The sequence below is a fragment of the Falco punctatus genome (assembly GCF_963210335.1).
Source record: "Falco punctatus genome assembly, chromosome: 6".
Lineage (NCBI taxonomy): Eukaryota > Metazoa > Chordata > Aves > Falconiformes > Falconidae > Falco > Falco punctatus.
This window is the reverse complement of record NC_137585.1, coordinates 88,229,258-88,301,013: the sequence shown is the minus strand read 5'-3', so window position 1 is coordinate 88,301,013 and position 71,756 is coordinate 88,229,258. Positions and strand designations below refer to the sequence as shown.

The 71,756-nt window shown below is 37.6% G+C and overlaps 1 long non-coding RNA gene across 1 annotated transcript; it reads left to right on the top strand.

Moving 5' to 3' along the window:
• Positions 1-34,289: 34,289 nt before the first annotated feature.
• Positions 34,290-64,560, top strand: LOC308066301. Its single transcript, XR_013929126.1, has 2 exons — positions 34,290-48,691; positions 48,787-64,560. It is a non-coding gene; the product is annotated as an uncharacterized lncRNA (long non-coding RNA).
• The last annotated feature ends 7,196 nt before the right edge of the window (positions 64,561-71,756 follow it).

The following is a 71,756-nucleotide window of genomic DNA, read 5'->3' as shown; positions in this document are numbered from 1 at the left end:
ATATGGAAGAATTATCCTCCAATGAGTGATGGATAAACATGAAGTGATTTAACCGCAAAAGTGACAGGAGCTTTTCTTCTAATGTGCAACAGATCTGACTGGGACTTCCTGCCTAAATGCAGAGCTATGTGCACAGTAAGTTAGAACCATAGCATCATGCAGCCTAGGTTGGAAGGGAGCTCAGAAGATCATCTGGTCCAACCTTTCAAGGGAAAGAGAGCCTAGATGAGGTTATGTAGCACCCTATCAGATCACATCTTGAAAACCACCATTGATGGGACTCTATCACATCCCTTCGGGAGGTTGTCCCAGTAATTGATTATTCTCACTATAAAAAGTCTTTGGTTTATTGAGATGAAACCTTCCCCCCGGGCAACTTGTACCTGTTGCCCCTTGTCTTCTCTGTGTGGCTTTTTGTGAAGTGAGAGCCCCTGCCTTCTTTGTAGTTGCCCTTTAAGTTCTAGAATACTGTGAGGAATTTTCCCCAAGCCTTTTCTTCTCCAGGGAGAAAAGGCCGAACTCCTTCGGTCTTTCCTCATAGGGCAGGTTCTCCAACCTTTGATCATCTTCTTGGCCCTCCTTTGAACTTCTGCCAGCATCTTTTCTGAACTGTGGAGACTAGAACTGGACACAGTACTCCAGGTGAGGCCTGACACACACTGTGTGGAGTGGGGTGATCATCTATCTCAGCTAGTAAAGCCCCTGTGGATCCAGCTCAGTATCTGACTTTGTTGCTGTAGTGGCACGCTGCTGGCTCATGTTCAGCCTATTGTTCGCCAGGACCCCCAGGTCCCTTTAAGCAAGGCTGTTCCTCAGCCACGCAGAATGGAGCTTGTACTGGGCTCCTTGGTTATGCAATCCCCGGTGCAAAACCTTGTGCTTGTCTTTGCAGAGCTTCATACTGCCCTTGCTAGCCCACTCTTCCAGCCTGTCCAAGACTCTCCCTTCTGACATGTTCACCTCACCATCCAGTTTCATGTCATCAGCAAAGCTGCCAAAGGCACTTTCAACACCATCATCCCGATCATTTATGAAAATATTGAAGAGTGTAGGGCCTGGTACTGATGCCTATGGGAATCCCACTTAATAGAGGCTGCCAACCTGAGTGAAAACCATTCATCACCACCTTAAGTGCATCCTGTCAGCCAGTTCCCTATCCATCTCACAGACCACTCATCCAGTCTGTACCATGCCAGTTTATTCAGGAGACGGCTGTGGGAAGAAATATCAAACACTTTGCTGAATTCCAGTTAAACAGCTGCCACTGCTCTCCCCATGTTGACAGATGCCATTTTGTCATAGAAAGTGATTAAGTTAGTCAGGCATGATTTACCTTTGCTAAATCTGTGTTGGCTTTTCCCAATCACCTGCTTCATTTTGTTTGTGGTAGTTTCTAGGACTTGTAGATACTTGATCCTGCAGTCTGGGGTCCAGCTACAGTTGGCCAAGAACTGTTCAATAATTCTGCACATTCTCATGGAGGACTAGAGATCTGGGTTCCACATATGACCTAATGTAGAACTAAAAAAAATAACAATTAGACTGGTCATTAGATTAAAATACGATATAATTGCTTCGTGGATCTTAAAACTTTTCTGTATGATTTTATGCAAATCCCTTTTATGAGATTTTCACTGACAGAAAGAGAGTAAGATTCCCATAGCATCCATAAAGAGACAACTTCTTTAATTCTCTATTTGTTCTCAATTTTTTAATGATCGGATATAGGTTCTTTTGCATGAAAGCACTCCACAACAGATCGAACAGATTATAATTGAGAAGCTGGTTTTTATGTTGATCATGTTTTCATTAAAAAAGGACAAAACCATTAGGCAATTGACTGATACCAGTTTATTTTATGCATATTTATGTACATAAATGTTTATGTTTCTTGGAAAGCTGCACGCCTTAAATCATCACAACTCTTTTTTCCATTTCTCAGATAACTGTTAAGTTCCCATGTTCCAAGACAGAACGTTATGGCTGTCGTTCAGTGTACCGAGATTAGCAGACATTCTGTGTCATGCATCCTGTCTTTTGACAGCTCAGTGGAATAATTGCTCACAACGTCATTGCTGTTGCTGTTGCTATAATCAGCTTCTACTCTCTTTCTTCTCTCTTACTCTGCCATCTTTCAGTGCTACCAAGAAGAACTATGCACCAGCCTTGCTACATTGGCCTTCCTTAACAAAAGAAAATTTTCCTTAAATATATTGGATAGCCTGCAAATATTCTGGCTAAAGGCAGGAACTTCAAAAATTGTCTTCATTGTCACTGGTAACAGGACTAACATTGTCAAAGTATAATGATAGGTGCTCTGATAAAATCCAATGGCTCTATCACACCATCCATTTTTTAATCACTGGTGCCAGTCAGAGAGGGATTGCTACTGCAAGAGGAACCACTGTCAGAACAAAAGCATGCCTAGACATTTTTATCACTTCAGCAAAGTAAATATACAGCAATTGATTCATGTCTGACCTTTTGCAAAGGTTAGCTTGGACTCTTAAATAGTAACCTATATGTAACCAAAAGACATCTACATTTCCTTTTCTTTTGGGGGAAAACTGAGTATACACTGTAGGAAATATTTGGTATTTGACTGTTTAGGTGGCTGAAGAAAATATGAATTATCTATATCTAGATCAGGGTAGGAAGCCATCTAAATAATCTGGAGAGGGGGGTGTGGGGAAGGAGGAAACCTGAAAAAAGAAAGCCAGCACTCCAAACTTTTGCTTTTACATAGGAATGCTAGCTAATTGAGCTCAGCTGAGAAAGTTCCACAGATGTAATTAATAGCTTGATCTTTGTGGCTGATTTTTATTGTAAAAAGGTTGGTCATTACTTTTGTTAAAAGCCAGCAATGGTCTTCACCCTGGTTCTAGGCAGGGAAAAAACACAGACTTTGGACTGATCCACATACAATGATCCCGATAATATCATTAAACATATAAAATTGTCTCTTACGGAGAAGGAAATTAAAAAAAAAAAAAAGAAGAAAAAAAAGACAGAATTCTGTTGCTTTTCTTTTATAAAGACACCTGTAACGCGTGATAGTTGCACCTACATGTGCTGAATTTACATCAGCCACTGTCAGATTTTTAGCTTGTGGTCATAGCTGTTTATTATTTATGGTAATCTAATCAAGATCTGAATCTTCCTTTTAACTGTTTAACATTTAAACATTTGAGAAAAAGGAGGTTTTATGTACTTAAGGGACTGTAAATTCCACTGGTAATTTTTGTGAGTATTTTAGTCATGTTTCAGCCTCTTTTCTGGATAAATAATATTTATCTTTCATCCATTGCTAAACGAAAGTTCTGCACAACTTACAGGAAGAAAGTAATGAAATCAGATCTAGTGAGTTCCACACCTGGTATACTTACAGGGATGTGGGTGTAGACATGTTCAATTATACAAAAAGTTGGGGAAAAAAACCCAGAGATTTTTCTTCTGCAAGGAAGATTTGTCAGTTTAATGAAACCAGATAAGTGTTGCATTTTAAAAGCCCGCAATTCTGATGCAATTCTGATTTTTTTCTGGGCCTAAATACTTAAGCTGGGTCTTTTCTGCTTTTTTTATCTATTTCAGATTCCAAACATCCTCTGCAAAGACTCTATAGTCACGGTACAGAGATGTCGTACAGTGTATCTATCCTGTCTGTGGCTTAGATGAAGTGGCACGTAGAAATGCTTATCCCTCATTATAGAAGGACACTAGGTATTAGACTTAATTTAGGCATCTGTTTGTTGGCTTCAAGATAAATGGCGCAACATAATGAAATGGCAATAAGTGTTAATTCCTCCCTCAAGGTTAGGGTGAGCTATCTGTCAGTAGTCCTACCCTTCTGTACAAACCTCTGTATAAAATACCCTGTCAGTATTGCCCTAAATCTTCTTTCACTGAAACAAAACACAAAGCTATGTAATATAAAAGTTGCTAATTTCCACCTTTAAAATGCAACAGTTATGATAATGAAAATTATTTTTATTTGCATAGGGGCATACTGCAGTTATATGGTTATATCCCTCAGTGGATAAGGAAAAATGTAATATGTTTAAGATTTTCAAAATGGCCTGGATGATGGAATATCACTGGTTGTATTCCCAAATTCCCAGTTGCAGAATATGTGGTAAAAAATTAGGTGATACCATTACGCTTCTTCATCTGCTTCTGTTTCCATGCACACCTCTGGTGTTCCTCTCTCATATTTTTGAAATAGAATTAAAAAAATAATTAAAAAGGGAAAGAAAGGAAAGTACAATGCACAAGATTAACACTGGCAGAAGAATAGACATGCATGACATGATGTTGGCAATGTCTCTAAAAAGCAGCCCACATTTCTTCAGCATACTTATTTTAGTCTGATAAATTACATTTCTTTTTTTCTTTATGATACTTTTTTTCTTTCAAATGTGCTAACATGTAAGTATTCAAAAAAATTTTAATTACATTTTGGCAGCTCATTGTACATAAACACTACATCCTCAGTGGGCTTTTGGACTCTGCCCATATGACATAACTGGCAGCCTAGGAAGATTCTCAGTCCCATGATATTTACAGGATTTAATAGTTGTATTTCGAAAAGCCATTATTGTAGGTCATTCTTACAGCCTACAATAAAATATGAAGACACTTAACTTGTCTCTTAGCATTTTTGAAGTCAGATATATGACTGAAGTTGTGGTTTGGGGAAAAAGCTCCCCAATAATCTTCCAGTTCATCTTCTAGTATACATTTTTTAATAAAATTTTGAGTGGGAAGGTCTTACAATTGAAGTCTACACAGTTTCTTTCTTACAGAAGCCTAGAGTTTTATTTAGACTTGAGGTGCACTGGAAGGATAATTTAATCTAGATTAATTTGTCTAAAGGAACGGTACTTTGGTTTAGATCCAAATTAAATTAAACCTTAGAAGCTGCTCATGTGAACTTTTGTCTCCAAATAGCAGAAATCTTTTGTGTGTGATTTTACCTGTCTGTGGATTAAACCTGATACCGTAAGTTTTGTCTTCAACTACAGAATATATCAGAATAGCACCAAACCCCATATTTGGATTCAAACTCCTCATTTGTAGTAGCTAGTGACCAAGATAAAGTTTTACTTAAATTAAAACAAAAAATATTTTTTATCATTGTTTTTTTTAAATCTATACAGTGATAGTAATTGCAGGAATAGAAGAATTGAAGGGTTTTTTTCCAATATGCGTTATTAGCTAATTGATTTATAAGAGGCAATAATCCAATCATTTTTGTTGTTTCAGCAGCTGTGTGAAGATACAGAGTGTATTAACTTCAGATATGAGCAGGTATATAATCCCATTTAGAATCTGTAGTGTCACTTTTCTACTCTGACACATTTTTGCAACTATATATTCTTCTATTTTATATCATAGCTCAGAATGAGTATGCCCATTCAGTGTTTCTTCTGCCTAGAAAATGCAATTTCAAATTTCTGAAAAAAAATAGCACCAAAAATCCCCAATGTCAGTCTATAGTTTCTCTGATATTTGGTTTTTTTTTGGTTTTGTTTTTGTTTTAATTTTTAAATTACTACTTTTGTTCTGAATACCTGTGGGATGGTTATCTTACCTCTAACTTGCTAGCTCCTGTAATATTGTTATAGGCATACAGAGAGATACTAATACCAGGAAAAAGGGCTGCCTTAAAACCTTGTGAGGAAGGTTAACTTTTATCATGCCTTGGAGACACAGTCAAGAAGTCTACTTATGAAAGTTCCTAAATATTAGCTGATAGGCAGAACTTCTTTGAAAATGGTGACAGCCAAATTCATCAGATATTTTAATGCACAGGCTGCTTTCAGGTATTGTCTCAGTGGATGTATCACTTGAAAATGAACTGAATGTGGTTTTTTTCCTCCTTTCCCCATACTCCTCAATTAAATGTTGAAACAGCTGTTGCATCTTACCTCACAGGAGTAAGGACCTCCCCATCTCATACCCAGCAAAGAGGTTGCAGTCGCTGTACTTTCTGGGATTCTTCATGAGCAAAACGCCTCAAAATATTGGATATCAATTACAGGTTTTACTGACCAGTGGTTGTCTTTCATAAAAGACACTGGTGCAATATTATTTATTTTTTTCTAAGGCAAAACCTCAAATTCATGTACACAAGTAGACTTTCTTAAGTATATCTTTTACTGGATAATAACTGTAATGAAACTCAAAACACCAGTGCTAGTTTTGGGAGGACGTTTTTCACATGCTTCATTCATCAGAGCTGGTGGCTAAAGCTATAATGCCTTCTTGCTCACTAGCCTACTGAGAAGTGAATGACTCAAGCAACAATACCAAGAAGAAACAAAAACAACGTCCAAGACCTAAGGATGACAAATGCCCCTTGATTTTGCTCCCAAGAGCCATTCAGAACAGAGGAAGATGAACCTGAATGCTTCTTGCCCACTACACATGGGAATAATCAGTGATCAATTAAGGAATGGTGCTGTTTTCCACAGCTGTGAGACTGTGATTACAAAAGGGATCGAAACACAGAAATGACTCGGGAAAGACCACCTTGCTAACTTGACAGGGTCACAAAACCACCAAGGAAGTCATTTATTATTGCTATTCATTAAAGAAAGGTTATAGTCATCTTTCTAATTACTTTTCTTACTTAGGACTGCTATCTTTTTCACAGATTGCTTGTCACTTGTACTGACCTCTGTATAAAATCGATTCATATTTGCATTTTTTTGTGTGCTCATTATGGTGAAACATGACACAGCCTGAAAATAAAACACGTCTTTCCTTATAACAGCAGGCAAGCACTGAAAACTCTGATGACAAAGGTTTAGATTTTCTCTTTTATTGTTTCATTGCTCCTTTCATATATTCTTGCAAAACTCACAGGTTGTGACTATGCTTGCCATGAAATTGCTATGAGATGCTTCAGAGGAAAAAAAAAAGCCAATATAATATGTAAGTCACTCCAAGAACTAAGATATTGTCCATTGTCCATTTCTTTGTTTCTTAGAATTTAAATTTAATAACAATCACTGAAGAATTGCATCAAAGTAAGTTATCTTTTTTCCTTACCTTTATGCTGAACTATCTATCTGAAGCTCTTTTTTAATGAAAAAAAGAGCTGACACCATGAAATTTGGAGTTAAATCGGGATTTATGTCGTAACACCTCAATCATCAGGTATGTTTAGATGACAGATTACTATTAGCAGAGTAACTTTATTCACAGAATTAAGATTGGAGTCCAGTTTCTTATTTACTAACTTTTTTCGAACCCAATCTCTTCTCATAAGGCACAAAATCACACATTTATCCCTGTTCCCAGCTCTATCATCCTAAAAGCCTCAAAGACAACTGTCAGCTCTGTCAGGATGTGAGACACTTAGGGGTCTTACTCTAAAAAGAAATACTGGCTGTGGTACCCTTTAATAATAACAGAAACATTTAACATTTCAGGCAAAACATCATCCTGAGTTGTGATCAATATACACCAAGGAGAAAGAATATTAAATCCTAAATGGTCCAAGGTGATTATTGCCTTTTTCAAGGGGACAATATTTAACCAATGATTTGAAAAAATACAGCTGGAGAAGGTCTCTTCATTGCATCTTTGCCTTCCATGTCTTTAAATACTTATTTAAAGAGAGCGTTTAAAATAGCGTAATTACTCAAGCAATTCACATGATGAGGAAAACCTAAAGGGAGAAAAAAATCCCAGTGGTTCACAAGGGAATAAGGTAATATCTTTGTTCTGAGACCAGACTGACAAATAAAAACAGCTGACTTTTTACAATGTTTCCGCATGACTGCATGGATTTGAAAACAGTGACCGCTGGACAGGTATTCATAGACATTGTCAACAGGTATTTGATTTAGTAGTAAAGAATGCTAATTACATCCTGGGGTGTATTAGTAGAGGCAGGGCTGGTAAAATGAGGAAATTGGTTATCTTCTTTCATTCAGCATTTATTAGTGCTATACATGTAGAGTACTGCATCCAGTTTTGATTTTCCAATACAAGAGGGACATGGAAAAAGTGGGGCATATTGTGTGTATGTATATGTATAGTCTAGGGCCACTACACTGGGGACCTGGAGCAGTTTTCCTCTGAGGAGATGTTGAGGGAGCCGGTCTTGTTCATCCTGGAGCAATGACAGTTTTAGGGGCACCAAAGAGCAGCTCCCTACACCTACAGGTAGGCAAAGGAGAAGATGGAGCCAGGACCTGCACAGTGGCACAGGATGGGAGAATAGAGACAAAGGGCATAAAACGAACCGAAAGCTTCTCACTGGATAAAAGGATAAATATTTTCCCCATGAGTACACTTAGGCCCTGTCACAGGCTGCCCAGAGCAATTGTGCAGTTTCTTTCCATGCTGGGGAGTGGATAAGGTCCTGATCAACCATATCTAACCACATACCTGATCATGCTTGGAGTAGAAGTTTGGACTTGGGATCTCTTAAGGTCCCTTGCAACCTGAATTATTCCTTTATCCTCTACAATAGCATAGACATGGCAGACATTTAAAGTAGTCCTAAAAATAATGATGAGCAGCCATTGTAAATTTCCTTACATAAACCAGTCAGGTTTTTGGGTGTTCTTTAATTATTTTTTTTATAAATCTTTCCCTGCAACAAAAGATATTTGGCATAAAAATTAACAGTCTGCATTACTGGTTCTCCCCGTAAATTAAGTATATTCAGAAAATGCATGTTATAACTTTATGTTGTCACCAACTTCTGTAAGGAAAATATTTGTATTTTATTTATAGTTTCAAAGGAATTGCCATTTTATTCTTTCACTGACCAAAGTTTATAATTTTAACAAATCAGTGAATTCCCAAGGGATCTGATTCTGCTCTCAGTTATACTGGTGTTGTATATGCAGTAACCCGACCGAATATAATATCTGAGAGACACGTTATTTGAGAATCTGGGAAGTTAATAGACTTTAATCTAGATAGTGACCACCTGAGATAAGAGCAGAATGTGATCTTCAGGTTGTAGCACTGACTATGACAAAAAAGATTTGTGCTGTGTAAACAGAAAGTCAGGAGAACTTTGTCTTCTCGTTCATCGTAAATTATTATGAGAAGCTGATGAGTGTAGATCTTTCTCTAGGTACTTTTTTCCCATGACAAGAAAAACAGCAAAAGCAGCTGATAAAAAAATTTTGGCAGTACGTTAAAATTGTCACAGCTTTAATGATTTGTATTCATGGTATAGCCTTAAACTACTAGTAGCTATAATTCATCATATTTCTAATTTTACAGAGGCACAGATGGCTGTCCACTCTAGTGGTCCCAGCATTAGTGAGTTAAACATGGAATAGCATGATTGATTAAAAATTGTAATCAGACATCACTGCTTGTAATTGTGATTAATATAAGTTTACTCTTTTTGACAATAATTACTTTACTTCTTTCTTTTTAACAGAGGGAATAGAAAGTAAGTGGATTACAGGCTTAAAAATCAAGACTTTAGGGCCAAATTAACAATTAATATTAATTTTAAAAAGATAAAACTGCTGTTAGTACTTTACTTTTAGGATGGCTTAGAGACTGATATCATTCTTTTGATAACTGGGTGGCCGTTTTTTCAAGGTTAGCAATTGTTCCCTGTGGGACAGTGACAGTTAATTTACTTTTATATTATCCTTTGTACTGTTTTATGTCATTTTGGATACTTACGCTTTCAGTAGTACCTAGTATCAGGATTTTTTTTAGCAAATTTGTGAATGCCTTTGAAGTTAAAAACAATTTATATTACCTGAGGCAGTGAAAAATTAATGGACTGATTTCTATTAGTGCTTTCAGCATTCATCAGAAGACAGTTAATGGGTTCATTTGGTTTTGGATCAGGCCTGTGTTTCTTACCTACATTTACCTCATGGTCAAACAGAAACTAAGTATGTATTGTGGTAGAATCCATTACTTCTATATGACTCTTTTTTTTGGAAGAGTTTGTGAAATTTTACACTTAAATTGACACTATGCCTTCTATTTCTTAATTTGGTAAAGTATTGGGTTTACATGTCAATGTGTTGGTAGCAGGGGAGTTGCAGGGGTGGCTCCTGTGAGAAGACACCAAAAGCTGCCCCGTGTCAGACAGACACAGTTTCAGTCAGCTCCAAAGCCAACTAGCCAAAGCTGATCCCATCAGTGATGGTGGTGGTGCCTCTGTGATGACATATTTAAGAAAGAGTAAAATACACTGCACCAGCAGCTGTGAGAGAAAAGAATGAAAAATATTGAGAGAAACAACCATGCAGACACCCAGGTCAGTGAAGAAGGAGGGAGAGGAGGTGCTCCAGCTGTTGGAGCAGAGATTCCCCTGCAGCCTATGGAATGATCGTGGTGATGCAGGTTGTCCCCCTACAGCCCATGGAGGATGACACTGGAGCAGACATCCATGCTGCAGCCCATGGAGGATATGCCCTGCGGGAAGCTGCAGGCGGTGGAGATCCCATGTAAGAGCAGGCAGGCTCCGTCAGGAGCAGCGGCCCATGGAGAGGAGCCCATGCAGGAGCAGGTTTTCCGACAAGAGCTGTGACACTGCAAGGGACCCACAGTGGAGCAGTCTGTTCCTCAAGGACTGCATCCTGTGGAAAGGACGCATGCTGGAGCAGTTCTTGAAGAACTGCAGCTTGTGGGAAGGACCCATAATGGAGAAGTTTGTGAAGGGCTATAACTTGTGGGAGGCAGCCCATGTTGGAGCAAGGGAAGCGCATAAGAAGAAGAGTGGCAGGGAGGAGTTTATTTACTAGCATATTATGGTATGTTACAATTTGTTAGCAAGTTTCTTCATTTATATCCTCACTGAAACATTTTCATTCCCCATCTTTCCTTCTGACACAAGTTTTTGTCTTCTAACAAACCATGGTATGCAGGTGTTGAAAACGTGAGGAGAAACCTAAACACAGCATTTGTGCAAAGACAGAGCACAGAGAAGGGTTGCTGATTCACAGGATCTTTCCTGGTGCTTACGGCATCCAGATCTCATGAAGTCCAAGACAGAACTTAGAGCTCCCTCCCTTGAGCAGAATCCTTATAGCTGACCTCTTTGGTCTTGTTACCACTGATTCTGCAAAGGTGAAACAGGCAAGTACAGTTCTTTCCTTGGTTGCAGGTAAGCTTAGACTTTCTCTTACTTTACTCATAGGGATAAATCATTATTTTACTTCCCCCATGTCCCCTTCCTATTTCAATCTGCATATCTCTAAGACTTCTGTTTCTTTTTTCTTTCTCATATCATTGTACTGCTGCCCATATGATGCTCGTTTCTTTTTGACTGGGTGCCTTTGGTTAGGCAACTGATTCATAACAAAAATAACAAATGTTTTTAAGGAAGACCTTATTGAGTAGAATTTATCAAAATTGATGGTAGCCTTCTTTCCAGATTATGTTTAAAAAAAACCACCCAATTTTTCTTCTTTATTTTCTGTTTAACAAGACCTGCTGTATTACCTTAACTATGGTTTTATTTCAAATGGACACTTCTTTCTAAGACACAATGGTTCTATTAAATTCATTGCAGCAGAAGGATGGATGGCATGACATCACGTGAAGAGGAAGGATGGGTGTTAAGACTTCCGTGGCTATGTGCAACTTTTCCCAAAAGATGATCAGTCCTGTATAATTACAGCTAGTATGTGCTGTATCACATGGTGTTGAAGGCTGCTATCATGAGAGATGGCTAATTGGCTATTTGATTAATAGCTCTCCACTGGACTCCATCTGTAGTGAGATTTAGCCTACTGTTCTCAAAGCTGGCTGAGGCATACCTCACCACAGCCTATCTGCACAGCTACATGGAGCTGAAAACTCATTACGCAGTGAAAAAAGTTACAATTGAGCAAAAGGTTTCAAGTAGATGCAGCCACTGTCAGAGGGTCATAGTTTTTTGCCACTGACCAGTAAGTCTTTTCCCAATGGTACAATGCCTAGTTTCTCCTTTAAAAAAAAAGCATTTCCATTTTCTGGCCACGTAAAGAGAAAGGAAAGAAAATATTCATAACAGGCACAAACCTTTTCCAAAACCACAGTGCTAGAAAAGATGATAATAAGGAAGTATGATGTACAGCTAAACCAGCCAAAGTGACTGTGGCAAGGGCAGCAGTATGGAGCCAGCTGTAACCCCAGAAGCTGTGCAATAATGAAATTGCCTGTGGCCCTGCCCTCCTTTTTATGCTATCCAGAGACAAGTGTAGCTGAGCAGGTAGTTGTCTGTGCATTGCAACATGCAGGTTTTGCTAAGCGTTTAACAAGCTGGCATAGGGAGATCGATCGTTAAAACTAAACCCAGGACCTACATTCTTTTTTTACAGCCACTAAACTAATGGAGGAGAATACCCCGTTAATATTCAATTAGATCTAGAACTAATTCTTCCTACAGATATGCCTTCCTAATGTGCTTTTTGGTGTTGTGTGCGTAAATTTATATTTTGTGTTTGTGTGTAAATATATATTTACAGTACCTGTGATTTATTTTATGTTAAAAACACTGCCATATCTTCACGCCTTTTTTCAACAATATATCTTAATTCAGTGTAAGCATACCTATTTTCAGCAGTTTTCCTGCCTGTGGTAAGTGGACCATGGGTGGGTGCAAAGGGAAAAGGAGATACCACATCTGTTTCACCTTTTCCCAGTTAAGCACCCCAATGCTTCATTTTTTTTTCTTTTTTTATTTACTCTTCTGTGAGAAATTAGACGCTTTTTTGATACAAAAAAAGAAATGGCTTACAACACCCAATAAAAAGAAACAAATTTGAGGTTTTCTTCATGACTTTTAGGCTACATAAAGTTAAAAAAAAAATCCCAATTTTCTGACAGAAGTATTTACTTTCCAGAGCACACTTTGAATTCTGTTAAAAATCTATAGTTTTATGCCTCGTGTATTTTCATATCAAGAACATAAGTAAATGATTTACTGGCAAATGAGGTTGCAGTCTGTAATTCTTTCTACTTCTCAAAGCAGAATTAATTTTTTTTGATAGAAAAAGGAGGTTTGGATTACTTAGTTGTAGAATAAATTCTTATGCATGTTTTCGGTTAGGATTGCATTATATTTAATATGATCCTTTAAATGTAATATACATAAGAAGCTTTTTTTTTTTTTTTTTTTTTTTAGGTACATAGAGCAACAGTAAACGTGACTTAGGCACATTGGAATGAAATCCATGCCAAAGCAGAATTTAGTCCTCTGTTAAAATGGAATTAATTACTGCTCTCTTAATAACAAAGCACATTTACCATGTACACTTTCACTAGTCTAAATTAATATTAATCAGTAGGAATAGGGAATAATACAATAGCTCCTGTATTTGCCAGCTAAACTTACCATGGACATTAAAAAATATTTCAATGTTAAGGATTAAACAAAGAAACACATTTGATAAAGACCCATATCTTCAGGGTAAAATTAGAAAAAATATTCAAATCTCTGAAAATGTCAAAGAACACTGACATGCAAAAAAACCCAAAACAACCAAAACCAAAAATACCCCAGAAAAACAGAGGGAATTATAACTTTGAGTAATAACATAGCAAGATACTCTGTCACTTCTTCGGTTGAAAGATGGTGACAGATTAGTGAATCTATTATTATGATTAACATTAATACAGTCTTGTATCCACTGCAATCTGATGTTTCCCAGTGTTGTATAGACACTACAGTGCACAGTGCGGGGGCATGCAAATCACAATGGTTGCCAATGTATGTAAGCCACCAGAAAATAACCACAATATTATAGATGAAATGGAACAGTGTCTTGAAGGCTTTGCAGAGTAGTGCCTCCGAAGGAAACAAATTTGTCAAGGGTTTTCTTAGACAGCTCTCTGCTGACAGCTGTGCATTTTACAATACTTTTCTCCAAAAACTTCTGCAGTATCATTCAGAATGAGTCCGCTACCTAAGTACTTCTCAAACACTAGGAGTACATGTACTGTTAACATGCAAACATATGAAAGTGTCTAAATTATAGATGACAGTATTGGAAAGATTGAGCTACGCGAGTGACCTTTTCTTCATATCATCGGACTGGGATGTTGTTCTGTTTAAGGGCTTTTTGGTGCTGCTCATTAGTGCCAATGTCACTTTGTTCAAAAGCTGAACATGCCAGTGTGCATCTGGTGAGGGGAAAAAAATCATACTGCTCTCAGGTATCATGGCAACAAAAGCAAGAACCTTCAGCTGTGGCATGGTAATTTATATTTACTTCAAAACACAAATTAATTTCTCACTAAAATTTCAATTTTGACCAAAAAAAGACTTTTTTAGAATCCAGTGGTTTAGTTAGAACCATGTTATTTTTATGTTGAAAGAATTATTTTGACGTCTTTAAACAAACTAATTTCAAAGGTATAGGAACCATCATTTAAATGAAATGCAAACTTTTATAATTATTTTTAGATTTCTCTATTTGTCTTCTTGCTTGACTTACCTTTGTCATTTTACTGTTCAGAACACAGGGGCAATGGGAAAAAAAGGGTGAAATGAGAATCAGTAAAAAGCAAAATACTTCTAGAAAATGTCTGAGGGGATGAACAGCTCTACAGTGGTGATAAAAGTGTCATCACTTGTCAATAAATAGATCCGTCCACTGGAAATGCTAGCTGGCCTCAGTTTCATGGAGATCTTGAAAAACATGAGAAATATACACGCAGACAAAAATCATGTATATACACACACATATACATAAACTTATGTAATATTAATTTTAAGTGGTTTGCATTACATAATACAACTCTACTTAGGCCAGAGGAGGCCTGGCTTTTCAGCTTGTGGTTTTTGAAACAACAGCCAGACAGAAAACCAAACAAATAGAATTTAGAGCTTACCTCTTTCAGCTGAGAAGCTGAACTCAGATGCTTCGTCTTACCAGTGTTTTGCAGATCAGAAGTATGAATTTAAAGCAATACTCTAAGAGTAATAAGAATTTATTACACGTGGCCTAACTAGATATTAGCAATCTGAATGAGAAATTGATATGTGCCTGTTGTTCTATGGACTAATTGACTCGCTTGAGGACCTTTCTCCACTTTACTGCAACTCAATGTATTAAGTTTAAACTACAGTTGAACCCTGTTTTGCAAAATAAACACCTAATAATCTCACCTGATATCACTTTAGTTACCCAATATGACACCAGCTGAGCTCTGCCACACTTTTTTACTTCAGTCATATCACTGCCACAACACACTCTCTAAAATCTTTTTGTCTTTTACCTTCTGACAAAGCAATTTTCTGTATGCATTGATGCTGATAAATTCCCATTTGAACGTCTAGCTCTTGAACCTATCGCTTCAAACCTCACCTGTGTTTTTATAAAAAAAGTTTAGAAGATTTAATGTTTTTATTTTATGAAAGGTCAAAGACACTGATGCAATTTATTGGAAGTACTGACCTAGAGAATGCATAAAAGCTATGGTAGTAAAACCATCTTATTTCAAGTGAGGTGATTTTCAGGTTTCTGACCCCTTAGAATAACTGGTCATTATAACACTACTTCTCCTTTCTCTACTTTTGTGTCAAGTACAGCATTAACTCATTCTTGTATTTAACTCTTGGCAATAATTTTTTATCAGTTTTTCAAGGACTACCTGGCACTGCAGCTTGAGATTAAAATTTTAAATTTCTTTGATTCTGACCTAGCTATCAGTTTCTTGAGAGTAATTTCACTTACAGAAAATAGAGTTGCAAATAATAAGCATTTTAGTGCAAAGAACTCTGCCAAGGTATTACAATATAATCTATTCTCCAACTACTTTGTTTTCTTTGAAGATAAAGTATAAGAAAACAACATTTTATGGAATTCACTTTTTTTTTTTCCATCCTGATAGTCAAAGTGAGCTATTTTTGAATGACAGGAAAGACATAACATAATAAAACCAAATGCTTCCCAACGTTGCTGAAATGATCTTCATAAAGTAAAACCTTCCTGAGAAAACAGAAATAACGTACAAAACAGAAGCACATGAAAATGAATGTATTCCAATAGTTCTAGCAACACTGGGTAGCACTGTGTGAAAATGTAACGAGAATTTTTTTTTTTTTTTCTTTTCTGCTACTTAACTGCCAATCACAATTATAGCCCAGCTAACGGGATTTTCACCATTACAAGTTGTACTGTGTCTGGCTGGGATGGAGTTAGCTCTCTGCATAGCAGCCCATCCGGTGCTGTGTTTTGGATTTGTAGCTAAACCAGTGCTGATAACAACAGTACTTTGGCTGTTGCTGAATAGTGCTTGCACAGTATCGAGGCTTTCTTTTTCCCTCTACCACAGCCTCCCAGAATTAGGCTACAGGTGGGAAGAGACTGAGAGGGGCACAGCCAGGAGAGCTGACCCAAACTGGCCGAAGGAATATTCCATATCATGTAACACGATCAGCAACAAAAACTGTGGTAGAGGAAGAAGTGGAGGACTTTTGGTTTCCAAGATAGCTACTGCTCATTCATCAGTCCAGTTGTAAAAGGTTGTGATTGCCTTTGCATCCCTTGTCCCCCAGCCTTGCACCTATTAAACTGTCTTTATTTCAGCCTACAAGGGCTTTTTTTTATTGTTTGGGGGTTTCTGGGTTGTTTTTTTCCTTCCATGTTTTTCTTTTCTTCTTCCTATTCACTCTTCCTTCTGGAAGTGGGGAAGAGTGAAGAAGAGTGAGCAAGCAGCTGTGTGGGTGCCTAGCTGCTCTCCAGGGTCAACCCACCACACAATTTAAAGTCCTCAGGCTCTGCCCTGAGCTGAGAGCTGAGCTCTCAGGGCTGGCCTGGGCTCACCTTGGCTGGAGTTGGGATGGGCTGGTTTCAACACCTGCCTTGGGACCAAGTTCCCCTTGCCCCCCAGCCTGAGCCTGAGCTCCACTAATGAATCCATAGGAAGGGTCTAGCAAACCTAAAGGGTCACTGCCCAGCAGACAAGAACCCTGGAGATAACTGTGGAGCCACACTCACAACTCAGCTGGGAGCAGACAGAAAGCAGCAGCCTGGAGCAAGAAAACAAAATAATCTCAAGCAAATGCGAAGACTGAGAACAAAGGGAATCCACCCACCACTGGTGAGCTCCTTCCAGTGCAGGGTCCGGGACAGTGAGGGCTTGCTGTGACACCCCTCACTTCTGGAGGAAGGCTGGCCACATTGGAGAGAGAGTATCAGCGCAGCAGAGGAAGGGGTAGACAGCAGGAAGAGTAAATAAAACTATTTTAACTTTATTACTGGCGAGGTTATTTCTGTTTTAAGACTATTAAGCTGAAAATATTAATAGGAATGTCAAATTAACTTCACATATATAACATGAACTCCTTTGCTCGTAAAAAGAGCTAATAACACTGCTATCATTATTCCATGAGATTCAGCTTCCAGGAATGGCAGCAGAAATACATTTCTGCTTCAGATGTGGCAAAACTAGTCATCAGTTGTAACATTCCTGCAATGGCAATATTTCAATGTAAAATTTCCAGGAATGATACAGCTGTCCACAAATATTTTGCAGGCTACTATTTGTAATTAATATTTTGCTTCATACCTTATTTGGAACTAAAGCCATATTTTGAGACTTCATTTTTCTGACAGTAGGAAAAAAGAATGTATTTCCAGGTAATGTTACATTGGTAGGTACTTAATATTACAAAAAACTCCTGATTAGAGGAAAAAAATGTTTTTATTAAAAAAAAAGTTAATGAATTTCTGCAAGAGTACATTAAAAATAAACAGCAGTCTGACTCATAGTAACAATATTCTCCTTTTAGAAGGTATTTCCTGGTCACCCACTGGTTGGTCAGTCACTGAAATTGTTGAGACTTAAGCGTATATCTGAGGTGATGACTGAAGTACTCCTGGTTTACCTTGATTTAGTATTTAAAAAGTTACATCACTATGTCTTACTGTATCTTCCATTGGACTGCATTAGAACATTGGTATCCATTGAGGCAACGGATATTACAGTGAGCGCTGAGTAAAGGCCATGCCTTACCATGCAGTGATAGAAATGCCTATCACTATTACACTTATTAATTCAGTACTGGCTCATGAGGCCAGGGTAGCTGGAAACGTGGAAAGCCATAAGAAAAAACAAACAATTTAATACAACTGACTGGCCTCTAAGTTCCTTTTTTCTTTCTTGTCAATAAAAATGTTCATTTCTAGAACATACTATATATAATAAATACAATAACAGACAGAGTATTAAAGGAGGTTTTGCTTCTTCCCTTAAGTGGCTGGTAGCATTTTCTTGAAACACAGCACCCCTAGCTTTGTAGGTTTATAGCTGAGATGTAGAGATCTGTGTTGTGCTAGAGCTTTTATGAGCTATCTTCCATAGGGGAAAAATAATTTATATATGCAGCCAGCACATGAAAAATACAAATTAATTAAAACTCAACTTTGGAGTCCAGTACAGTAAAACCAGCACATTCTAAAGCATGTCAAGGTCAGAAAAAGACAAGCTAAATTGATTTGTCCCCCTAGTATATTCCATGTACAGCAGCTACAGTCCAAACTCAGTAACATCATGGGTGAATTGGCTATTTAGCAAGACATAGCCAGAAGAGTGACAAATTGCACCATTCCATGGTGACTTCTACAAGTCAAAGAGCTGATTCACACAGCTTTCTGCATAACCTCTGCAGTGGGTTGACCCTGGCTGGACACCAGGCACACGCCAAAGCCACTCTATCCCTCTGCTCCTCAGCTGCACAGGAGAGAGAAAATATAACAAAAAGCTCATGGGTCGAGATAAGGAGAGGGAGATCACTCAGTAATTGCCATCACAGGCAAAACAGGTGCAACTTGGGAACATTAGTGTAATTTATTACCATTCAAATCAGAGTAGGAGAATGAGAAATAAAATAAAAACTTAAAACCACCTTCCCCCCACCCCTCCTTTCTTCCTAGGCTCAACTTTACTCCCAGTTTCTCTACATCCTCCCCCCAATGCGGCACAGGGGGACAAAGGATGGGGGCTGCGGTCAGTTCAACACACCTCAACTCTGCCGCTCCTTCTTCCTCACTTCCTCTTCCCTTGCTCCAGTGTGGGGTCCCTCCCACAAGAGACAGTCTTCCATGAACTGCTCCAACATAAGTCCTTTCCACAGGCTGCAGTTCTTCACACACTGCTCCAGTGTGAGTCCCCCACAGGTCCCAAGCCCTGCCAGTGAACCCGTTCCAACAGGGGCTCCTCTCTCCATGGTTTTACAGGTCCCACCAGGAGCCTGCTCCAACGTGGCCTTTTTCACAGGGTCACAACCTCCTTCAGGCATCCACCTGCTCCAGCATGGGGTCCTTCCACAGGCTGCAGGTGGATATTTCCTCTAAAATTAGCCTCCATGGGCTGCAGGGGGACAGCCTGCTTCACCACGGTCTTCACCATCGGCTGCAGGGGAATCTCTGCTCCAGCACTGAAAGCATCTCATCTCCTCTCCTCCTCCTTCTCTCACTTGATGTCTGCAGAGTTGTTCCTCTCACATATTCTTACTCCTCTCTCCAGCTGCAATTTGTTGTGCAAATTTCTCCCTCACCCCCTTATTAAATATGTTATCCCAGAGGCGCTACCACCACTGCTGATGGGCTCAGCCTTGGCCAGCGGTGGGTCCACCTTGGAGCTGGCTGGCTTTGGCTTTATTGGACACAGGGGAAGCTCCTAGCAGCTTCTCACAAAAGCCACCCCTGTAGCCCCCCTGCTACCAAAATCTTGCCACACAAACTTAATACAACCTCCAAAATAGAATGATTATCAAGATGTGCTATATAACTATCGCTGTGCAATAAATTGAACTCACATCTTTGACAATGAGTCATCTAATGTTTCTGCTCCCTTAGAGAGGCAGCTACCATTTTGGACAGTTTACTTTTCAGTTAGACACAGGAATTAAAATACTACTCTCCTTTTTTCCAGTTACACTGATTGGGAGAAATATGTTTATGCTTGTGAACCTTAAATTTGAGAAACAATTGGTAGGCTTCATACAAAAAAGTAATAACTAGCAAAACATGGACCATTTCCTCTGACCTTGCTCTTTCCTTTACAACATACCTTAAAAAAATATAAAAATAACTATAATTTCAGTAGCTTTTTTCCATTGCTTTATATTAGTTGTAGATACTGCAAAGTTCTAAGTATAAATATTTAGCAAAAATTTGATTACACTTTTCATATTTATCTACAGCCTGACTTTCTAAAGTGATTTTAATCCCTCTGTATCCACATCGTAAAATCACAAGACCCTTCTATATGGCCATGGAAGAATAGTTTCTTTGCACATTTGCCATTGATTTTTTTTCCAATATATTAAAATCTGTATTTTTAAACAACAAGATCCAAAGTACAAAGAATTACTCATAACAATTTTTCAAGCCTCTAGATTTCAAAAATCATTATCCAGGTCACAAGGACAAAGGGTTAGGCCTTAGAAATCCTAGATGCAATAGAAAAATCTGAAAATATAATTCAGTTCTGGTTTGCTTTTCAGCTTTCATTGCAGATCTTTAGGTTCTCAGTCATTCCAGAGCCTAAAACCCGTCTTTTGTTTTCTACTGTTCTTGGTTCAGACAGCCATGCTTCCTATGCAAAGGATGGAAAGATGCAACAAAAGAATAAATTCCCCGTCTTTTACATTAAACTTGAAAGCATCTAAGCTAGTTCTTAGGAAATACTTACAAAAGTATAAGCTCTTACACTCTGTAGAAGTTAAGCATCAATTTCACAAAAAAAGTGTATCTCACTGTTTCGTTTCATAGCCATCAGTCTCAAAAATGGCAAAAAAAAAAAAAAATCTTTGCCTCCCCAGACTGGAACAATTCTACCTGTTGGTATATTAACAAACAAAGAATAAAGTTAAAAACAAGAAAAAGGGATTCCTTCATGTTCAAAGTTAGAGAACATCCCTGAACATAGGTGGAAATCTGAAATCCAGTTCTTTGAGGTAAGGAGAACAGTTACAAGTTCCTGTTTCCTACCCCCTTTGATACCAGCTTGCATATAAAACACTAGTAGCAGTATTCTCCTAGTTTACAACATGATTGCTCTGGGATCTTGCAAGAAAGAAAAAACAGAAGGGTAAACACAAGCTTTTAAAACCCTTTGAGAGTTATCAAGGCTTTCTTGTGGAATTATGTGCTTTGAACTGGGAATTCAAGCATCTTCTGGCTTTTCCAGTGGATACAGAAGTGATCTGGGGAGCCCCCTGCAACAAAATAGCTGGTTCCCATGTTTCATGATATCTATAGATATTTCAAGCACATTCCTTTGTGATCACTCATATGACTCAGATTTAGGCACTTTAGTTTTCATTTCATTTTCAAGAATGTTTGTTGACAAATAACAAAGAAATGGTTCAAACCCTGAGTGGTTTCCATTTTATCATCTCAACTTACCTGAGGTAAAAAGCCCAGTGAATTTTGCAATGTAAGATGAAATATTTATATTACATACCAGAAAAGCTTCCTACAGAGTAATAGTAGAAGTATGACCAAGTTCATCCCTGACATGGTTCTATGGTGCATTACAAGCATAACTTTCACTCCTACTACTAGACACCAAAATCTCAGACACTCAGCTTTCCAGTTTGTTAGAAAATACCTCTTATTGACTTAACCTACAGCAGCTAATTCCACATAAACACAAATATATCAATCAATGTAAGAGAGAAAGTCAGACAAAGTCAAAGGCAATAACATGGCCAGCAGGGCATCGCAAACCAGAGCCTCATCCCACAGTACCCAAGCAAGATGAGCAGGACAAACCCTGAAATGGTGGCCAGGATCAACCAAGAGCCCAGATCGTAAGGCAGTATCACAGTGATAAGACAAGTCTGAGGTCAAGCCGTAAAGTCAGTCCACAGCTCACGGTTAGGGCCACATGCATTGAACCTGCCAGACAGAACCAAGGTCAGGCCAGCCCACAGGTCAAACTCCACACCCAGAGTCCCCACAGCCAGGCATAGCTGAGCAAGAAACCAACACTCCCCTAGCATAGCTCAGGGGAAAAAAGAAATGCCTGGGGCTGAGCTTAAATACAGCTCCTGGGCACATGGGTATGGGTTGAGCCCCCAGATGGGGCTGGTTAGGGCCATTAAGGCTTATTCTTGCACTGAGCACCCTGACACGTTTGCTATCTATCCTTCTAAAATATTTTCTGAATGTATTCCCAAGTATAGCCTCTGACCACTTCAAGAAGACATTATTAGAGTTTTGGCTAAGATTTTAAAGCTTAAACTTTTTGTTGGTTTTTTGTTGAGTTTTTTTGTTTGTTTGTTTTTATGGACTAGAGTTTAGGTTCTGGGGATTTTTGACATTATTTATTTATGATTGTCCTACCCTTATCCTGTAACAGCTTATCCTGTAACAAAGTAACAGCTTTGGTGGGCTTTTTGGTTTTTTTGTTTGTTTTATGTTCTTTTATTGTGAGTTGGTTATGGTTGCTGTTTAGAATATATAATTCACTTCATAATCCATTTGTTTTTTCCATTTCTTTTCACTGTAAATTGAAAAACCCTGGCTCAGTCAAGCCTGATACATCAGGCTGGTAAGACACTGGCTAAAAGGCTTCAGGGGTTAACATCAGCATTGAAGACATGCATACAGACAGCCCCAGGAATAAAGGGTCCTTTCAAATTGAGCTATGATTGTAGTAGAACCAAAGAGCAGCAAGGCTAAAGGGAGTGCTATTTTCCTGAGCAGTCAAAACCCCATAGGATACACAGAATCAGAGAGACAACTGACAGTAACTCTCAGATTTCTTGCAATCGCTGTGAGCCAAACAGCTGCTGCTGACAAACCAGGGAATACAATTTCTCCCTTCTACCCCAGTATCCCAAATCTCAGATATCAGGTACACCTGCACAGTTCATTTCAGGTGGAACTGAGTGTGCTCTGGATATATTCTGAGCTTGAAGACTGGGGTCATTTCTAAATCAGAAGCCATCATGGTCTTGAGCTAATAAGCTATGCTGAGAAGCTGCACGTAAAACATAGGCAGAGGCCCCAAGGGTGAAGGCTGACTTGTTCCTCCTTGCCTGCAGAGCATTGTATGGATTTACATATAGGTAAGTCCTAGTTCTTCATATGTACCTTGCCTGCATTTGTGGGTTGATAGGACAGATGTTTTGAGGATGTTTAGTTATTCTTCAAGTGAATAAAGGTCTAGTGTCAAGTACAGAAAGTCTCTTGATTCAGAAAATATAAGAGAGGTAAAATGTCTTAATTCATTACTTGCTTCAGGAATATATTTGTATATTTGTCCTTAGAGAGGGGTTAAAAATCCCTACATACATAGGTATTTTCTGTCCATTCCAACGAATAAGCAGTTTGAATAGCAGAAGCTGGTTAAGTTTTGAAGAGGAAAGAAAAAGTGTTTCAATATAAATACTGAAAACCCAACAAACCCAAAATGCCTTCTCAGATAATAAGAAAAAAACTTGAGAAACATGCTGAAGGATAAAACTGATGTGAAGCATTTGAGCAAAACAAGTGTTTATAAAATGTTTAACTGTCTTTGTGTTTTAAGGTACGTTACATGGTTTATTTTTATAAAATGAACTTTATAAGAGCAGCAAAAATCACTGTTCAAGAGCAATGGTGCCTATGCTGATGATTTTACTGTTACGCTCGTGATATTTGGTGGTTTTCCTGAAGCTATTGAGTTCAACATTATTACATTTCAAGAGACTTTCAGCTTTAATTTAAAAATAAAAAAAGGTTATTGGCCTTGTGTTTTAGAGAAAACATGTGTGTGAACTAAAAGTTCAAAACCCAGAAAACAAATAAGAAGTATTTAGTAAGTATGGCTTAAAAATAGATAATTATGCAGGTATTTTAATCTAGTCAAGTGTTTTTTTTTAAGATCTTGTTTCAATTTCTGAGCAGCTGAGATTACAATTTGCGTACACTTTCACAACTCGCCTGTTTTGCCATGAGGTGTTTGTAGCACAGGGAGCTGAAACAAAAGCTTCATGTAATGACTTCATCATTCGTCACGTATTTATGGTGTATCCTTAGCAGTTTCTCACTCATGTTCCACATTTTTTGCAAGAAAGAAACGCTATCTACAGTGTCAGAAACTGCCAGGAGCTCAAGCTTTAATAAGAAAACTTTTGAAAGCTAAATTTCTATCAGGGAAATCATGCCCCCTTGATTTGATTCAGCAAACCTCTGGGCCCACAACCTGTCTTGTTTCTGTCTTCTAAATGGAGAGGGAAAGTATACTGCTGTTGTTTAATTTTTGCAAACATAGACAGAAAAAACAACCTGGCAACATTTTTTTTTTTTTTTACTTAATGACCATATTGTTAAAAACTTCAGGAGAGATTAAACAGATAAATTGGAATATTTATTTGGATATATATTGGAATATATATAAATAAATATGGAAAATTTAGCACAGGTACAGATGTCTAGCACTGCCTAATACTCCCACATATCTTTGCTTGTATTGTGAGAGTTTCAGAGGCATCTAAAATTGCACACTGTGCAAAATAAGACAACACCGATATAGGAGTATACTGTTTTTAATCTGTATGTTGAATGTCACCCAAGCCCTGAGAAGGACCTAAACATGCTTGACATACATCAGGAATGATGTACTCTTATTGAACTCTCAACAGAGATGATGCTGTGTCAGGAAAGGTGAGGTATCTCCCCTTCAGGCTAGGGAGGTTTAAACTGATAGCTCCCTCCTCCCAGGCTTGCCCTTGACTTTCATTCTCCCTTTAGAAGCAAGTTTAACAAATTATGCAAGGATCAAAAGGAACAGAAAGGAAGCATTACTTTAATCACCATTCCTAAAATTGTTCTTTTTAATCAAGTGACCATTGAAGCACCCCAATTCCTTGGGACAGGCAGAGCCATAAGACCTCATACTTGCTTCTCAGACCGTAAGAATCGGAGAGCCAGAGATGTTGCAAATCCTGGTGTTCTTTGCAGGCTTTAGGACAATTCATTATTTTGGACCATACCATGGTACAGACTCTGAGATCCCTGTCCATTCTAAAAAGATTTATTTAGCAGCTGCTAGTATCCTAGAAAGAATATCTATTTTTGGGAAACATTTGAAACAGTTTTCTGAGATCCTGTTTCATAGCCTGTTTGGAAATGCTGAGTGAGAAACTCTGTATAGCAAATTCTGAAGTTCAGCCATTTCCCCCAAGTGTTTTAAGTCCTACTGCCCACCTCCCTCCCACCCCTGCACCCCCCACCCCTTAATTTTTTTTCTTTCCCCTGAAGTTAGGCACCAAACTACCTTTGAGAACCTAGGAGTGAATGATGGGAGACAACAAGAGTTAGTCACCCAGTATACACAGGTGCTTTGAGGACACATGTCTATATATTCCTGTGCCTAAAAAGTTTTAGAAAACATAGGGTTTTGATGCATGTGTATAGAGCAAACAGCTGAGGTTGTTTTAGAGGAATTAGCTCTGAACTGAGGCAGAAAACAGATCACTGTGGGTTATTGCCATCTTCAGGTGCTGAAGAAATTTTGCCAGATTTCATCTACCAGCTTGGCAGCTCCTAAATCACATAGGTATTTTTGAAGATGTTACCTATGCTCTGTTGCTACCAATGACAGCTGAGACTCTAGAGAGCGATTTGGAGGTCATTCTGTGCCTGCTGCCTCTGACTGCTTCATCAGGCCTCTCGTGTGGCACGCTTCATGCTTTGGGAAATACTGAAGAATTTGTCATGTTTGTAACAGTTTGAAGAGGAAAACCACTGTAGACTAATAAATTTTAGGTTGCAATTACTCTGATTATTCTTTAAAAAACCACTTTTTATTTATATCAGAAGCACCGTAGATCTTGTTGATATTTGATTTTGACCCTGCTGAGTAAAAGACAGGCTAAGCATTCCTAGTTCTTTTCCATTTAGCCATTACTCTTTTCCCTGTTTTATATGTTGGTTGTAAAAAATGGAAGGGTAGGATGTGTTCTCCTTTTCAATGCAAAACTCCTTTTGGTCATCACATAACTTGTAACTTTCCTTGTACTAGCAAAATGAGTTGATTTGGCACAAATTTGTAACACTAATGCTTTTCAGAAGTTTTACATTAAAAATCTCTTTAATCATGAAATCCAATATTTGTGTAGCCACATTTCCTTATCATAAAAGTTTTAACAGTCTATGAACCCACCCTGCACTTCAGCTCCAGACCATCTTCCTAATCAATTCCTTCTCAAATTCTGGTCCCTCGCCCCTTCTCCCTCTCAATAATTCTGAATTCAAACTAGGAACCTTTGTTCCCTTTCACCTCTGCGAAGGAGGAGTGTGACTGCAGCAATTCAATTAGACAAGGGGCTGGTCCTGTGCTTTCCCCACTAACCTGATTGTAATCAATGCATGGTATGTAGAAAGAGACAGCCAGAATGTCAGGAGCAGCTTACTCTGGCTCTTGGGAGGTAGGGACCTGCTCAGTATATTTGTCATCTGAGAGGATTGTGGCTGCTAAAATCTGCTGACAGTGTACTGCAGTGATTTTAAGTGGTGGTTAAGGAACACTGCAATAGGAGCCCTCAGCTAAGGTGCATCTTTCGTCTAGTACAGACATGCTGAGAGGTTTCCGAACACATAATCTAAGAACCATGCCTAGTCTTTTTGGCTTCACATAATATTTTTATGTAAACGCTTATTGCCTATCTGAATTGCAAGGGTGTGTATAGGTTATAAGAAGTCTATTCTACCAGTATAGATGAGTGTCAATTATGAATCATGTGAAAAAGTCACAAATAGTGGTCCATATTAGAGCTTAAGGTTTCTGCTTCTATTTTCACCTAATAACAACTAAATGGCATCCTCTACTCAGAATCAGCGATGCAACAATTCTTCGGTGTTTGTTTTTTTTTTTTTTTTTTTTTTTTTTGACAGCCTTAATGTATAGAAATTAAGAATTTGCCTTATTGCAACAGTCAGTAATGATACAGTCATTACATAGCTAGCCAACTAATAACACCAAGTAATGCAATGACCTATGATATAAGACTAAACATTAAGAATAATGACTAACTCTGTCGGTATACACGTACCTAATCTCCATAACTGTATCTAGGAGGATGCTGATTAGTCAGGTTCCCGTCACGCCCGGTGCGCTGCAGTGAGCAATCTACCAAAGACAGCTGGTGAGAAAAACCACTGCACTGTCTCTGTTAAGTAGAAGCAACTTTCCATACCAATTCAAGACAAAGCCTGGATCTTTATGTTAAGTACCCTGAGAGGCAGGGCCGAGGTCTATCCTTTGTGATCTGCTTCAGAACGTTACGTCCTTGTTCCCCCCTAAAAGCTGATCCAGAATGGCTGCACAGTACTTAGGGTGCTGCAGACACGTAAAAAGGTTCTTCTGATGGATGTAAATTTAAAAAATATATGTGTTTTTATTCTTATGATTGTACTTGAATGACCCTGTCTGGGATTGACCTTAAGTCCCAAAATATAGTCATAATTCCATGCTCCTTTATGTGCCCACGTACTTGCAGCCACAAATGGTCTCCCAATATCACTCCTTTTCCCAGCTCCAGTACGGCTCAAGCCACAAAAAAAAAGCCCATGTGTTAATTAATTCTTTTAAGAATTAATATTTCTTTACAACACAGATAAAATAAAGAGAAGACTGCCTCACAGGCTGCATAGAATAGTGTAAAGAACAGGCACTGCATGATGAAAGCTGTGACATGGGTGTGTTTGAGAGTGGAAAGCCAGTAAGAATATTTTTGGAGATCTGAACTGGGGGGAGGAGCAAGATTTAGTGTTGCTCCATCTTTATTCCTTGTTGCAGTGGAACGAAACAAGAGGCAATCAAACTGACAGTAGAGAAACAGTCTGTGAGATATTATTTCCAGAGTCCTTCTGGGTTGTCATACTTTCACAAATGTATATTTCAAAGTATTTGCTGCCTATCTCCATATATTTCAAATCTGCTCTTTCTTTTGGGCTCTGCCTTGTATCTGGTCACAATCTTTCAGGATAAGACAACAGTAATCTGTTAACATTTAACGTTTTGCTTTGTATGTATTCTCCATCCATGCAGTAAATCAGCAGGTGTTCCTTGAATTGCTGGATGACATGTAAACTTGTAACTTTGTAGGAAGTGTGTAGTGAGGAATTTTCAAGATTTTTCTTCCAGGTTAGCAATCTTTTTTCAAGTTTTATTGAAGTCTTCAGTCTCTCTGTTGTCTTGAAGGCAGAATATTCTTCATTGCCTGTACATAAAATCTTTCCTTCCTAGAAAAAAGGATTTTGAAGATATTCTGAGAAAGTTAGATTGTTTGTTGCATGTTGAAAATAATAGGTGGGGAGTTTATTTTAACAGCAAATGTGACTCAAATTCAGTTTATGAATATTTTTTCAGTTAATCTGCCAAGGCAGTAGAATAATAAGTATGTCAGCATGTGACCAAATGGACCTTAAGTATCAATAAAGTGCAGGAATAGTTTGTGATGATACCGTATAAATTAATGCATTTTTGGCATAAGGCTGGCTTCAACTTTATACCAGCTTTAACTTGGACATGCAATTCTGGCCTCCAGCAGAGTTCTCATAGTTACTGTTTCGTTCCAACGGTTGTTGATACTTGTCATGAAACAACTGCATCCATTGGGGCGATGGGGGGGAACAAACAAAACAAACCATACCACGAAAAAACAAACAGTGAAAAAGCCTGTCATTGATAACTTGTAAGAGAAGTTAATTTTATTGTATAGCAGTATAGCATGCTATTGTAGAAATGAATCTATATATGTGGGTTGTTAGACTACCTTGTTTTCAGGAAATCTCAAAATTTTCCGATGAATGAGAAGTGTTAATTTGTAGTGCTAAACTGCTCTCCTGCACTGCAGTAAGTATGCTTGTAATCTGTGCAAGTACTCTATATCATCATTTATCTGGGCATCTGGTAGAGATAAGGGCAGATGAGATAAGCAGTCAGCCATCACATTTTCAGTTTCTGGTTCATACTCTGTCATACATAAAAGGAAGTATTCTCACTGATCATCAGGCAATTTGCATTCCTGCTCATCTGAATCCTTTTATTGCTAACAGTGTCATCAAGGAGCTGCGAACTGTATGCAGTTTGAATCTATATACCCCCAAATTTTTTTTCCAATTTTCCACAGCCCGTAAACAATATACCGATTCTTTTTCACAAGTGGGATACATTTTGTGAGCTGCTTCTCCTTAAATGTTCCTGTTGGTTTGTCTTCATGGGTTTGAGTAGGTGTGAAGCCAGCTCTGTTGTCTTGTCAACCACTGTCATAATTGCAGGTAACATGGAATCAAACTCTGAGTGCTTGTCTGCTCATGGTGAAGCCTTTAATCACACTGAAGCTTTTTGTCTACCCAAAGGCAAGTTGGGGGTTTCTTGAAATAAATAACCAAACAGCTAAACATATTAAAATGCAGGTAGGAAATAACTTCACTAGAATACCAAAATGGAAGAGAATCCAGTGTTTATTATCTGTGGTGGAATGTGGCCATGGTAACAAATTTCCGTTTCTCCTGAGAAATAATGGCCCTAAGAAAGTCAGCTGTCTGCCTGAAGCAACATTTGGCAAAGTTCAATTTCAGCCTTTCAGTCTTGTGGCATTGCAGAATGAACTATGCATCAGGAATCTTTTGAAGCTCAGTAACACCCAGGTGAAACTGGACTTGACAACGGTTATTAAGAATTATGGACATCATTTGTCCAAAAAACCACTTGATGTTGAAGCAAGTTTATATAGCATGCACTTAAAATAGAAAAACCCATCACATATAACAAATGCTGGGACATTTTTGCTGCCTTATGCAGCATAACTCATTGATGCACAGTATTGCAAACAAAAAGTGCAACACATCTTGACATTGTGGGCTTCTACAACTGCTGCTCTGTGTGTCTTTCAAACACGGCTCTAGCTTAACCTGGTTCAGATATAATGATTGAAGCCTGTCAAATTTCAGCATGGATTTAAAGGGCAAGTGCTCCTACTTGTGAAAACCACAACTTTTAAAAGCCTTGTAACTGTGCTGAAGTCGAGTAGGTTTATTTATAGGTGGAAGTAGACATATCTCTTGTACAACTGTCACTCCCTTGCTAAATTTCTATATCATATACGTGAAAACTGAAAAAGGGAATGTTAGTCTGTTGCAGCAAAAGGCTTAGAAATGTTTCATGTGGTCCAAGCAATCTATTTTGACTTCTTGAAAAGGAAGAGATAAGCCATTTAAATGAAAAAATCATGACATAATCATAGCATCTGGAATGGGAAACGTCTGAATTTTCATACTGATATATGAAGCCAAATGCAGGCTCCACAATGGGAGCCTGGATTATTCTTAATAAAAGCTAGAATTCAGCTACTTAAGATAATCGGTCACCAATTTTCTAAATTCTGCCTTCTGATGCTTAATGTTTAATATTAAAAATGCAAACAAAAGCCATTTCTGCAATTCCACTCAGTAAATAAAAAAAACTTGAAGAAATCTAAACTGAAAATCTGTAAATAGTATGTGTTAAATTATGTTTTCAACAAAAGTATAACACCATAGACTTACACGCCATTATGTCTTATAAATTATCTGATAGTTTGCATTAAGATAATAAATTGAAACAAAACAGTTAATCTTAAGTCAAATATTCAATACTGAGACAAAGAGCTATAGATGAAAGACAAGTGTTTCTGCAAGTAATTTCCCTTTTCCAGATCTACATGTATGTTTTAAATTTATGTATATTAATCTGTCTTTTTATGGCTAACCAACAATTACTGAGTCTAAAGATACCCTACGCTGTCTTACAGATGCAGGTGGGTATTTTATTTTTTTTAAATATGAATAGGTGGTGTTGGGTTAATGGAATTATTATCACTGGATTAGTGTTCCTCCCATTTAAATGACTGAATTTTAACTGCAGGTTTGTAATATGTTACCCTTGTACAGTGAATTGATTTTTCTAGAACAGTTTCATTTACTTGAAAAATGTCTAGCCTTTTAATGAATGTGAATTACAGTACATTTAGATTCAATTTTCAAATAATTTGTTTTAACTGTGTAACGTTAGTGTGTCACTATTCGTTACAGAACATTTTAAGAAGCAGTTTTAATTATTTGGAAAAAGTATTTTACATGCCAGTGAAAGTATCTTGTAATTAAGAGTAATATCCATATTTAAATAATGCTGTAATTGCATTGTATATAATTGAAATTTAACTAAAGCAAATTACTTTTTTGCCCCTTGAAGTCCTAAAGCAGTTCTAGTGTAGAAAATTGTTAATACTCTAGCAAATTCATTTTATGTATTTTTGTGTATATATATTTCTTTCATGAAATTTTCAGTCCTCTAATACGTATTTCCAACAACTAATGGATTGGCCACTGCTAGAAGTGGGAGAGTGGATTGGCATTGTGACTATATATTAAAGGATCTGAGGTCAAGAGGTGCCTCTTTTCCCTACGGCTTTTAGTGTAACTTACTATTGTTCACACAATATATAGAGCCAGTCCTTGTAATATTTTTATCTAATCATGGGGAAATGATTCTTTAGCTTGCATCCAAAAAATTGGGAACTGACTGTGCTTATGGGGTCTTCATTTTTAACTCCACTTCTGCATATGAAGCACAGTGACAACTGCTGAACAAGCTGCAGCAGAAGCTAGGGATTTCATGCTTCTCTTTTGTAGCCTGGGAAATGGGTGAAACAAAGTCCTGGGCTGTTTTTATGACTGACTATTGGGATTAGCGAACTCCACCTCTATGGTCATTGAAAAGGGTAGCATTTGAAAGTTTTCCTCTCCAAAGATGGGATTACTTTCTGTTGTTCACCATACAAGAGGCATAAGGAAATCTGAAGTCCATCAGTTCAGAATCTGCTCTCTACTGAACGCGAGAAATTTTCTTCAATCAGATAAGCTCTTAGTAGTTTTACTAGTCAATTTTCTCTGCTGGGATGTTAGTTTTATCATTTTATCTTTTTTGATAGAACAAAGGCTTTCTGATTACATTTTAAAAGGTGTAACACATGCAAATAGTAGACTTATCCATGTAACTTTTCATCAGCTAACCATAAAACTAAACGGTGTGATGTGGAAAACTTTACAATTACAAGATAGATCCCAATATGTACATTGAAAGAAAAGGAACTGCAAACAAGGTGTTATCCTGCCTTTAAGGTGCACTTTCATGCACAGTCTTTGGTATTTCTCTGCAAATTGTCCTTCCAAAGCTAACATACTTGATATATTTTGGCAACCCTGAGGAAATCTAAATGGGTCCTCAGACTTCTTTCTTCATCCAACAGGCTTTTTTCAGTGGTTTTTTAAACTGTTTAATTGTCCTGGGCTGCTTTTTTTTCTTTTCATCTTGACTGGACATGGATGAAGATGTAGGGAACTGTATATAGCTAAGCCTACACAGAAAGAAGGATGTGACTAGATTTCACAAATGGGAAAGAATGTCGCCAATATTCCATTTAATTGCTTTAAAGACCAAATATTCACTTGTAATTGGGATGTCTAGAGTTATCCAGCAGTGTAAAATCAGAGCTAGGCTAAAATACACACAGGTTTAAAGATTCTATTTGCAACTGGAGGGAAAAAATGGTAACATCAATAATAACTTCCCTTGCCCCCACCCCAACCGAAGAGCTTGAACACTTTCTGGCTGATACTTATTTAGATTGAGTAGAGGTAGAAAGTTCATTTCCAGTAATGGAGCTCATGGAATCCAGTCAATGGAATTAGAATAAATGCTTCTCTATTACTGTGCTTATCTTACAGTGGAGTATTTCCTCATTATATTAAAATTCTCACTGCATTAAAATAGTGATGTCATCCAGACATACACATCAAAAAGTTCTATATCAGAAGTTTAATTGTTGTGACCATCTGAAAGATAAAATAACACATTCACTTTTTTAGCTGAGCCCACTATTTTTAGGTCCCACTTTACCTATTTCTCAGTTCAACAATACAGTTCAATAATAATATTAAGAAAATATGATACTCTTGTAATGAAATAAATTATTGGAATCGGACAGATATGGTAGCCTGTAGTCAATAACTTTTAAAAGTAGAACAAATCTATGTCTTTTATGAGTGTATGGAGTTTTGACAAAAAGAAAGAAGCATTATGTTGCAGTAGCCTTCCCACTTTCTGCTCCATTTTTCAAAACTTTGAGTCCACTGATGTTTAATATCCTTGATATTATTAATATGGCAGAAAATCCCACTGGTAATCTTAACTTTATCATTCATTACATTTTTAACTAGGCAGCGTATAGGACTAGTGAATATGACTTTCTCCTACAAGTAAAAAGCTTTTCTAGATTAATCTGATAACTAGTACTAATAGATCATTAATTTTTATTTGGACTAACAGCAGATTATAAGCTTCTCTTATACCTCATCTTCCCTTTGCCCAGAAAAAGATTACAGTATAACACAAGGTAACTTTGGTTTGTAGGACTTCATGATTAGGAAAGAAGTGGTATTTTTCACTAGAGTGGTAGCAGGTAGTTTATTTATGTGTCCCTTACTGCTACGCTATCAGTTCTTGAGAATAGTAACACCTTCAGCAAGCGTTACACCGCATTTCTTACTGTTGTACAGTATGGGTTACTGCTAAAGGTTCCGACAGAGGAGATGCAATGGTTTCAGTGGAAGTGGTTAAAGTCTTTTCTGCTCTTTGCTGTTCACACACCCTTTAAATCATTAGTACTTCTTCCAAAGCAGCAGCAGCAGAGTGCTTATGAGCTTTTTATATTTTTAAAGGGTTTTCTTCATCTTGTACATATGGACTTTCCCTTGGCTTGTGTGGTGCCTTTGAAACTGCTGATCTCCCTTCGTGGTTACCTCCCTGCCCTGCAATTCTTTCGGTAATCGCTTCAAGATACCTCCAGGAGTCACAGCTCTTTTCCCGTTTATCCCTTGCTCTTGGACTGGGCAGTAGTTTGCTGCTGCTGGCCTCTGCTGGTGACAGATCAATGTAATCTGCACGTTGCCTCTTGTCTTGGGCTCTGTTCACAATCTGCTTGTTCTAGGAAGCAGCTGTAAAAATAGTTTCTTCTCCTCTTAAGGATCTTCAATCTTTTGAGTCATAAACAAAACAAAATGGACAAAATTTTCACTCCTCCTTGAGGTTCAGTGCTCTGTGCACAAGGCACAGTTGGATTCGATCTGAATTTGTGGTACTTGGGCTCGTCGTGGTTGTTTATGAACTTGACGATGGTACGTCTGTGTGCAGCCATTTGAAGTGCAATCATTTCCTTTGAAGGTGAGAAAGTGCAACTCAAAGTAGGCGATGAGTTTTACAGCTAATTACTCATGTGTACACAAATAAGGCTTTCCTGAAGGGTAACTATGTGCCTTGCGTAGACAAGCTCTGCAGCACAACCGAACCCTCGGGCTGCACATGAGAGTGTATATGATCTCCTGATATAAAGATCCATTTCTTGAAAGAATTCAGTGGGAAAACCCTGTAGACTTCGTAGGTAAAACACTCTTCATTTTGTAGTGGAATCTCTCTTCAACAGCAATGAAATGGCAATAGGGTAACATACCCTAGATCATCTCTGGCTCTTGCATTTGCTGTACTCTCTTACTTTTCTTTCGCTGAAGTTTCATCCTATGTTTAAAGAGACCTTTGAAATTAAGAATGAAAAGGAAAGGCTTGTCTGTTTATTTTTTTTAATATATGAATTTAGAAGATATTATAATTGTAGTATTTCTCCCTGATTCAGCTTATTGCTGAACATATAACTAAGTACACAAGATGTTTATATGCATGTACTGTCATATACTGTTAAAGCTAATCAAAGCTTGTACAAATAACTGTAGGCATCTTCTAAATGAACTTCACTGCAGTTTTATACGCAGTTTTGTAACTAGTACATTGAGGTAAATGTTATCATTTATAATTTACTGATAGTTTAAATTCCCCAAATAACAACATTGTAGCTAAAATATGCTGAACATTTATTTCACTGAAAGTTTGTTTATATAAAAGGAGACAGGTGTTTATAAAGGAAAATGAGTGCTTATAAAAACTACTATTTACTATTTTTCATAGTAAGTAGCATCCTCATTCTTAGAGTAAAAACAGAGCTTTAGTTCTAGAACTGATAAGCAGTAGAAATGTTGGTGTTTCTTAGATTTAAAATCACACATAACATACCTCTTTTTTTTAATAAAATTTGTCATAAAAACGTTAACTAGATATTAAATATTTTTAAAACTTCCATGAGAGGTCTGATGCAAGTTACTTGATAAACCTGAGCAATGCAGATGAAAATTCATTTTATTTGAAATACAATTTAAGTAAATCTTGTAGATTTGGAACAGTAAAAACAAGCAAGTAAACAAAAAAACCCAAAGCCCTGAACACTCTATTTATATCCTTCCATGGCTTTTCAAACAAACGCACTCTATTTTTAATATTTGAAAATGAAAGCTTTACATGGACTGAATTTCTGATCTGTTTGGCAATTCAGGTTGACCTGCAATGACCAGGAACTACCCCTGTTTTCAGACAGTAAAATACCTTTAAAACATTAGCTTGCCTTAGGATGCCTCCATCTGTGTATCAAAATGAGAAAGACAATTAGGGTGGAAATTGTGTTGGGTAATGTTGTTGTCTAAAATTTAGACATCTATATCTGAGCTACTCTCTCAAACTCCATTTTTAAGCAGATAGAGAAGTACTCTTCAGATATGCTTCCTCTGGCATCTTTTTGTCTGCATAAAGATGAACTGAATGACACCTACACATGTCTGTTATCTCCATTGTATGCAAAAATAACTTCTAACACCTGTGATATAGCTGCTTCCATTAGGGATGTCCATATCCACACAGAGGAAACCAAAGCTTTATGTTACTAATCCTTCATGAAAATGTACATTTTTGTAATGTTTTGTTTGTAAACCTCCATGCCCTGATTCACATATGGTATATTGTGAATGGTTCATAGTCACAGTATGGCATGTGTGTATTTTCAAAGTGTAGTTATGTCCCTTTTTGGGAGATAAGGGAGGGTTCAAAATGTGTTGGAAAGTATTTACAGTAGCCAGTGAAAAGCTAGATGGATAGCACCAGCAATCAAAATAATTACGTGGTCCCAACTAGGATGGCATTTGGAATGGCTAAGTATCATGTGTGTCATTCCTTCAGTTATTGAAAAACTCTGAAAAGCAGGAGTTACCCAAAAGTCATTCAGACCAAAAGAAGGGTCATTATTAAAAAAGATGAAGAATGTTTATCTAAGTGAGCTTAATCTACACGTGTATTCTCATTGTTAAATCTTTTCTGCTTTGCACTGCTGCTTTTATTAGAATTACTCCTATACAGTGTGATGACAGGGAAGGAATGCAAGTCCCCTTGTTCTGCTGAAGTACATAAAAACTAGTGTGACAGTGTGAATAAGGGTCGGCCAAAGCAGCAAACAAAACCAAAACAAAACAGAAAAATGAACCAAATGACCAAACTGTTTCAAGCACTTTCAAATGTGTTAAAACTTTCTGATGCTTAACACTTGTTTGGAAATTTTCTTTGTTAATTTCTATGCAATTGTGGCTGTATCTTCTTGTTTTTTCTCTTTTTGACATTTTTAAAAAAATGATATTTTTGTGGTAGAACTTTTGCAGTGATGAACTTTCATCTCAAAAATATCACTGCATTTTATTATTCAGACTTTTGAAAAATGGCTGAACTTCTAAACTTGTCATGTACAGTTAATAATCCTTGTTAAAGAGCAGGTCTTCAGCTGAATTCACACGAGAGTCTTCAAAGTCTCTGTAAAATGGTGTGTGTATTACTGGATGTGGTCAAAAGATTTATACCATCCTGATTGGTGTAGACCCCAACGATTTTCCTTTCTTATATGAAAATAGGACATGTAGACCCTCCCATCTGAACGTGTTTGCTGCTTTTAAGTCTAAAAATTGTGCTTCTAAGTTACAAAGTGTAAAATTCTGAGGGTGAATAATCATAGACCCACAGAATGGTTTGGGTTTGAAGGGACCTTAAAGACCATCTAGTTCCAACCCCCCTGCCACAGGCAGGGACACCTGCCACTAGACCAGGTTGCTCCAAGCCCCATCCAGCCTGGCCTGAACACTTCCAGAGATGGGGTAGGCACAACTTCTCTGGGCAAACTGTTCCAGTGACTCACCACCAATAAATGTAAAATGTGAAAACTGAATTGATACAATTCAAAACAAACATTAAAACCTGATATAACCCTACCTTATCTTGGCACTTTTGAATTGAAGAGTTGAAAGGTTACCCTGGCATACTAAGAACACAAAATGTTCACAGCTGTAAGAGTACAGGTTTTATCTAAGCGGTGGAAGGATGCTCCTGTTCTAGGAGTTTCTTACTTTCTGAATTATCATATGTTTAAAACTCATGTACATAGGGAGAAAACATAGTAAATGGTTTGACTGGGTTCATCAGAGCATTACATGATACTACATGGTTATTGCGTTTACTGCAATGTAAAATTTCTTGAAAGTATCAGAAAATTAAGTGCTGTTGAAACAAAGTTTGGAGGAAATGTTCTTGTTACATGGATTTATTTACTATGGGGAGAAGAGCAGGAATAGACAATTCTGAAATAGTCAGAGTCCCATTTATGCATTTTCCCAAATGAAAATTTCAATTTGCTCACCAAGTGGTTTTCTGTTTAGAAACTTGAGCCCAAAATAGATAATTTAGAAACCAAATAAGCATAAAAATCTGAAACTGGCGAGGTGCTGGTGTTTTTCTTTAATAGACAGTGGTTGTTATTATCACACAGTATTCCCAGAATTTTGACTTTCTGCCCCGACTTGGTACGAAATTAAAAAAAAAAAGGGGGGGGGGGGGGGGTGTCAGTCTGGACATACTACTTTTTACCCGTCATAGGAGTAGCAAGCTCTAGTTATTCCAGAAGGGCTCTAGTGTGTAACATAAATTTAACAGGTGTTCTGCATGACTCACAAGATCCTTAAAGATCAAGAGCCTTATGTTCCCCCTTGTGATACCATTCCTCCATCTCATTTTAGTTTATGGCACCCTACCTTTAGGACCATTATTGGAATTTTAGGTACCTTGGATCATGCAATTGAGGTACAGACTTTACAAGGATGGCGAAGCAAAGACCTTTATTGTTAGTTAGTTACAGCTTTTCTAAGTCTATACTCTGCGCACGTGCTGCTAAAAACTTTATAATTGGGCAAACTCTACTGTCCACGTGCCCAGCCGCAGTTCACCATAGGCTTCTCTCTGCTGTTCATGCTGTTTCCTTATCTCCTAGAGGTGAGATCACATTCCTCCTTTGTTTCTGTTTCATCCAGGTTTCTTCTCATACTCCCTCAAAGTTATTTACTTCTTTGCTGCAGGATCACAGCTGCACCATGTTAAAGCAAGGTCACAGTTGTACATTATCAATGTCAAACCCACTGTCTCCATGCTCTATAATTACCCCTTTTTGTTTTTCAAAAGCCTGCTTTAACATGTTATGGACTGTTCATTCCTTTTTTTTTTTTTTTTTTTTTTTTGTATCACTTAATTACCAATTTTAGCTTTGTTTTATATATACATTTGTACATTTCAATCAGGTTCACAGAATGTAAAACTTTTGTTATCACTGCATTTCATATAGAAGTCAACATGTAGGTTTATGATTACTTATAAGAGCATGCAATAAGCTATGGAAATTTTATGAAAATATTTTAACAGAAACTTTTAATCAAATGAACATGAGAAATTGTTTGACTTGTAAACTCTGTATATGAGCTGCTATGAAACATTTTTGATCCTAAAGAAAAAGATAAAACATACTTAAAAGCTCTTGAAATCTTACAATTGGGCGAGTGTTCCACTGTGCCTCCATTCTAAAGCATGGAAGTGGAAATTGTGTAGAAAAAAGTTTTACTTTAAATATTTGTTCAACTGTTATTTCTGCTTTTCAAAGAACCTGAAAGCATACAATGAAAACTCAGAACTAAACAAACAGCTGAACAGACACATTTAGATCATTACTGGAATTAAATGCAGAAGTTAACTACAAAAGTTTCTCAAAATGATCTGGTTGCTTTGTGGGTTGTTGTTTTGTTCTTATATACATAGAGAACTATATACAAACAGGGAAATAAAAAAAGTTGAGCACTCAATTATAATTTATGAACAAAATTCAGAATTTCATTTTATCTCAAACTGCTTAGAATTAGCTTAGGTTGCAGTTGTCATCCGAACAGCTAGTTTCCACATTTTACCCCTTAACTGGAAAACACACATGATGAAAAAACATATTTCTAGAAACAGAAGAGTAATTGGAAAAAAAATTATGTTTAATAAGACTCAGAAAAACAATTGTAAAGTAACTTATCTTTTTTTTTTTGAAAGCCAACAAAATTTTATTTAGTCAATAATTACAGCATTAAAACCAGGAAGGTTTCATGCTACAGGCTACAGCGGCTCGGCAGCTTCCTTGCTGCTAGTGCCTGGCTTTAGACCCAAGTACTGCAGCAGGCTGTGGAGCTCCTGGCAGCTCGCTGCCATGACTAAACAGCTGACAGGGGACCTCTTTCATCTTCTCCTGCATCTCTTTGTGGGTTCTCAGCACTTTCTGGACATGCTGGAGCCTCAGCCCCAGCCCTCTGATCCGCTCCAAGCGCTCGTCAGAGAGCAGTGGGTTCTCATTCTCTTTCTTCAGGAGCAGCAGCCATAGTTTGTCTGACTCCTGCCCAGCAGGACTGTCTCCTGGACATGGGCAGTGTTCACCTTGGGCTCCTGCCCTTGCACCTCCTTCCACAGCACCTTGGACTCTGTCTCCATGTGCTAGAGTGCACAACTCAGCCGAGAGACCTCTTCCTTCAACCTCTTGACTTCCCCACTCCAGCTGATGAGTTGCAGCATCTTGTCTTCCTGCTGTTTCACTGCATCCTGCAGCTCCTTCTCACTCTCTAGCTTGCCCCTCAGTGCCTTGTTCAGCTTGACAATGGTGGCAGCCTGGGTGTCCATCTTCTCCTGCCTCTGAGATGTCACCGTTTCCAGACAGAGCTGCAAACTGGAGTTCTTTCTCTGCAGTGCCTTGAACTTGCTCTGCTCCAGCTCCTGAATGAGGAAGCTCATCATGGCAATGTCGGAGACCATGGCTCTCAGCTCCTTCATGCTCTCCAGCACACTGGTCTTGGGCTCTATTTGCTTTCGTGTCAAGGCAGGTTTGTCCTTGGTAAAGGCATTTCCACCTCCAATGGCTTCATTGGCATCTTTTGCCAACACAGCTTTCAGAACACTGCCCACAAAGGAGCTCCTGGCACATTACAGGGCACAGGGGGCAGGGGTCCAGGCACAGTGGAGTTTCTGCCAGCTTTGTGTCTGCAGAGCCACGGGCCAGGCTCCACTTCTCGATGGGGCATCATCAGCCTCCTTTCTGTTGCTTGTTAAATGCGACGAGGCAAAGGTTGTGTGGCTGGGCGACCATGACCTGATTTAGGCTATGATCAACTAAATGCTGAATACAGAAAAAAAGGCATGGGAAACATAAGGCAAACATCAATAAGGTAGTTAAGGCAATTATAATGAATTCTGCAATATTTTGATCCATGGCCCAAAGCTTCCCAGCTGTAAGAAGAGACCAAAGGCATCCCGCCCCTGGCTCTGCTGCAGATCTTTAAGTCTTAAGTTTTGTATGCATTCGTGAATTGATTCAGAGTGGTCACTCAGATTCACGCAACACATCCCATCAAAGTCTTCACACCCATGTCCCTGTGCAAACAATAAAAATCAATAGCGGTTGGTTCTGTAGCAACATATGACAGACAGAATTGACATCTTCTTACAAGCCAGAAAAAGTAGCATTTGTAGTATTACTTTCTTTAGCAAGCTAACAGCCTCATTTATGAAGCAAGTTAAGAGCGTGTACTATTCCTGCAGAAGAGATTAGAGAAGCAAAAATGTGTTGCACTGCATTTCAGAACTCAGCCTGAGAGTTACAGGACGCTGTGCGTTCTGCATTGTAAACATTTGACACATGTAGGAGTTGCAATTGCTAAAGTGCTGCAATGTCTGCTTGCAACCTGCATTGGCATTATCATAGCTAGTTGTTTTAAATGCAACCCTCGAGCTTCCTCACGCTTGACTTTTTGCAAAATATTCTGAAGCCAATCAGTAAGGTTAGTTTATGAGTCTCTAGTACCCTGCAAGACTGTAGCAAATGACTCACTAGAGGCTCGCCCAGACTCTGGTATCTGGACTGCCTTAATAGCCATCTCCTTCATTTGCAAATAGTCATCCCTGGGACACCTTGTCAGAGTCACAGAATCGGCATATTTATTTTCCCCAGCCAACTGCTCATAGTTAACAGCAGTTACCTGATTAAGGTTTTCAATCAAGGCCACTACACATAGCTCACAAAAATCAGATAACCACATCATATACTACGTCTGAGTTAGTACCATACAAAGCAATGACTTCCAATCATGCGGTGCACGTGTATAAGGCTCTGCCCTTGATTCAAGAAGGGGCACAGCAAATGTACTATGAATCCCCCCTTCCTGCACTGCTTTTCTTAACTCTTTAACAGCCTCATATTGCACAGGCTGCCACTCTGGAGGTTGATTTGGCTGACAAAATACTGGACATGCCATAGCAACTCCCAAATCCCCTCGTTCAAGCGCTTCCTGCTTGCATTCCTGCCACTGATCCCCCGGACCCCCTTTCACCCTCCCCAAAAACACAGTCAATGCATTGAGCGTGGAGGAAAAAGGTCTGGTTCATTTTCTGGATCTATAGAACCTGGATCAATAGGCTTATCAGTGTCAATGGAATCTCTGTCTGAGTTGTCCTGTTTCCTCACTTGGTCCTGTGCTGTGAGGGTCACTGCAATCAGTGACAGGAGCTCTGGGGGCAGAGGAGGTGTGGACAGAGTCACCATCCTTGATGTGTGAAGAAGAGTCACGCTGTCAGTGGAATTTACAGCTTCCCCTGGTTTAGCACTATTAATAGAATAAGTCCACACTTGGCAGAGTAGTCAGAAGTCCCCTTCTGTGGCAGCATCATACAATCGTCTGCTGACCACTTGCCAGGCAGGAATTTGCGAAGTGGCATCAGGTGGAAAGTCTGGCACTTTGTCACGGATACATTCTAACAGAGTCACTAGCTGCGGACCCATCACAGCTTGTTGCTGAGCTGCAAGCAGCCGTTGCAATACGTCCAGGCTGCACTGTTGATCTTTGGATAGCTTCCCTCCCGTTGTTCCCAACTGCTCACCTGTTTTGTAGGTGATGGGTGCACAAAGTTTCTGTGGATCTTGGTTCAGTCAGGCTACACCACTGGTTTGGGGCTCCATGAGGCTCTTTAAGCGCCACATTGTCAAAGAAGAGGTTGTCATAGAATCTCCCTTTGATGCTGCATTAAGTAGTATCTTTCCTGCTTCTTCCCAAAGCTGAGTGTGAAATGCTGTTGTGGCATCCGCAGTGTGTCCCTGCTTGCACAGCCAAGCAAGCAAAAGTTTCACAGCTGCTTCATCGTTCTTCACCCTTCTCCTTTCCAGTATTTTCATCATTATGTCCCATATAAATTTTTCTTCATTTAACATATGCGAACCCATAACCTCCCCAGCTGCTCACCTGTAGAGGTGCCGAGCTCTGAACCGAACAGGTCTCTGTACTGCTGCTTTCTTGAGTTCAGCTGGGTGTCATCACCAACCGCTCTATGGCTCGTGGCTTATTGACCACCACATCGGGGTCACCATTTGTGGCAATTGAGGCAGACTTTACAAGGATGGCGAAGCAAAGACCTTTATTGTTAGTTAGTTACAGCTTTTCTAAGTCTATACTCTGCGCACGTGCTGCTAAAAACTTTATAATTGGGCAAACTCTACTGTCCACGTGCCCAGCCGCAGTTCACCATAGGCTTCTCTCTGCTGTTCATGCTGTTTCCTTATCTCCTAGAGGTGAGATCACATTCCTCCTTTGTTTCTGTTTCATCCAGGTTTCTTCTCATACTCCCTCAAAGTTATTTACTTCTTTGCTGCAGGATCACAGCTGCACCATGTTAAAGCAAGGTCACAGTTGTACATTATCAATGCCAAACCCACTGTCTTCGTACTCTATACGCACCCACTTCTCATACTTCTGTGTACCCAAAGGTGAATGCATTTATACCAAGTTTCCTCAGTATCTAGTAGAAAAATGTGTTACATGAAGGCTTCAGTTTGTAATTTATCTTTCACTATTATTTCCTCCGGGCCACAGTCACTCATTGAACTTTGGGTAAATGGCAGTTCTCTGCTGGGGACTGTTTTGTGATAAAACAAAAAGGTGCTGCAGTACTTAGCATCGCACATTTAACAAGTATGTGATGCCAGGAAGGCTAGTGGTTGATTTTTTTTCTTTGGCTTAGTTTTTGGATTTGGTTTTGTTTGTTTTTTTTTTGTTGTTGCGTTTTTTTTAAGTGGTGGGGTTAGTTAATAATTTCAGCTAGCATGCCACCTCTTGGGATTTCAGGTGGCTGGGAACAGTATTTCAGAAGCAGCTGGCATTCTTCCACGTAAGGGTGCTGAGGTTAAAGTGGCATGCTCTAGGTCAATGCATTTTACCTGTGTGACTGGAAAATAGCAGCAGATGTGAATGATGCTAAAACAAGACGGTCTGGCACTTCATGCGATCAATGATTATACGGAATTAATAGCTTGACATATTTGATCAAAGGGAAAACACAAATTTATCAGACCAGGGATGGCCAGTAATTGCTGCCACCACAAGCTTCAGCATCGGCGGGTGAAGCTACAGCTGCTGGCAACAGAATTAACCTTCACTCTAGAGGCTCTCACGATGATTTAGATTTTGTAAGAATAGCATAAATAATTCTGTTTAAAATGAAGCCCATGGAAATCACACTGTAGCAACACAATTTTGCCAAGATGGAAGTCTACAATGATAGAAAGACAATAGCTTTTCAGAGAGGGAACAGCAGGACAGCTTATATGTGAGTGGTTGCACTGAGTCTGCCAAGAGAGATCTAATTCCATCTTTTTCCATCCAGCTAAATTATGTAGCACAAGAGGTTTTGTAAACTGCAGAAGCATTAATTCAGATAGCCTCCTACATACTGCAGGGGAGAATCTAGCTGTGCACTGGGAAAGTCTACAAAAAACAGATATGTAAGCTAAACTCACTGATAACACTTTCAGTATAAAAGGGTTTTTTAAGCACCTGATGTTTAGCAGAAATCAGGATTTATATGGTGGAACACATTTTAAAATCAAACTCCTCAGTGATTTCTCACTGCAGTTTGTATATCGCCTCCCGTACTGCAAAACTTAACACTGGGCTAGAAAATGGCCCAGTCCTTATTACTAAGGAAGATTTGGGCTACAGAGAAGCTAGTCTCCATTATCAATTTATAATAACAGAAAAAATTGAGGGGGAAAATCCTATTCCTTACTGCTAGCATACTGATGAGTAGAACATCATTTTAATGCAAAATACAAAATAAAAAGGAGAAAAAGATACAATATGTCATTTAAACTTGAAATATATGTTTGTTCTTAAGAAACTGTTAATAAAATTTCTGTATAAAATGTCAAGGGGCAAAAAGGAGGGCTAGAAAGCTGAAGGATTTTTTTTATGCATGATCATGAATTGCAATTTGTCTGACTCTTATTTGCATCTCTTTTGAGAGAGAAGAAATAAGCATGTTTCCTTTTGAGGTCTTAGTTTAAAATACACCCATAGGGGATTTAAGTCCCAACAACAGACTGGAACATGAAAAACAAATAGTATTTTTCATCTGAAGATAGAAATGTATCTCTATTTCCTCTGATGTTCTGATGTAACATAAAGGTCATTGGATTTTTCATAGCAATGCAAATAACAAGAAGTCAAAGCAATTAAAGTCTGCACTGAACAAGAATCAAGTACTGACATGTATTTTTCATTTACCAGGAAGTAAAAATTAAAATGGCATTATGGATTTGATTAGTAAAGAGATAATTATTTGCATTTGCAACACTTTTAAATGGTTGGGGGTTTTTTTTGTTTTTTTTTTGTTTTGTTTTTTTTTTATATATATTTTCTAGAGTTTAGGTTTTTTATTTGCCATTCTTATGTTTGTTAAAGAACGGGAAATTATTCTAAGCTGATGTTAGCCATTTATATAAACTGGCATTCATAGTTTCTTAATCTGTGACAATTTTGTTAAAAATTACTATCCCACCATTCCAAGTAACATGGAGATGACATTGTGTGGCAGTTTGTTTCTTCATGATCTACTGAAATCTATTAACAGTATCTCAAATGAAAGACTTTGATTCCCTGTTGTTAGAATGTTTCCCAATCTAGACTGAACATCATCTACCCTTCCTTCAGATTTATTTCTCTGTGAAGTATCTCTTGAGCCAGAGAAATAAAAATGCACATGATTTACGTTAGCATGCAAGTGCTAGGATGATCTTTACAGAAAATATAATACTTTTCCTATAAATTGAACTCCATCTAAATAGCCGTGCATTATAGGTACCTGACCCTGCAAGCCTATTGCAAGGCTTATAACTTGAAACTCTTACATCTCCTGTAGTCAAAACGTGTTCAGTGCTGAATTAGACACCTTGTTCTGCAAACAATGAGCGTAGAGGTTTTAAACTCCCTCACAGAATCTCTAGCAGTCAACAAAAAAGTTGTCTGAGATGACAGAAAGTGCATGAGAGGGCAATGGGGTTTGAACTCTTAGGCTAGATCTTGAGTTTTTGAGAACTAGTTCTTTATGAATTAAGCTTATTAAGAAGGAGGCAGGAATTCAGCTGTTGGGGGAAGGCCATAGATTCTAAATCCTGTATCACACATGCTATGAAAACAAATTAACAGATAAGCTTTTGAGCAAGAATGAATGAAATTTATTCTTTTGGGTTTGTATTGTATCAGTGGATATCTGGGAAGGAACCGTGAAAGCATATCTTGGAATGGTTTCTACAAGGCTGAGGAATGGGTCTTACCGGTTGAGCTGAGTGAAAACATAAACCCATACACACAAAGCAAATCCAGCCAGCCTTAAGGGAAGAGACTCCAAGACCTTTAACAAAGGGGAAAAAGCACCAAGGGGCATTAAGTCAGTTGACTGATCTTCTGAGGAATCTAAATTTAATACTTAGGTATTTTAGGTACCTTTCAGATATCGTCCTTGCGTGGATCCAAATCTTTCAGTACTAGTTTTATGTGAGATTGATATTATATGCAATTTAAAAGTGAATGAAAAAAAGAAAGTGCTATAAGAAAAATCTCTTTGCTTAAGCAATGCCTGATCCTTGAAAGTAATTTCTTAGTATATTTCATTATTTCCTTCTCTAAACAAGGTCTTTACTGACCAAAGTAACTGATGACTTTATGGAAGTTCTAACAGGGACTTACGCAGGTTCTAGAAGGAATTCAGCAGTTATGTGCCTCCTACGTGTATGAAACATGGTGGTTGGCACATTGATTGCTGTTCTAACAGTGTGTCTGAATGAAGCTGTCACAATCACTCTAGAGCTAGTTTAGGAATTTCTGGATTTTCAGTTTTCCAAACCTAGGGCATATGTTTTAGTCTTTGCAATCAATGAGATCTCCTTGTATCCTTCAGCATGAGAACACGAAAACAGAATGTGAAAGGAAAAAAACGTACTGAGACTGTAAAAGCATATCGAGAACCTCAGGTCTGATTTTGCATAAAACCAACCCCAGGTCAGGAAACATACTCATGCAAAATGTGGACTTTGAGCAATAGTTTCTGGGCCAGTGCCAACAAGACTATAAAAACAGCTGTAAAAGCAAAACACAGGTAAAGAAACAACAACAAAGGAAAACCCTGAACAAAGAGACACCAAAACAAACAAACTGAACTCATAAACACCTAAATTGTGCCCTCTGGCAAAACTCCATAAATATACCTGTACTTGTCCTTTCCCTTCCTGACCTTTCAGGAATAGAAAATACATCCCATTTCTCTCTCAATAGAGACAGTTCAGTAGACAGCTTCTTTACAATAAGCACCTTGTATTCAATTGTGTTGAATTACAAATGGAAAATAACATACGCTTTTAGAGATTAAATATTTGCTTGTTGTTGTCATTGTTGGGATGGGGTTTTTTAATTTCCAGTAAAACCTATTCACTTTGAGGCCTTTGCCAAGAATTAAATGGGCTAGGAAAAAGTCTGTTCATTTTTTGATGATGGTTAAAACAGTTACCACTCATTTATGACTATTCTAAATGATATGTCTCCTTTTAATAAATGTACAAATCTTCTTTGACTTTTATTCCTGTACTTTCTGACTTTATATCATTCATTAATTCCATTGGAAGGAAAAAGCTGATAAGAAAAGACATAAAGAAAAAATGTTATTTTTCAAAACCCTATTTTAATCTTAAGGGAAAAGGAGCAAAGTAAATCCAATTTTAGGCATCCTATCCAATTCTCCACTCCTACTGTTGAGTTTCTAATTGAAAATATTTCCCCAAAGTACACGATATTAAAGCAATGATATGGGTTAATTGGAGAATTTATTGGGTGGTGATATGGAAAAATTAACACATATCACTGTGTAATTCCAACAATTTTCTATGACAATCTTATGATATCACCACAATTTTAATGTAGAATAATGTAAGCTTTTTTATATATCAATTAAGGATGACATTTCACAAGCCCCAATGGGAGTCACAAACCCAGATTCCACTGAAAGTCAGTGTGACTTGACTTCCAGCCTCCTACAGCCCCAGCAAAACACTTAATTTGGCGTTTTGTGTTATACCCTCCCACATATAAAAGGAAGAGAATAGAAGAAACTCCCATCATCAAACCCCTGAGTTCTTCAGTTATCCATGCACTGGGTTTGGGATAAACATATAGCACAGACAGAGTTTGAAATGTGTTTCAGCACTACCCGAAGTCATCTCTTGGCTTTCCTCCAAGTTTAGGTCACTTGGAATGACAGAGAGGGTGGGTGTCTTGTTACATAAGTATCAGGGAAAACCCTGCCGTATGCCAAATTTATTGGTTTTTTGCTTTTTTTTTCAGTGACACTGTTATAGGGTGTAATAAGCATGTTCCTTTCACCCTTTATCCTTCTCAGTTTGAATCTTATACACTAAATAAAATGCTGATATTTAAACTTTCTTTTCTTAACTATTCTTAAGTGTATTTTGAATGAAGAAAAGAAAAGATAAAACTGAAATAGGACATAACCCTAATTTTGTTTTCTAGTCCAATGTGAGAAGAAAAACATCCCTGACTGTACTTTGATTTCTCAGTTTAGATTAGATAAATAACTGCTTGGTTCTGTTCACTAGCCCTTCCTTGTGAATAATGGGCCATATACGATTTATTTAAAGAACAATGTGCTCATGTTTGTCTGAGATGACCCTTATTGTTAAATTGAGGATGTATTAAATCCCTGAATGGGTGACACAGGGAGTGTGCTAATTGTCCAGGCACAAGATATGTTAATATTATTAAGTTGAAGATGTACTAAATCCTTGAATGAGAATGTGCTAATTGTCCAGGCACTAGATATGTTAATTTGACGATATACTAAATCCTTGAATGGGTGACATAGGGAATGTTGTGCTAATTGTCCAGGTGCAAGATCTGTTAATGAGTTCCCGGAAAGTTAATGAATAGACATGAGTGACTTGTATAAAGAGGGGGCTGAAGGGTTCCTTTGGTGTGCATGACTTTGGTGGAGCGATCCCCCATGCACCCAGCACTGCCGAATAAAGATAACCTCCGCTCGCTCGTATATTGTTAAAGTGATTATCTCTCTTCCAGTCCTTAGTGATGTGTCTTCATGGTAACTATTTAATAACTTTGTTCATCCTTTTCCAGGCCTACTATATGATTTTAGTATCAACTTTAAATCAATTGTTAGAGATTTTTTTTTTTTTTCTTTCACACTAATTTTCTGCCCTTTTGTTTTACTCATCCTCTAAAATTAAGGTTGAGGTTGCTTACACAGTTACCAAACGGGATCATGGGCCTGTGGCTGGAATTATTTGCTTAAGTTTTTTGGGAACTCGGACGTTTTCTTTTAATTTTCAGTTGATACCTTTTCAGATTTAATATTTAATAAAAGTCTTGATGCACTCTAGGAATTAATTATATGCATACATAATAACAGCTAGTACTGGAATCAAATATAGTAATTCATTACAAGGTTTATCGCTGGTAGCAATTTCATTCTTTACCTACCACACACCTTCCTTGAACTTCAGTCTTGTTTCCCTTTCTACCATGCTTATTAAAATCTATATAATAAAAAAATACACATAGTTTGCAAGTTGACTTTTCACTTTGCCTATTTTCTTTTTCATTAGAGTTCAAGAAGATTTCTTAGAGGCAGTTGTCCTAGTGATATGAAACAACTGGATGTATTGTTAGTCGTTTGACTTTAAGACAAAGAGAGAATGAGTCGTTAAGGGCTAATTCAGGTTACAAGCATTTATATGTCCTGCTAAGCGCTGCGTTAAGCACTAGCAAATTCTTTTATTTAGAAAAGAACCTTCACAAAGGGAGCCCCTCCACAAGATAGATGAGCTGATAGAAAGCTCTTCACAAACAATGAGCTCAGCAAAGCTAAGACAAAGGTAATTTTAGCACGGCGAGATCCCGACCACAGATGCATTGATTGGGTCAAGAAACCCCCCTGACTTAAAACGAAGTGTAGGTTGAACATGTGGAATGATCAACACAGGAAACGAGAGAATTGCTTAACAAATAGGAAACTGAGAACTAAATAATGAAAGACTTGAGCAATTTGTAATCAATGAGGGCTGATGTCTTTGTTGAAATGTATAAATAATGTAAAGTTTTGATAATTGGGGAGTCAGGCATTTGTCAGTGACCACCTAGCTCGCTACCCGGCGCGAAGCAGAATAAAGGAATCGTCAACTCGGTGCGTGAATTGGCGCTGGGCACCAGGTAGAGAACGTGCCTGTGGGACAACAGTAGAATTTTGTCCTAGTTCTTACATCATACCTGGCATGGAATACAAGAGAAGTGGCAGATGTGAAAGCTGGTAAAACAAGAAAGGTCTGAAATGGAGACAATTCCCACTTCTGGTAGCTAGACACTGCACTCCACCAGCAACCAACACGCTGAGATTATGAGTCTGACATGTTTGGTCAAGGTGAAAACATTTGCAAATGCATCTGCTCAGGAAGGCCAGGGGATGCTGCCATAAGTTTACACCCAGGAGGGTTTGGTTGCAATTGCTAGCGGCAATATCACCAATCCATCTCAGAGCCCTTGCACTTATTTAGCATCAACAGCAGGAGCAAAAGTGAGCTTGGAGATGACCTAGTACTGACAGGAGCTATTGCTTTTATGTATAGCGAGAGGGAAGGCTTGCTTTCCCTTGAAGCTAAATGCTGTCATTCAGGGGGGAAAAATAAATAAAATAAAATAAAAAAAAGTAATGATACCAGGGTCAGATGAATGTGTTACACAAAATGAAAGAACCTACCCAATGTGAGGTAGACTGCAGAATTTGTCTACTGCTTCTAGCATGAGGACAGTAAACCTACAAATAGCAATTATTATTTTGTTTGTGGTTTTATTTATCCCAACTAATCACAACTATATTTAAAAATTATTTCCCTAATAAATATTTATTTTGGAGATCTACATAAAAGATGGAAATTTTAGCACAGTGTAAAGGCTAGATCAATCTTATTCCTCTATAAGGCCTTTTGATTTACTGTAGAGACTCAACTGATTTAATTAAGATAGATCAACTCACTCAGGACAATTAAACAAGTAAACTCAGACTAAAAATTTACTACTGTTTTAAATCACGTATGTGTTTGTGTTGCTTTCTTGAGTGTACCAGTCTTACCATTTTTTTCTATTGTTTTCATAAATTTGTACGTTGAATCATATATATGTATATAATATAAAGTAGAATAGATAATTGTAGAATCATAGAATAGTTTGGGTTGCAAGGGACCTTTAAAGGTCCTCTAGTCCAATCCCCCCTTGCAATAAGCAGGGACATCTTCAACTAGGTTAGGCGGCTCAGAGCCCCGTTTAACCTGACCTTGAATATTTCCAGGGATGGGGCATCTACCACCTCCCTAGGCAACCTGTCTCTGTTTTTTACCACCATCATAAAAAAATTTCTTCTTTATATCTAGTCTAAATCTACCCTCTTTTAAACAAGAGGTAGTTTAAAACCACTACCCTTTGTCCTATCAAACCCTGCTAAAAAAATTAGCCGTTTCTTATAAGCTGTCTTTAAGTACTGAAAGGCTTCAACAAGATCTTCCCAGAGCCTTCTCCAGGCTGATGAAGCCCAACACTATCTGCCTTTCCTCATAAGAGAGGAGCTCCAACGGTCTGATGATTTTTGTGACACCTCTCTGGACCCACACCAACAAGTCCATGTCTTTCCTGTACTGAGGGCTCCAGAGTTGAACACAGCACTCCAAGTGGGGTCTCATGAGACCTGAGTAGAGGGGGAGAAACAGTTTTTTAAACCTGCTCCCATGCTTCTTTTGATGCACCCCAGAATACAGTTGGCCTTCTGGCACGTGAGCTCACATTGCTGGCTTGTGTCCAGCTTTTCATCCACCAGTACCCCCAGGTCCTTCTGAGTAATGCTGCATTCAATCTCTTCATCCCCCAGCTTGTATAGATACCAGGGGTTACCCCAACACATGTGCAGGACCTTGCACTTGGCTTTGTTGAACCTCATGAAGTTCACATGGGCCCACTTCTTGAGCTTGTCCAGATCCCTGTGGATTGCACCTTATCCCTCAGGCACAGAAACTGCACCACTCAGTTTGGTGTCATCTGCAAACTTGCTGAGGGTGCACTTCATCACACTATGTCATTGATGAAGATATTAAACTGTACTGGTCCAAATATGGATCCCTGAGGGACACCACTTGTCACCAATCTCCATTTGGACATTGACCCGTTGACCACTACTCTCTGGATGTGACTACCCAGTCAATTCCTCATACACCAAACAGTCCACCCATCAAATCCATATTTCGCCAATTTAGAGAGAAAAATGTTGTGGGGGACCATGCCAAAGGCCTTACAGAAGCCCAGATGGATGACATTCGTAGCTCTTCCTTTGTCCACTGATACAGTCAGTCCATCATAGAAGGCTGCTAAGTTGGTCACACAGGACTTGCCCTTGGTAAAGCTGTGCTGGCTGCCTCAAATAATCTCCCTGTGCTCTATGTGCCTTAGCATAGCTTCTAGGTGGGTCGGTTCCATGATTTTCCCAGGCACAGATGTAAGCCTCGCAGGATGGTAGTTCCCAGGGCCCTCCTTTCTACCTTTCTTAAAAATGTGTGCAATGCTTCCCTTTTTCCAGTCACCAAGGACTTCATCTGACTGCCATGACTTTTCAAATATCATGGACAGTGGCTTGGCAACTACATCAGCCAGTTCTTCAGGACTCTGGGAAAACTATAATATCAAACACATAAAAATCATTAGATTCTGTTCCTTAGGCTAAACCTAGAAGAAAATGTGAAAATATTTTTCTATAAAAATAAGTAAATGTGGTTAATAGAATTACTGGTGGCCTTAGTGTTATAATCTCTGTCAGTAGAATTAACATGTTTTTCCCTTTCATTGTAAACATCTCTTTTTCGTCATCTCTTCAACTCTTCCCCAAATTCCTTGAAACTTCCTGACCTTCTCTAGGCTGTCTCAGATTTTGATTCTTTGTTTACCCTGGGCCTCATTCTATCTGTCTGCTTGACTGTCTATTCAGGAAATCATTATTCCCTGCATATTCATATTAATTTGTATTTTGAATTTGGAATTTTGTATTTGGTATTTGGAAAGGAGAAAAACTAATAAAAAAGTAGAATTTTAGTAGGCTTGTAGCTTCTTTGCTGTCAGATACAAATCCCTTTCTGTATCTGGAGACTGGTGGCAGTCCTGTAAGAATTCCTTTTGGAGTCTTGAAGAGGGTTGTACAGGTCAGTTTCTCCAGGCACATTGTAACTTGATGGCTGGCTTGCCCTGCCATTCAGCGTGGGGATGGAAAAAGGGGTGCGGTGTGGTTCTCTCTCATCGAGGTGTCTCTGAAACAGTATTGGAAAGTTCCCTGTGCTGCAAAGTGCAGGGAAGCAGGAACTCAACTAATAAGACATTTTTTGGTTTGGTTGTTTTTTCGGTTATTTTTCAGACTGATTGAAGGGATGAGCAAAGCTCCCTGTCTTACTTCTCTTTGCAAGTGCTAGGTAGAATGCAGGCTGCAGCAATTGGTTTGAGATGGTTGAGAGATACATTTAATGTTTTATTTCACTTCTATTTAGCAGAAATGCCAGAGCTGGGCCAAGGCGACATAGGGTATCTTGATTATGTATTAGAGGATGCTTTCAAAAAAGACTTTGCCCTATGACTCCCTCTAGGTTCTTGCACGTATCTCCTACTCAGCACTCCTTCACAAACTGCAGAACCAGCTGGGCCTACTTTTTCTGCTGCAGACCCTCTCTTATCACTCAACACATTCCTTGACTAAGATAAGGGGTTCTACATACAAGAACTACAAAACCTAAACCATCACTGCCCCAAGGACACGGCCAACCTGCAACTAAAAGCCTGGGGTTTTATACACTAGAACAAAAGTTCATGAAGCAACTACAGCATTGTATCAGTAGCATGGTGGCAGACTACTGTTAGGAAGTGTTGAAATTTATGAAAACCTAGCTTGTCATAAGGCTTACATTTGCTAATCAAGGGTCTTCATCTAGACTGGAAAGAGTTTTAGGTCCATAAGCTGAAGAGGGCTGAAAATGACAAGAATGGAACAGGTTCTTCTGAACCTGCAAAGAGGGCAGCATTGCACTCAGCCGGGGGTGAAACAAGTGTGTTTTGGGAAACATACTCATGAGCTCTTCTCAGGTTGTTTATAACTTGTTCATAGGCTGAAAACATTGACTGTTTTGGTGGAACTGTATTTTTGGCTAAATGAACTAAATTACAAATCTTTAGTGTCTTGAGTTTAAATGAACTGTGTAGTTAAGTACCTTTTTAACAACAATTTCAGTACAATGATTTCCAGAAATAAGTGGTTATAGGAACAATCTATGTGGTGTGGCATATTTTAAAATTCAAGAATGGACAAAACTCTTATGATACCCTGAGATCCAGGTTATTGTAGCTATATCTTCTTGATGACAGGCTGAGCTACTGAAATAATCGATGTTACTTGTGATCTCTGTGTAAGAGAGTGGTTTACATTCCCTTTGAAGTGAAAGCTGAGAACAGGACAAGAGAAGCTGTCACTTTGCACTCTTTATTGCCCTCTTTGCCCTATCTCGCTTATCAAAGAGCAAGATCACATACTTGTCAGAGGTGAGACTGGGAAAAAGTCATAAGGGCTGTGTAAGGAAGCTAGGATGACTTTAATGCCTACAGAGAGACAGGAGGGAATGAAAATGAAAGGGATAAACCAATGTGGGACTGTAGCGCAGGCACACACCACTAAGGTTAATGGGAAGTGGATTTCTCCCATGGAAGAGCTCTGGGAGAAACTAGAAAACTCTCTTTTGGGTATATCCCATTCCAGCAAAATAAGTATAGAATATTAGAAGGCAGGTTTTAAAACATACTTGCTGAGCTTTTTTCAAAGCAGAGTAGCAGATTTAATCATGAAATATTTCCCCTTAGAGCTGATTGATAGGAATCATACAGCCACATCCTCAACTCTGCTTCAAGATATCCCAGTACTCATTTAGATCTCTTCGTACTCTATAAATATCAGCGTTGTAAACATTAGGAAAGTCAATATTTAGAATGAAGTCCTGAGATAATGGATTTCTTCCTTAGTGTTTGACAAAAACAAATAAATAAATAAAGCACTGACTAGTGGGTGTTGTTTGTGAGTGCCAGCAGCTGGCAAAGGTAGGGGCTGTTACAAGGGGAACCTTCTGATGCAGGTTGGTTTCTAACGGGGGGATACATGGTCCCTCTGTGTCTGAGCAGGGGCCTTACACGTCCAAGGGAAACCTTGGCTGAAGCTTTGAGGTAGATCTTCCTGCACCTTTTCCGTAAAACAGGCTTTTTAAGAAAACAAAGAAGATATTATTCTCTAAAGAAATATTTAATTATCGTAAGAAGAAAACAAAGACAACTGAGTTCTGCTGGGTAAACGTAATAGACTGGAAGAAGTTTGTAAGCAACGTCCTGGCCACTTTGTTAACACAGAATAGACATTTCCCACTAGTTTTATACTTGGACAAGCAACTTCTAGTATCCTTCTGGGCTTCAGCAATTCAGACGTTTGTCTGCTTTAATGTTTGGCTAATGTTAAATGATTTCTAGGATGTCTGGCAAACTGCAGCTACTTCATTCCCAAGAAAGCAGCAGTATTTGAGAAGTAGTTCTGGTGTACTTTGCTTGGGATTGCAAAACATGTACGGCATGTTCTGCACAGACCCTAGCAGATTCCTACTAAAAATGTCTTTTTATTCCTCTTTCATTACATATCAGACCTGACTGTTCATTTCCTACTTTCAGAGTCCCTTAAACTTCTGTCTGTGTTACAGCATTTCTTCCACTGTGTGTCTGGCTCCATCTCCCTCTCCCAAACCGTGCTCCAGAAGTTTCTGTCCCTCCTTTCCTTGACCTCTCCCTGGCTTTCTTAGTCACTTCCAATGGAAGAGAAACCTGCCCCTGCCTCCACGGGCTCCCTGTCAGGACAAGGCAAACAGGCAGCCTTTATATCCCTGCTGCAGAGCTGCAAGTTTTTTAAAGAAGCATTAAACGTGGTACACAGTGAGCAAACAAATCAGATATATAATCCATTTTAAGGGTAATCCACTCCAAAGACTGGGTGCTAACCTCAGCTTTAGCTCTTTTTTTCTGTTTTCTTTTTCAGCAATGCTCTTTTTTTCTGTTTGTATAGCTGCTTACTTACATATTTAATTATACAAATTATACTTCTCAGAGTTTAAGAAATTATGCACAGGGACTGAAAGTTTGCTTCACAAGCCTACAGAGGGCATTTTCATTAACTATTTGAACGGTTAATGGATTGAGTTAGTAAACCAACTGACATGCCATGTAAGTACTGGCTAATTTAGTAATTAGAGTTTTATTTCCTGTCTGATCAGGCTTTACTGAACACCCCTAGACAGGATGTGAATGTATTTAGAGCTGCACAATAACATGAATTCTTTCAGAAATAAGATGACGGATGGAAAAGTACTGATAACATATTGTACTAATAAGTAGTATTTACGAGTGGTTTGAGCCTAAAAATACTCAGAAAATGGCTACATCAGATAATTTTATCCTAATACCAAAGGCTAACTTGGTTCAACCAAAAAATGGGGATCATATTCTGATCTATGGATTGGATTCCTGATATGTAAGTGCTTGTGTCAGCAACCTGCCAATTTAAACAGGGTTAAAAAAATTGTGGAGTGAAATTAAGTATAGGTCATTTTAAGCTCAGCTTTGTTTTATTTCCATAAAGCTTTCTCAAAACGTAGCAACTGTTTTATTAATCACTGTATTGTTATGCATGACTTTATCTTGATGTTTGCCTAGTGTTAAATCATTTTCAGAGAAACCGGCAGACTGCAACTATTTCATTTTCAAGGTAAGAGTAATATTGAAAAAAAAAAAAAAAGGCACTGCCTCCAGTTTTGTGTCAGCCCATACAACAGGAAGGATATTTAAGAATCATCAAGTGCTGCTTCTCTAGGTTGGAAGCTACATAGCTTCTTAAAAATATTTTTGTGTTGAACATCAGATTATTCTTGGCATGCAACAGTACATTTGTGAAGTACTAGAAGCTCAGGTGTTTCTGTCTAATTTGTAAGAGCTCCTGAAGCCTCCTACTCACCATTAAGGTGAAGGAACTGTGAGAACGTTCTGTGAAATTTAGAAGAGTAACTGGCTAAGTTTTCCTCCCTTTTGCAAAGAACACCATTGAAGCACGTATAAAAGGTTATATGTTAAGTGTAACATTGGAAAACCATGAAAAGATACAACACATAGGCTTAGTGTCAAACATTTTGAAAATTATTCAATGTGTCACCTTCATTTTTAATAATGTTACTAATTTGGACACTGAATTGGATATTTTTTTTTTTTTGGTTCATATAAAGTAGTTCAGTTCAATGCAATCAAAAAAGCAGTACCTACACCAGACTAATTTAAAGGAGAGTGTTATGCGTAGAACACATTTTATATTAAAGAATGTAATTTACTTGTGAATATGTACCACAGCCTCTGAATCTACAGTCAAAATTGTTATGAATAAAAGAAAGCAAAACTCCAGTACCAAACATGTTATTTTCATACTATTTTTAATATTAATGCCAAGCTGTATCCGGTTTTTGGTTTGGTTTTTTTTTTTTTGGTTGTTTTTGTTGTTTGGGGTTTTTTCTTTCTGTTTGTTGTTTTGGTTGGTTGGTTTTGTTTTTTTTTAATACAGTCATTCTGTTACCCTGTATTACCAATGCAGTAACAGAGTAACACTTAGATAATATAAGGACTCCATTATGTCAGGGAATGTAACAGCACCAAACAAAAAGTTGGTCCCTTATGCAAATAGATTACAATCTAGGCAAAAGGTTGATCCGAGAGTATTCCTCAATATATCTGTATATCCCTGAAGAAATTCTGAGATTATAACGATCAACAGTTGTATCAATAGACAATGACAGGAACAGATTGACAGCCAACCTGCTGTCAAATTTTCCATGGAAAACATAAAAAATAATAGCAAAGGTGGAACTGAAGGAGATTTAAAAGAAGTATTTTTGCAGAAGAATCATCCAAAACCTGAGAAGCAGTACAGATGCTCAGAGATGCCTCTTTGAAAAACATACTAATGAGTAAGGATGGCTGGACTCATGATGCTGTTGGAGATGTAAGTTGTTCTTTTAGTAGTGAGAAAGAACTGTTTGGTAGGCTAGAAGGCTTCAGATGTGAAGAAAAGAAATGGAAAAAAAATGAGGTATAACCAAAGTATGGGTGAATATAATAAAAAAAAATAAAGCCTTGAAGAAAACTTCAAGAGATTAAACAATACTATTATAAAGTGGGGGAAAAAAAATATCCAAGAAGGGTAAACCTGAGCAAATACCTGTAGTGTAGAAAAGAAAACAAAAAAAGTCCATTACCATCAGCCCATAAGATGACACATAATAATTAAAAATTTATTACAAAGATCTATTAAGAATTTCTCAGGACCAAACACTTCTTTTAGAGTTTTTTTTCATACTGACGTTAATTTTGAAATGTTTCTGCTTTCCAGGAAAGAATACTATTGAAATAAATTACAGTATTTCATTAATAATGATCATATATTTTCCTTAATAAAAAAAAAAAAAAAGTGCATAGAATGAATAAGCTTTCCAACTAGAAAAAAAATGCTCAATTATAGAAGGATTGTTTGGAATATATATTAAAAAACACTTCCTCTACCTATGGATAAAATAATTTGAAGAGATAAATTTTTAATGGATACTACTATAATTACAACACCCATTTATTTAAGATAATGACAGCATGATAAGACTCTGATGCTGAAATAATAGAAGTCAATTGATATAATGTGTATTTTAATTAAGTTGAGGTTAAAAGCTTGGGGGGTGTCTGAGTAACCAACAATATTAAAGACTTAAGAGGCCAAAGAAAACTTCCTACAAATATTAAGAAATTTCCACTATCATTTAGTCTAATAGCTTGAAAAGATCAAAGGCTTCTCTTTCTGTTTTCCATTCTACCTATTTATCTCATTAAATTTCATTAATCAACAGCTCTTTCAGAGTATCAGCTTTTGTGTTCGGGGGGGGGGGGGGGGGGGGGGAAGAAGAAATAATAAGGACAGGGAGAAAAACAAATGAGTACTTTCAAAGAGTAGTCAGTCACCTCTGTTTAAAAATAAAGAACAAATGTAGTTATAATAAGCTTTTCCCAACACAATACCATGACTGAAGACAGCTGATAGATTAAAAAGAAAAGAAATCAAAAAAGCGTCATAGAATTGCTCTCTTTCTGCTCCGTTTTTGTTACCTAGTAGACTTCTGTCAATAGATGTCTCTGACAAGGCTGGCAGCCTGAGCCACAGTGAGTGAAATCTTTCCTGCTCCAAATCTTCCATTACACAAAGGGAAGGCCATTTTGAGTGCTTTTGTGTAAAGGAGTTTTCAGAAAATAAAAAATTCAGAAAATAATAGTGATAAGTAATTTTCCAAACTGCATTTATATTTACAAACTCATTATCAGATTAAGCTGGCGCTATATATTGGCTGAAAAACAAAAGTAATCCAGCCTCCAATTAAATTGACACATCCCCTTACACAAGAAAGGAAAACACCATCCCTTTATTCAGAAAAATAAGTCTATATTTAAGTTGTCCTGTATCACAAGGATGTTGGCTTGCATGCATTATGGAGGTCTTTTACTTTCCTCCGAAAGCTTAGCACGGCTTATCATGGAAACAGACACACAGGAGAGTCAGGCGCAGCACCTCAAACTGTCTGTTCTACTGCCATGGCACAGGGCAAGGTGAGGCGCGGGTAATGCAATATTCAAACACCCTCAAATGCAAGTGTCTAAAATTGCAGTTAAGTTTTGTGACCGTACATTTCCCATTTTAAGAAACACCTCCTTCTTCTGGGAGAGTTCTGTGAAAGGTATTTCCATGTATGATTCGGATGAGATTTAGGATGCCATCTTCTTTTTTTCTCTGCAGGAGCTTCCTGAACTCAGATTTTCAGAGAAGATACTGTAATATACTCCGAAATCTGCTCAAGGCAATTATTGTAAGACATGCAAGATGTTGAAGACAGAAGATACACCTAAGTCTCGTCCATTTTCCAAAGAATTTGAGATCATGGAGGTGTAGTGTGTTTTAAGAATTCTCTCTGTAATACAACCTAATACATGTACAACTATTCTGGAGGTTACCTCCTTAGTAACTATTAATTTTTAAAAACTTAATTAGTGTAATATTTACTTTTTTTAAAAAATAATCTGTCCAACATTTGTAAACAGAAGAAATAAAAGTCTTCAGCTTCTGTGAAGTGTCACTTAGTGAGAAACAACGTAGACAAGGCAAATTAAATTCAGTTCTGTGGAGATTTTCTGACAAGCTACATGTACTTCAAAGGGTCCTGGAGAAATTAATGACCTTCATTTAATCCAAGACACAATTATAAACTCACTGGAGTGGAACACCTGAATTCTCCTGAATCTGCTTAATAAGGGAATGTTTCTAGATAATAAAAACATTTCTAAAACTCTTCTGCTTTTGAATAAAAGCTATATAAATTGCTTTTCCTTGATGGTGTTATTTATCTAAATAAAACTTATTGCATTCTTATCTTGTAGAAGAAGTGATATATAGAGAAAATCAATACATTTTAAATCTTATACATTTTATAAGACTGAAAAACAATACTAACACTTTTCCTCTCTCTATTTTAATGTTTTCTTTTGGTAGATGACCAACCAGAAGGAGGGTAACAACAACCAGAGATTGTAGTTTTATGCATATTCCTTATTCCTTCCATGTATTAGTCACAATCTAGGCATTAATCAAGATGATAGAAAACAGTGCAAATGAGATGGCATAATAATATAGGCCCAAATTAACACATTTGCTTTAACATTTGCTCACACAGAAAACCTTTCCAACTGTCAGATGATCCATTAGGTTGTTTAATGATTTCTAGGGTACCTCCAAGCTGCATATATTACTAGGCTATAGTGATGTAAGCATATTAAAGGACAATGTACTTGCCGATTCAGGTCGGTAGTGCCTTGGCCGACTACAGTTGGTTAGCAGAGCCCTGCGGTGATTACATTTTCATTCAGGTCCCTGGGTGACTCTCAGGTTAACCTCCACTGCCATGACAGAGGGCTGGTAGGGTGAGTCATTGACAGCTCTGGTGACTTCCAAGGGGACAATTAGCAGTCCCCTTCTGACCGAGCAGATATTCTCTTTTACTTACTTCAAAGCAAAGTGCTAATGATCACAGTGTATGTCCAAGAAAATGGGAAGTGTCCCTGTGAAAGCTAAGGCAGGAATTCAAGAATCCAGAAAGGAGATGAAAAAGACAGAGATGCCAAGTTGGACGAGAAACAGGAAAGTCTTGGAGTGCACAGCTGGTAAAGTCTGGCCAGCTCCCTCCGGCCAGGATGACTCAGCCAGGAATCTCAGCTGTTTGGAAGAGATAGGCTTCCTCCAGGCTCTTGGGACTATGATACTGGTTCACAGGCTGAAGGATTAGGAATATCGAACTGTCTGAAAAAAAAAACAGTTTTCTTAAATCAATGCCAAAGAGACCGTTTCTACTCAAGCACTCAGGAACTATGACTTTTGATCCTGCATCTACAAATTAGAGGAACTTGCATATCTTTACTGTAAATTTTTCATTAAAATAGCTGTCTAGACATCTATCTGAATCTTTTTCAGTATCAAATTTAAATAACTTTCCTTTAGCATCAAGGATAGGTGTGACTTTAGGCTATGATCCCTTAAAAATAATCTGTTCAACAGTTGCTTGTTTTGAGGGGCAGAGATTATGTGGTCTTTAAATTCAGTATATGATTTGACGATAAAATACCAAACCTTTGCATGAGGACATTCATAAAACCACAGTACAATACCCAGAAGAATAAAACTTCTAAAGGTAAAAATTTAGATGCTGATTCAAAGAATCTATCACCAATATACGAGTGAGCAGAGGTTATCTTTATTCGGCAGTGCTGGGTGCATGGGGGATCGCTCCACCAAAGTCATGCACACCAAAGGAACCTTTCAGCCGCCTCTTTATACAAGTCACTCATGTCTATTCATTAACTTTCCGGGAACTCATTAACAGATCTTGCACCTGGACAATTAGCACAACATTCCCTATGTCACCCATTCAAGGATTTAGTATATCTTCAAGTTAACATATCTTGTGCCTGGACAACTAGCACACTCCCATTCAATGATTTAGTATATCTTCAAGTTAACAAGAAGGGTCTCCTCAGATAAACATGAGCACACCGTTCTTTAAATAAATCATATATGGCCCATTTTTCAACACAAAAATGTACAAACCGAGTTATATAGTGAAGTCTATTCTGCACCAAGCAAGCACAAACCTATTACCCAAGGCAATAGAAAGCTGATTGATGATATCATGATGACAAATGAATTCTCATTTTGAATTCTGCCTGCTAAGTAATTAGTAATGTCATCAATATCATTACTAGCTCTTCATTCAACTTCATCAGCAAGCTGTTCCTGTTGCTCATTTTTCAGCTTTTCCTCTCTGTGCTTCAGTCAAGGGATGGATCTACATTGGGGACTGTTTCTAGCAACTACCCAAGGGAGTAACAAAAAAATTAGTTGTCAGGCACAAGCAATCTATTGAAAGGCTGAATTACATTTTAATAACAACCACATCATGTTATTTTAAAGTGGTCACTAACCTAAGAATTAGTATTTAGAACATCTTTTTTATCTGAATTATATTTAGAAACTGATATAATATGAAATAAAAATAAAATTAACAACAAATACTTAGTGATTATAACTGAGGAAGTGACTGTGGGACAAAAGCTTATTAAATATGTCTTCTTGTATTATTTCCTCATGCTTCTGTGATGGAAAGCAACATTGCCAGGGAAGGTGAACAAAATATTGCTAATGCAGATTTTCCCCAATTTCCTGTGACATTTTCCATTAAAAAAAAACAAACCACAAAACAAAAGTAACTAAACTTACCTTTTAAAAAAAGAAAAAATAAGGGAATGAATCCTAATGAATGCTGAATTAAATATTTAAAACACAACTGCATCTTTGAGGCCAAGCTATAATCTAAGCATCATTATAATACATTAGAAAAGGTCATAGAATTCTCAGTGCTTGTCCTTTCTAATTTTCTTTGCTTCAGCTCTGTATTTCTGTTTTTTAACAGAACATGATTCAGTTTTAGAGACTCTTCAGTTCTTTTTGGTTTGTTTTTTTTTAGTTTGTTTTTTGTTTTTATTTGGGGTTTGTTGTTGGGGGCTTTTTTTTGAGCAATTTAGCCACTGTATTTATTTCTTAGCATTAGGTCTTCTCAGAGTTTTACTTTTACAAGCAGACTTGTCTACCTTTTTATCCACTTGCTGTTGTATTTTAGGTGCTCTCAAACAAAACTTCCCAGAGATGCTTAATTTTTAAAAATATATTTTTGTACATGTACTAATTTTTGCTCAACGTAACCAGATTTAAGTCTCCTAGTTTAAATAAGTATATATCTGCACAGTTCATTTGCAGATTTTTCTATTCAGAAAGAACTGTAGCAAACAAGTGAGCAAAGATGAGTAAGGATGAAGGAAACAGGTTTCTACTTAGTGCTGGAGTCCATTTGAACAAAATGTCAAATGACTTTAAAAAAATGTAATTTTATTCCAAAATATGCAAAACACAAAAGATGTTTCCAGTCAAGGTAGTTTTCAATATTGGAATGCTTTCTCAGGTCTTTTTTGTGTGCTCCAGCTTCTAATCACTTTTTGCATTGCTTAACAGAAAAGAAAAAAAAAAAATGTTTAATTTTGTCCAAAGATGATCTATAACTAATTCCCCATTTCCAAGTTACTTTGTTTTGGATTGCCTGGTCCACCTGATCTTTCATTATGATAGAAAAAAATATTCCAGCTTTGATGAGAAATCATTGATCTACTTGTGTCCAAAGCAAGATTTCCTAAAATATAATTCCTGACAAATTCTCAGAGGAAAACAATGACAAAATCAAGTTGGGGTTCATGACAGTTAATCAGTAAACCATAGTGTTGCCATGTAATATAGTCTCCTTTAGCTTTGCAACTATATTATTTATTTCAGTGTAATCACTATGGGAAGATGCTTACCAACCCTGGGTGTGTAATTTTATCCCAAGAGGGAAGAGGTCATCTAAAACTTAGTCACTGAGGAGACAGTATGGTAGCTGAGGAGATCAACTGTATATGTAACTAATGAAACAAACTTAGACTCTCCTTGGACTCTCCATATAAGGGAAGTAAATTAAAGTTCAGTGATCAGTCAGCTGTAACTATAGGGCCAATTATTGTTTGAGACCCCTTAGATGACTCTGAGATACCTGTAAGAAGCATGTGTGATGCTTAATTAACATAGTACTGCCTATTGAATGAATATGTATGATCTTTTTTCCCAAGAAATGTAATGCATAAACATAAGAGTGGACTATATAATTTTGTTGTAATGAAACATGTGGCAGGCACATTAGGTGTAGTGATCCCCTGTGCATCCAGCGCTGCCATAAAGGAATGCCTGTTTCTTAATGCTGCCTTGGTGTTCGGGATTTTTCTTATTCCCGATTTCAGTGGCAATAGGGCCATCTGAACTTTTGCACTAAAACTTCACACAGCAGCTTTATCACCAGAGGGGAACAGGAATACGGTGACATTGAGTCAGTTGTCTGAACAGAAGCTCCTGTGCCCTGCCCACACCCCTGCCCAGCTGCCTCTGTGCAAGGGCTGCACCCCCAGGCATCCTGTCTCCCACCTTCCAGACCTCTGCCACTGTCCCAAGCACCCTCAGGCACCACAGACCTATGTCGAGACAACTGAATCGAGACCTCAATGTTTTCACACATTATCAGCTGCTGAGATTAAAAAAAAAAAAATAAAATAAATCTATCATGTCCGTTGCATTGTGTTTATCTTCCCTAACTGGCTTAACTGCCATTTTAATGCTTTTTAATCCGTCAGTACCCTGAACATTTTTGCAGACTTTTAGCATCTGATATACTGAGGCAGGGAAAAAAGAAAAAAGCTTCTCTCTCTCTTTTTTTTTTTTTTTTTTTTTTTTTTTTTTTCTCTCCTGTAGGTATGGGATCATTGAAATCCACTGCATTTTCTTTGATATTTTGAATTGATTTTTCTAAAAGGTCTTAATTGCTGTCTTCAGTAGTATCAGATTTGTTTTCTCTGCTAAATATATTTCGGATTGAAATACCTCATTGAAATTTACCATTCGGTCGGACTAGTTTATTCCTTACCTGTTGGTAAGAATACCAGATAATTTTGATATAGGGGTATTTGATTTAGTTTGGTTTGATAGGCTCCATTTTCCTTTTTTTTTTTTTTTTGACACCTTAATTTGATATGCACTTTAAAAAGCAAATAGAACAACCATCTGAATTTAAATTCCAGTCAGAGGAAAGTGAAGTGAGATGACTACATTCATAGTTAATCTATTGATTTTGTTTAATTATCATAAGCAACAAGAATCTTTTATTGCCAGACAACTGTATATAATTTGTGTTTGGTTTATCTGAAAGAATTTTTTCTATCAATTTACATGTTCAGTAACCTGAAAAATGAACAGTAACAGTAAGTTTTAATGCAGTTATGGAAATATGACACAACAGTAGCACTTTTAAAAAGCCCCGATGTACCTTATAATTCACCAGATCATTAAAAGAATGATATTAACAGGACACATTAATAAACCCTAGATTTCAATTAAATTTCAGTCTGTGTTACTGTAGTTAATGAATAACATGAGAAACTAACCTAAACTAACATTTCAAGACTCATTAGAAATAATTTTCAGTAGCAGTATTAGCCTTCACTCTTGCTTATAAAATATTTTATGTAACACACTGGAATCTGGGAGTTGTGTTAGCATGTTCTTTTAAAATTATAGTGATTTTTATGATTCGTTCAGACTATTGTATTCTTGTGATAATAGTTTTTCTTGATACAAAGTTTCTTTTCTTTGTTCCAAGTTTCTTTATACATTATGCAGTGATACATATTTGGAGTCTTGTTTTTTTGTTTTGGATGACCCTTTTGGCAGTCCTGAACTACATAATTTTCGAGGAGTGAAATCTCCTTTTCCAAAGATTTTTGACTATGAGGAACATACCTTATAGGGAGTGATTGAATCCAGCTGTTACTGCTTGTCAGTTCTCCATTGACTCACTTCCTCAGCGAAAGATTTCAGCTGCTTCTTCAATTCATGCATACATAGATATGTAACAGAAGTTATAAATGCCTGTTGAAGTTATTATCTTTTTGTGTTCTAGTACAGAAAGTATTCAGAACCCATGAGATTTTGTCTTTCACTTTTTTCTATTATTCAGTCCATTTTTCAAGCTTGTATTGGGTTTTAGAAATGCACAAGAGTATTGGGAAGAGCTTTTTCAGAAATATATATATATAAATATAATACCTTTTAAAGGAGTTTTTAGCCCAGAATTTGTCTTTGAGCTCATTTTCTACTGCACAAGGGCAGCTCTCTTCAGGCTTCTGGTATTAAATGTTTTCTGCTACCCAATATCTCTGAATTTTCCAGTTCCAAGGGAATTGATATGACCAGCCTGGAGATCAAAGGGTACTACTATGTTCTTCAGACCGAGGAAAACAATAGGGGAAAAAAAAATATTTTTCTTCTTTTACATATATAGCGTGAAAGTTTCAAAATATTTGACCATGATTTGCTTTTGCATATTGCTTTCCTCACACACAGAATGTTCTTACATTTAAAATAGTCCTTTACTCTTCCATTTGCATAGTTGATGTCATAATCACATATGATCGCGATGTCTGCTATTCTATCTTTGTTATACTAGTTGTTATTACCTTTTTAGAGCGGAATCTAGAGATTTAACAAGATCGAAGATCAACTGGTCCTGGCTTTTAGTAGCATATGATAGAAAACGTGCCATTTAAAAAGAATTGCATTCTAAACAAATAAGATACTGCAGGAAGGAGAAACGGAAAAAGCTGTAAAGTGAATGATTTAGTGGGAGTTAAACCTAGATCTATGTCCTTCACTGTTGTCCTTCAACTGTGATTTCCATCTACATGACAAAGCAATGGCAAATTTGTAAGTTATCTTTTAGAATAAGTAAGAAAGCAGGTGTGTATCCAAAGATGTATCTACTAACCTTTTCTGTGAAAATATTTTTGGAGATTCCAGACAAAGAATTGAAAATGCTGTTTCTGTCACTGACTGCAAATCTTATGAGGACGAAACATCTGAATATGAGATCTAGAAAAATATAGTCCAAACCACAGTATGAGTTTGTTATAAAATAAAATAATAATTAAAAAAAAGATATTAAGTGCCTACAGTAACTATTTTAAAAACAAAACATAGAAGTGGGGAAAAAAATCTGTAGAAATCTGCAAACATTAAATCATTCCTTCCTAGAAATTAATAACATTTTTAGTCAAGCCACTAACTTTCATGAAAGCAGCACCTGGCAGGGCTGTTGGTATGCAAAATTTCATATCTGGAGTTAGCTTGAAAGTTCTTTACTGGTGACCACTGAAAGGCATAAGACGGTAGAAACAGTCACATAATGCAAGCAAATTCTGCACGCGAGTGTGAAAGCTAATAGGTAAAAAGCAAGACATGTTCAACTGTTTTCAAACTTTCTTGTTATACATTTAAGAGACTAAAGGAGGTTGACACTACAGCCCCATCGCTGTTTCCAGTCCCACTGCAAATCTCTAGCTGACAAACCCCGTGGTTTGAAACCTGGGAAAGAGGCAGTCTGATAAAGACTCAGTTTAGCCACACGTTTTCGTTTAGACAGATTGACAAGCAACAAACCAAATTTTATGGCAAATAAGCTTAAGTCAGATACAATCTCCTTGTTTTTAGCAAAACTGGTATCCCCTAATTCCAGTCTTATTTAAAGTGTCTGCTTATGTTGAGGTTACCTATTATTTCAAAGGTCAAACGAAAGAGCTTTACAGTGTTTTTTCCTCTTGACATGAGTACTAATGCTAGCTTAATTAAAATCCACTGCCATAGTTTGAAAACGATTGATTTTAAACATCTCCAAAGAGAAATCATAACTGTCTGGGAATTTCCAGAAATGGTCTCGGTTAACTGGAAAGCCCATTTTTTCCTTACTGTCTTGAGGCAAGAAGTGCTTATAAAATATAAGGAAATTTACAGAAAGTAAAAAAAAAAAAAAAAAAAAAGGGACTAAAAAGTGACAATTTTTTCTTGTAAAAATGCCTCAATTTGCAAAATGCTTGATGTATAATCAATATGAAAACCAGAGCTATAAATCCAATATTTTTATTTAGAACACTTGCATTATTGAAAAGTTTTAAAATTTAGTTTTAGATTTAATTTAGATTTAATTTAAATTTGGATTTTTAAACATGCAATGTTTTTTAAACTGTAGTCTCTCTGATTCAATTCACTTTGCTGCATGTAAGATATCAATGTTAGTGTATAAAAAGGTAAGTAATATTTTTTCTGCTTAAGAATCTTCCCCATTTTTCTGGAGTACAGTAAAAAACAGTCTTGGGATTACTGTAGCTTCATCCCATTCCTTTTGAAAGTAATAAGAGTAAAACTCCAGTTATCATCAAAGAGAATTATTGCTAAGCAATTTTTCAGAGCTCTCCATCATTGAGTCTGGATCATTGAAGTTTCTCAATCAAGAATGCCATCAGGAAGGAAACCTACTATCTAACATTTTGGGATATATTCTCGCCACACTGACTGTGATGCTATGAATCATTCACTACAGCCATGGACAATGTAGGTAACAGTCTGCAAGTGGAAGAAAGTTTAATGTAATTAAAGTCCCTATTCCCCACCTGTCCTGGAAGGACTGATGATAGTCCGTCAACACATGATTATACTCTGTTCATCTTCTGAATAGAAGGTCAAGTAGTCAAAGCAAAAATAAATGAGTAAAATCCTGCAAAGTACTATGGAGTTTGGGAATGTGAAGAGATAAAACTGAAGTGCTGAAGACGTTGAGATGGAAGTAGGGAAGAAAAGCAATGAGGCTTGATGCTGGTAAATATAAAAAGATAATGGGGAAACTAGTTGATGTGAGGCAAGGGATGGGAATATGGCTATGCAACAATGAAGACAAAAAATGGTAGATATAGGAGCAAGTTGGGAAAAGGAAGTTCTGAAAAACCAAAGGAAAGTATAAGTTAAGACTATGTGACAAATAAGAAAATACAGGGAAAGCTGAGACAAGATGTAGGAATGACAAGGAAAAAAATGTACAAAAAAAAAGAGAGAGAGAAGGTATTGCATGTTTTTTCATGAAAGACATGGTTGTTTATATGTATAGTTTTAGTGTATATCAGATTGGATTTGAGGTGGAAATTGATTATGTAATACAGACTTTGGGTACACAGACTGTTAACAGCTCAAATTAGATAACAGCTGTTTCCTTGAAGTCCTCCAGAAATATTATTTATGCTTTTACTTTGAAATGAAGTCTATTATTAAACTTGTGATGTGAATTATATACATTTCTAATAGTATAAGCAGTTGTGTACTGGAAATTATGTGTAAATTTCAGATTTTTGCCCTGAATTTCTAGACATCTGCATCTTGTTGAAAGAAGGCAAAAATGAGAGATTACCTTCCCTGTTTTAGCAGACTCTACAAATTATGGTATCAAAAGTTTCACCATGGGTCCCTCAGATCTTTGGAACTAATCTTACGTAGGACATCAGTGCCTGTAAAAAAAATCCACCAGTCTGGGAGCTGATTGTTTATAGCTTGTCATATTAATCATTTTATATACTAAAATCAAAGAGGAAGCAGTGTTAAAAGAAACAAAAATTTTCAAAACCTAAATTATGACCCATCTCATACTTGTCTCCTAAATAGATAGCACATCACAAACTGAATGCATGCAGGTGTTTCAGTCTCAAATTTTGTTGATGCCACTAGATGTATAATTACCTTGGGATGACGCTATAAAAGAGATTAGTTTATGCTGTGTTTTCCATTATCTGAAGGAGACAGAAGAGAGTTCTTTGTGAAGGTCTGGCATCTGTCAGTTGAGGTATGTGAACACCATGTTGTAGTCATTTATGAAATGACTACTAATATATTACACAAATTACAATAACACCCAATAAGGGCTTATATTGATAGACACTGTACAAACACATAATAAGTAGTAATAGAGAATTTATAAACTAATCAGGTATTTATTTACAGGAATAATGTGGTGGTTATGGTTTAGAAAATATCAATACCAAAGGGACAGGTCAATAATGACAAGTATGTAAATAGAATTGCCAAAAGTGCTACCAGCAGGACCCACAAAAGCACTACAGTGTTTTTTTAAGTTCCTAAGTGCAAACAAGCAAACCACAAAGCCTGCACGTTTTGATTAGGCATTCTGGTGAGTTTTAAGTTCTAATTTTTCATCTGAAGGACCATTTATATTTCATATATTCATATAACAATGCAGAGATACTGGAACTGTCTAGAGCTGTGAATCTCACTTTGCATGCCAGTCTTCTTCCTTTAAAGCGTATGCCTGTATTCTTAAACATTCACTGCGAAACATTGTAACACTTCTGCACTATTTTGACCAATTTTTCTGAATTATCAATAGCATTTGTTCTTTTTAATCACCTAAGTTCTTCTGAATAATTCACTCCTGAGTTACCAAACTCAGCAGTTTAAAACTTCATATTAATAGAATTTTGAATTCTTCAGAATTCACCTAAACCTTTTGAACGGTTAGGAGCACAGCACTACTCATTCAGCAAAGATTTTGTTACTCACTGTACTGTCTTATATCAAGGCATGTATGACAGCAGTTTTCCATTTATTGAGAAATATGTTCTGGACGTCCTTTAAAGACATGTTTTTTAAAGCTATGTCTATATTCTCTTCCCACCCCCACCCCCCAATGTGTATACATTAAGGAACAGAAGAGTAAATGTGAAGTGACTGATAGTTTCGTATATGGCAAACAGTAGATAATTTTGATTACCAAGTAGGTTAAGAGTATTTCAAATCTTTCAAATGAAAGCTTTGGAGCCAGGGAAGCATCATTCACAATAAAAGAAATGGTGTTACTTACATATACAGCTGGAGGGGAAAGGTGAAGGCAGGAGACATTTACCGGTGAAGCGTAAGACCAGAAATATAGTCAGACATCTCAAGATTATTTATATAGCTTCTTTTGGTGGCCAGAAGGAAATTCTGTACGTGAATTCTGCTTCTTTGTGAATTCTGGCTGCCATATTAAGCAGAAATATTTGATTGGCATGCTCCAAGGAATGGGAGCAATGAATGCCTGGTTATGCTAGCAATTATGTACTAGGCTGCACAGCAAACCGCACTCTCAGTATTCTGCAGAAAGCTAAATTCCATGCTTGTATTTCTGCTTCAGCCAAAGCATCAGTAGATTGAAATTTCTGTGGCATTTCAGCAACAAAAATTTGAACCTTCATCCAAAATCCTGTAGTGTACCTGCACGAGCATTTTACTTGGTAGGGTTTTTTTAAGAGATGGTGTGGAAATACAATCTGTTTCAGTGGCCATGAAAATTACTTGGTCTTCAACACACTCAAGTTGCGAGCCAGTGTGTAATAACGTTAGCTTGCAGATGGGTAATGTTACCTTGTGGTAAAGTTCCTTCGAGGCAGATTTGCTACATTAACCTCCTTCCCTCTTTCCTCTCACTGAAACATAGAAACAAGGTATTGCTCCTTCTTCTGACCCCCATGTGGCAGGCATGACCGTTTGACAGATCACAGCTAAGGCATGCAGTTGTGATTGGCATGTGGGATCACAAAATATGACAAATTATCTGGTTTTGCACTATAAAAACATATGGTACAGAAGTGTTGCTGTGAGAAGGTGCAAACCAAATGCCACGAGTCTGACTCGTGCTCATCTTGTGAGATGTGTCAGCCCTGTTCATAACATACCAGAACATTTTCTAATATTCTGGGTTCTCTTCAACCATACAGCAGTCAAATAGAAGATTAGACAAAGAAAAACAAATTGAAGTGAGACTATAGTGTCAAGTATCATTTTAAAATTAAACATATGTAGTATATGTACACACATACAAG